This window comes from Lathyrus oleraceus, chromosome 6, assembly GCF_024323335.1.
Source record: "Lathyrus oleraceus cultivar Zhongwan6 chromosome 6, CAAS_Psat_ZW6_1.0, whole genome shotgun sequence".
Taxonomy (NCBI): domain Eukaryota; kingdom Viridiplantae; phylum Streptophyta; class Magnoliopsida; order Fabales; family Fabaceae; genus Lathyrus; species Lathyrus oleraceus.
The window spans coordinates 4633535-4694482 of NC_066584.1; the positions used below are offsets into that span (position 1 = coordinate 4633535).

The following is a 60948-nucleotide window of genomic DNA, read 5'->3' on the forward strand; positions in this document are numbered from 1 at the left end:
AATTAATTACTTTGTATGCAAGATAACTTGATTAAAACCAAAACCCTAGTGTTACATTAAGTTAAGATTAATTCAACCATTGAACGGCAGTGATATCTTACAATCTCTGTGGATACGATAACAAAAACCCGACACGAAATAATACTATTTCCAACAAACACATATGGAGGTTGTCCATTGAACATTTTAGTTTTTGATGGAAGTAATTGGGAAAAAATAAGTTCTTTAATGAAATCTTTGTTTGGAGATCGAGAAGGGCTTGAGATGATGCATAATGGTTATGAGGAATTGGGAGCAAGACTCATAGATATGCAAAGAGCCACATTCAATGAGTCAAAGAAGAAGGATAACAAAGCCTGTTCTATATTTAAAAACATGAAAAGATCTCAAAAGTGGTAATATAAAAAGAGACATGGGATATTCTAGAGAAGTTCCATGATGACGAGAAAAAGTGAAACTTCAATCTTTAAGGAGGAAGTATTGTTAGAATTAATCCATATTTTGCAAAAAATTGTTGACAAAATTTTTTATCGGGTATTTTAGTATTTTCTAAAATCCCACTTGTATTTAAGCAAGTGAGTGGTGTGAGCATTAGTATCTTTATTCCTTTTGTAGTGTGTGTGTGTGTGTCTGTGTGCATTTTTCTGTGTAACCATTTTATAACCATTTCAAGAATAGTGAAAGTTTGTTATTATTCTCTCTTGTCTCTCTGTTCACTGTTCATCTTTAGCACCTCGTGCACCAACAAGTATGAGCCGATGTAGGTGAAAGAAGATCAAAAGATGAGTGATTACTTCTATAAATTGATTGTAGTGATGAATCAAATGAAAACATATGGTGAGACTATCTTTGACCATCAAGTGGTTGATAAAGTGATGATATCTCTAACAAGATTTGACTTCATATTGGTGGTAATTCAAGAATAAAAAGATTTGAATAATAATTGAGAAGATGCAGAACTCTTTAAAGGATCATGAACTCATGATGATTTATAGAGGAGTAGAGATGCCAGTTCAAAAAGTTTTGCAAGCTCAAGTGATGAAGAAAGATTGTCATGAAAGGAAGTTCAAGAAGAAAGACAAAGGAAGCTTCAAGAGTGAAAGATAGTCCAAAAATGAAAAATTAAAGGTTGATGACAAAGTTGAATCCTCTAAGAGAGGGGGAGAAGGAGGTTTTGACAAAAAGTAATTCAAGAAGAATGTATACATTTTGATAAAAAGAAAGTGTAATACTATAATTATGAGAAATGTATACATTTTGCTTATGAATGTCAGCACAAGAAGTAATTCAAGAAGAATCAAAGTAGTGATGAAAAGGCACATGTAGTTCAAGACGATGACTATGATTTAAAAGCAATTTGGTTGTTGGCCACAACATGTGAAGGAACCCTATATGTGAGTTATGGTATCGTGATTCAAGGTGTTCAAATCACATGTTTATGTTGGGGTTGGTTGAAAATATACATGTTGAAGAAGTCTCACATCACTTAGTTTTGTAAATGAAGAGAGAGTCTAAGGCTATATATAGGATACAAGTTATTTGAAGTTCCACATCGCTTAGTTTTGTGAAGGAAGAGGGAGTTCAAAGCTATATATATGATTCAAGTTCTTCATTCTAAGATGCACCAATCAAAAGCATTTTAAGCTTATATTTTTCTTTAAATTATTATTTTTGTTTTGATAATATTCTTTTTTAAATTATTATTTTTGTTTTGATAATATTTTTTTGAACTTTTTATTTTATTTTCTATAACTTTTTAACAGAATAAAATTTTAATCACAAAATTCTAATCTCAAATAAATATCATAATGTCAAAAAAAAAAGTGCAAGTTCCATAATCATAATGTTATATAGTATAATAAATCGAAAACATATCAAATCCTAATCTTATATAATAAGCATCATGATGGAAAAAAAGGGTGCAAAATCCTTAGTCATAATGTTATATAATACATAGGAAAATTCATAATCTAATTAATTCGTATCAAAGTCTAATTAATCTTTCTTGATGATTCATTATCTTCAATTCGATCGCTAGACTCAGAAGAACGCCTATCATCAACGGGTGATTCTAAGTATGATCCCTGAAAAAATATTAAAATTAATATATTCTTTAAAATGATACTCATTTTCTTTAACTTTTTAAGCATGATTTATACTATGTAAAAATTCACATAAGATTATATGCATAAAAAATAATATACATGTCTTCCACTAGAATTTTGCATTATTATTAAGAGTGCAATTTCCTCTTTCCTAGTATTGTCCATTTGCTTTAAAAATGTGTTTTCCTCCATCAATTCATCAATTTTTTAATTTTTTTTTAAATGCAACAATTTTTCTTGCATTTCTTTTATTCTTTTATTTACTTCAAAAGAAGTCGTCAATCTCATAGATATATTAATTTTATATGGCGTTACTCCAAGTCCCATACAATAAACATGTCCCAAAAACTTTCTCAAATGCCTCATTTTCAAATTGAGTGAGTTATCAATCAATTTTATAAACTGAGTTCTAAATAATACCATTAAAAAACAGCATTAAGAGCTAAAAGGATAGCTCAAAAACAATCCCAAATCAATTGTCTACTCTTTACCATTTCTACATTAAGAGCATGCAATCTCTAAATTTGTGGAATGTTTTCTAATAGCATGCAATATCAACGTTTTCTAATAGTATATTAATTCAACTATCAATGCTAAGGATATTTATACTCATATACCATTACTGAATTGAGAAAATATTTCAAAAGAAATATTTTTGGTACACTTTAACTAAACTCAAATCTACTTCAAAGATCCTTTGTTATTGGCTAAGACAATTAACTAATTGAATCTCCAAAATAAAATGTTTTACATGCTACCTAGATATCATTAGACCTCAAACAATAATGACTTATCATGTATTGACAATTTTAATTATTCTTCAACTTGGATTCATTTCTTGAATCCAGCTTTGCAGTAGTAACTATGTATTTGGCTTCAAAGCTGAGTTTATATAGAATATATCTACATGAATCTCAACCACATGTTTCAATTTTTGTTGACAAATCAAGTCATGAATGACTTATTTATCACTTATTTTTATATGCATGTCTCATTTCATGCCCTAATTACAATTTCTAGGGTTAGTTTGCTATATTTAATGATTTTTCAAACAAAAATATTTAGTGTAGGAATGGATTGTCTCATTTATTTATCTAAGACATGACACCACAAATTGTAGTCTACATATGTATGACTCATAGTTGTAACTTCTTATAGATACTGCTGTTGGAAGTGACAACAGGGGAACACTTCTGCTGCTGCTGGAATATATGTTGTTGTTTGAACAAGGGTGATTTTTGTGCAATATTTTATTTTAACAATTGCTTGTAACTTGTATTTAATGTTTTTATATCAAATTTGGTTTATTTTATACAAAATATTTGATATTTTTTTTAAAATATTAAAAAGACTAACAAATATTTTAAAAGAGTTAAATTGCATTTACATAATTGTTATATGCATTTTCATTGACAAAAGATCCGTAATATTTTTTATAATAAATGAGCACAAATACTAATTATTTGTACTATTAGGCATTCAACAAATAATAGATAGATCAAGTCATACCAATTCATGTCTCTTTCTTAAGGTGAGAATTACAAATATTGGACAAAATTTGAATGTTGTAACATAAGTGTATATTACCAAATGCATTGAGTTTAGAAACTTATTTGATACAGTATAAAATATATTTAAATACACGTATAAATTTGAGATGAAAAAAAGAATTTAAAGAAAAAAAGAAAATTTACACATTTGAAAAATAAAGAATTCATCTCTCGATTAAAGGTAATTATTGGTTAAAATAAAATAGACATTATCTTGATAGTGACACGTAGAATAGAAAGTTAGTGGTGTACACCATTATTGAGTGATATTCAATTTGATACAATATAAAATATTTTTAGATACACATGTTAATTTATAATGTGTTACTTAATTGTGAAATGAATAATGATAATATAAACTAAATTGTATTAAATAATCATATAAAAAAAGAGACAGTGAGATGTTAAAAAAAAAATTCACATTTAAAAATAAAAAAATTGTATCTCAAATAAAGACAATTGTTGATTAAAATAAAATAGATATTGTTCTGATAATGACCCATGAAATTGAAAATTAGTTGTGTACACTATTATTGAGTGTTATCCAATGTGATACAGTATAAAATGTATTTATATACACATGTCAATTTCAAATGAGTTACTTAATTATAAAACAAACAATAATCATATAAATTATGAATACTTTTTATATATAATAATTAAAAAATAATTATATTTTTATTTTAGATAAATTTTGTATTTTAAAAATTCAATATTTTTCTGTGCTCTATTTCATTAAATTAAAAAGAGATTCAAATTTTGTTATTTGTATTTAAAAAATAAAATAGGAAAAAAATGGAGAGGGAAAAAATTAAAATAAAAGTGAGAAAGTGTGAGAAAAAAAATATGTAAAAAATTAGAAATTTGAATTAAAAGAAATAAATGAAGAGTGAGAAAGTTAACCGTAAAAAGTAGAAAATGAACGAGGCGACAAAAGAATATAGTTTCAATTTTTTTAGAATTTATTAATTAGAAATATATCATTAATGCTATATTAGAAAATTTGATAATAAAAAAATCATTTTAATGAATATATAGTTGATATAAAATATTAATATTTAAACTAAAAACTAATCCTAGAATGTTATGAGGCTTAAGTTGAGTTAATGCTTAAAATATTTTAGCCTAAACTAAAAATGAAAATAATTTATTGGTCTAATTAATTATATAATAGATTAGCATAACTTTCTAATCGATTAAAAATTACATTTTTAATCGATTAGCAGATCCAAAAAGGAAATATTGGATATATAGTCGTTGGGGATAATTAAGATGTTGTCTCAATCACTTGGTTAATCGATTAGACATTTTCTAATCAATTAGAATAACGTTCTAATCCATTAGATAATAGAAAAAGTTTCGCCAAACGATTGACTTAAGTATCCAATCGATTGGTTAGTTAAAAAGGATTTGGAAAGAGATTCTACAACTTCTTAATCACTTGACTTGGTCTAGAAAACAATTAGCATGATAAAAACATTTGAAAACTATTTTTAAGGTATGTGTGTGTAAGTAGTCTTAGTACTTTAAAGTTATTTCCTTACTTTTACAATACTCGGTCAATCAGGCAGACAAACAAACATAACATGGCGAGATTTTACACCTCCAAGACTTCAAGACTTTTGCTAAATAGTTTCTGATTCTACAAGCACTTGATCTAGAGTCCTTTTGTTGAAGAGTTATAAGATATTTTCTTTGGTTATAATATCATCATTGAGGTCAAAAATTATTGTCATGCGTTATCGTCATCAAAACTTCAGATGCAGAACTTTATGACCTCAAAGCACATAGATCCACATTCTCCCGTCATGGGCAAGCTCCAACTATCCATAATTGTTATAAATCTACCAAGGTCTTTGAGTCTATACGCCCTTGTATGGGGAACACGAACATTTGTACTTTTTTATCAGTACATGTGTGCATGCATTAATGTCTCATCCTTCAATATTTAAATACACTTTTCTTGAGTTAAGATTACTTCAATACACCTGTACTTTTTAACTAGTACATGTGTGCAAACATTAATGTCTCATCCGATCTATTTTCGGGAGAAAAAACAATTCTTGGATTCATTATACTTCCAAAAATTATTACAAAAGATTACAATAATTTACAAGAAAATAGTCACCCAAGTTCCCAAGAATAAACCCTATTTTCTATCCAAGTATTTCCCAATCCCCTTATATACCCCCAAGGGTTTCCCACAATCGTTGTATGTCTAAGTTCTTTTTTACTAGGAATAACACATCTTCCCTCTACCTTCAATTATAAAGCTCTGAAGGTTGTGAAGACAAGAATTCAAGAGACACATATTTATAATTGTTGAAACTCAACATATCTATAACAAGCCCCAAACACAACCCATTAAAGAATGAACCCACTAACCAAAATGAAGAAGCACAAAACACACGAACAGATAAAGCCAAACATGATAATTGAAAACCTGAGGCACCGCCGCCGATTTTCAATTTTCAGAGGCTGCCTTTTGTTATTGGCCACCTCCGTTGAACTTGTGAGTTCAACTTCCGTTAGATGTATTTTGCATGATATCAAAACTAGAATACTTTAGCGTTAATGTATATTTGATGATATCCTCTTATTCTCTATGTGCATCTTAGTATTAGGAAGCATAAAAGCATTTGGAAATAAGTTGGAAAAGGTCTCATGCATAAAAAATGCATGAAAAATATTTTGTGAAAAATTGCATCATAGGTCGGCACATACGACTACAGATCGACATATAGAAAAAAACATTTATATCATAGGTCAACACATCCATTCCATAGGTCAACACCCATGTTGCATTATTCAATCCTATAGATTTTGTTCCATGTGTCGCCTCTTTAGGTCGACACATAGGCAACACATGACCTTCACAGGTTGACGCATGACCTTATACAGGTCAACTTATGCGTCGAACAGGTCAACACATGACTTTCACAGGTCGACTAACGAAATTTTCCAAAATTTCACAATTTTTTCAAATCTTTTGCATTCCTTTTTCCTCAAAACATGCATGCATATAAATACTTCATACATACATCATTTACTAGTAAGGTTTCTAGTGAGTAAAACCCATACGAAATCGGGATTTCAAAGCATTCTCATCATCTTCAACCTCTCTTCAATGCATACACTCAATCAAAATACACATAATCATTTTTTGATTGGGTGCCATCTAGATTATGGTTGATAACGTCCAATTTAGGCTGATTGAACCGTAATATTGGGTTGAGAACTTTGAGGATTTGAAATCATAAACCAAGGTGGGGCTTTCCTTCAAGATCTTTAGGGTTTGAAGGTTTTTGACAAGATTACGCAATCCGAATTCGACCAAGTGAAGTCTTTGAAGAACAAGAGGTTCTTGGAAAAGGAATAATGTGGGACAGTGGATCGCATTGGCAAATCTTGGGTTTCAACAAGTGTGCACTTGAAATATATATCTTTTATTTTCGGTTTGCAAATTGTCGATTGCATTGACTGTTTGATCAATTTTGTTTGGATCATAATTTTGAACATATTTTTAAATTGGTGTTGTTGTGTAGATTAAAAACCATATGGTTGTGATTGGATTTTTAGAAAAACAATACCACATAGAAATACAAATATTATTGATCGCAAACCAAGTGTTCGACAAATTGCTTTACTTAATTTGGGTGTGTATTTTTCATTGGAGATAGACTTTATGTATTACTTTGAATTCAACTAGTTGTGATTAGTTGTTGTTGATCGATTTGTGAATCATTATCATATCATTGTCGTTAATACGCATATCTAAGCTTTTTGATAGCGGGTTCAGTTAGACGACTTTTGATATGGGATATTTGTAACTTGCTTTTGCGTCATAAATTTTTCAAACTATTTTTTTGCCAAGATTTTAACTCGGGATTTATTCCCCCCCCCCCCCCTCTAGATCTAGGTCTATCATCTAACAAGTGGTATCACGAGCTCCGGTTAATTTCATTCTTAAGATTTTCTTATTAGATAATGGCTACCGAACCTAAATGGGCGTACAATAGAGAACCAATTTTCACCGGCAAAAATTATGGCTATTAGAAAGCTTGTATGCGTATCCATATCAACTCAGTTGATAAGGGTTTATGGGATGTCATCATCAATGGTCCTCATGAAATTATAATGACCAATGGTGAAGGCGTCGTCTTACAAAAACTAGAAAATCAATGGAATGATAATGATAAGAAGTTGTGATCTTACGATTGAAAAGCATAAAACGTTCTCATATCCGCACTCGATGTTGATGAATTTTATCGTGTTTTCCATTGTGAAACCGCCAAGGGTATGTGGGACGCATTACAAGTTATCCATGACGGAACTAATAAGGTCAAACAAGCTAGGATCAACATATTGAATCAAGAGTTTGAACTCTTTCGTGTGAAGCATGATGAAACCATTGTCGAAATGCAAAAGAGGTTCACACATCTTATTAACCAGTTGAATTCTCTAAGTAAGCCTATTTCCAATAAAAATTGCTACTAATAAGGTTTTGATATGTCTTAATAGGGAATGAAAACCCAAGGTGACCGCAATCAAAGAGGCGAATGATCTTAAAGTACTTGATTTCACTACTTTGTTTAGCAAATTGGAAGAAGATAATCAAGAATTCACTTGCTTGGAAAAGAACAAAAAAGAGCATGAAAAGATGGTAAAGAAGGAGAAAGGTAAAGACAAGGTGGAAGAGAAGAAGTTTATTGCTCTAAATACTTCTAGCTCAAAGTCCTCATATATTAAGCAAAGTGATTATGAAACAAGGGATGACAAGAACTCTGATGATGAGGACATGGGATTGTTTGTCAAAAGGTACCAAAGGTATATAAGGAAGAATGAAGTCAAGCACTCCGGGAAGAACTTAACCAAGTTTAGAAGGGTAAAAAAGCCTCAAGGGAAGATGAAAACAAGAAAGGTAAGCTTAGAAGTTCTTGCTATAATTGTGGATAACTTGGTCACTATAGACCGAAATGTCCTAAGATTAAGAAAGACAAAGACAGAGGTCATCACAAGAAATCTATCAAGTCTAGAAGAGCTTTATGTTGCTTGGGAAAGCGTAAGTGATTCCTCAAGTGATGAAAGCTCTACTTCAAGTGTAGAATCGACCTGTATTTTCCTCAAGGAAAATAGATACTTGTAACTTGCTTCCACGCCATAAAATTTTCAAACTATTTTTTTGTCAAGTTTTTAACTCGGGATCTATTCACCCCCTCTAGATCTAGGCTTATCGTCTAACAGAACTGGCTACCTATGGTTTCAACGTCTTCTGTCGACTTCCTAACTACTTTTATGAATTTTCGATTCTTGCATTCTCAAAATATATTTTATTTTTGTTCATCACTTAAGATTTTAAGGCACACTTTAACATTATCTATTTATACATTTATTCAAAACGTACGAGTATATTAGTGAAGTAGTTATATTATACATGTTTACATGTATATCAATGAGGTGATTAGTTTCCCACACATACTATACTCTCCTGAGGGTATACAGTTCAGATAGTAAATTTGTAACTAAGTCTGTTAATATCTCTAATTAACTAACTAACAATAAATATTATACTCTCACGTGGGTATATAGTTCAAATAGTAAATTTGTAACTAAATCTGATAATATCTCAAACTAACTGACTAACAAGTAATTAATGAGTTAGTTAGATGAATTACTTAACCAATATGTTATATAAATTTTGTAAATTCTATTTTGAGAAAATGAATAAAATATACCATCATTAAAAAAAACTCTCTTTTCACTCTAATTTTACACATTCTTATTTATTCTATAAGTTAAAAGTTTCACATTGTTTGAAAAATAAGGTTAAGCAATGATAAATTAATAAAAACGTTCAACTTTCTTGCAATCAAAATCATTTTCTTTATCGCAAACAAAACAAACATTAAAATTCCTTTTAAAACAATCCTTCACAACATAACATCAGTCAAGAATGAAAAGCAAATTATCTAAATACATTAACGCGATAACAAAGACAACAATCAATCAACCCTTTTATAAAACAAAATAGAATTCAACATTACTAAAGTTTTGCTTAAACATTCAAACAATAATATAAACTAATATTAAAATATATAACATTTTGCTTCTTTTGTCCAAACGAAGAATCAAAATGACTAGCAGTCCTTCTGGATCCTTTGAACTTCCCTTGACTATTGTGCCTGTGCTTCCAGAGTCTGTTGACTCTCTTTGAAATCAGAGACAACTCATCATCATCTTCTGAGTCTTAATCAGATCCTTCTGATTCTTCCTTAGCTTGATAAGCTTTTGTCTTCTCAGGCTTAGACTTTAAAGCAACAAATTACCTCGCTTATGAGGTTCATCTTCCTCGAGCTCAATCTCTTGACTTCTTAAAGAACTAACAAGTTCTTTAAGACTAATGTTGTTAAGATCCTTTGCTAGATTTAAATTTTTTACCATAGGTCTCCATTTTTTAGGAAGACTTTTGATAATCTTCTTGATGTGGTTAGTTGTAGAGTATCTTTTGTCCCGAACTTTCAGTCCTGCAACAAACATCTGAAACCTTGAGAACATAGTCTCAACTATTTCATCATCTTCCATTCTGAATGCCTCGTACTTATGGATTAAGGCAAAAGTCTTTGTCTCCTTTACTTGAGCATTCCCCTCATGAGTCATCCTTAGAGAGTCAAATATGGATTTGGTAGAATCTTTGTTTGTTATCTTCTCATACTCAATATAAGAGATAGCATTTAGAAAAATAGTTATGGCCTTATGATGATTTTTGAAATCTTTCTGTTGATCAGTCATATCACTTCTTGCTATATTATTTCCTCTAGCATTAATTGGGTGAACGTAGCTATTGACTATAAGATCCCAGATATCAACATTGTAATCAAGAAAGAAACTTTCTATTCTATCTTTCCAATAATAAAATTTATCACCATCAAAGCTTGGTGGTTTTTCACTATAGTAATCTCTTTCATTATTGTTAACAATGTTAGCAGCGTTAATAGCAACCATTATTTCTTACACAAAACTGGACCGGTACTGAATACGGTAAAATGTTGATAAAACTTTTATCACAATTAGAATCGGAGCTCTGATGCCAATTGAAGGTGTGAAAAACATAAGAAAGAGGGGTTTCAATTGGGTTTTACAAAAAAAAATCTTTTTAGCAACTCAAGAACACCACTTAAAAGTTAATAACAAAGAGATAAAAACACAAGTATTTTTATCCTGGTTCGCTTGAAATTCAAAGCTACTCCAATCCATCCGCCAAGGTGATTTCACCTTATACACAAGGACTTAATCTATTATAATCAACTAATTACAATAATTACAAATAATAACCTTCTTTGTCTTCCCAAGGATCCAACTATACCCTAGTCTCCTTAAGGAATCAAACAAACAATTTGAATAATATTTTCTGTGTTACAAGTTGCTTCTATACAAGCAAATCTTACACAAATCATAAACAAATACTTAAAGAAAACTGTGTACAAAAGTTGATAGCTCTTCACAAGGAAACAAACTTGTCAAGTTGTTGTAGCACCAACATTTTTCTCTCCAAGTCTCACTTATATAGCATAAGAAGAATATCGTTGGAGGGTAAAATGAGGAAAGCTCATAGTGCGGTTGTCCACTGTTGGATGGTGAAAGGAGTGATACTGCGTACTGTCCTTCGCCCATAAATTCAGTGACAGATGTGATGTATAGTACTGTCCTTGCCCAAGAAATCAGGTAGTGGAAAGGATATTTCATTTGTACTATGTACTATTTGATCACATGCCCATTTGATCTTATCTTCGAGTTCATTGACTTTAGATGAAAGTTAGTGAAGTATGAAATGAAGAAACATAAAGCTAGATTCAGAATCTTCGGTCAGAACCTTGACAGCGTCAGTAGTCTGACTTGAGATCTTTAGTATCTTCAGAATTTTCAGAGTCTTCAGAACCTACACTCAAAACCTTGATAACCTCAATGTCTGGCTTGAGATCTTCAGAATCTTCAGCTAAGTAAAACAACTTCAGAAGCTTGTCATTCTTCAGAAGCTTGGTGATCTGAGTCACGTCCAGAAGCACGAACTGAGAGAACATTGCAGCAACAACATAACCTCTCCGCAAAATCTTTTCAGGAGTGAATCAACTCAGAAGTAGAAAGAACATTGCAACAACAACATTGAACATCTTTCAAAACTTCTCATGGCTGGCGCAGAAGCGGATTTGGAACTCATCATTCATAAACTGATGACGTTGCAAGTCATGTACTCAGAATTGAAACTGGTTGTTAAAACTACATAATAACAAAAAAAATTATTCTCACACAAATACAACATTGTTATCATCAAAACTCAAGATATAGATGTAGAACCAAATCTTGTTCTAACATATACATCATCATGTGAACATCTGTCAATTTTAATATTCACCCAGAAACGAACTTCTCCATTTTGGTTGAACGTGGTATCAAGCCTTTGAGTTCTTATGATCTTTTCACCCTCTGCAGTTTCTCCATCTAATCAACGATTCAAGATCCTGTTAAGATGTTCGAACGTATCTACATTCCAAGTTCAGATCTTCATCGGAGGTTGCATTGCTAAAAAAAATTAAATAGACATTTCTCTTGTGAATATAAAGAAGAAAAATTGAAGGAGATAATAATAAGATGTGTGAAAAATTATAGGAGGGTGATGTTGTATTTATAGACATGCAAAAGGAGTAGTAGCTGCATGCATTGGCGTGTCCACTGAGTGAATTATGCATGCGACATTGCATGTTGCGTTTTAGATATGCATGTGCCACACCTAGTGACGGAATAGACTACATGCGCCACTCCAAATGACGCATTTGTTTAACTGAATCATTGTATGCGTCAATGCAAATTGCATTTTTTTAATGGATTATATTAGTAAATATTTTAAAATAATGATTATTTTGATATTATTTTTGAAAAATATAATTATTTTTAAAAAATAAAATCTAGATATTCAGGTGAATATGTCTTCTCTATCTCACGTCACATGTGTGGTTAATTTCACCCGGAATAAATTATTTCTTCATACACCAACGATAAATTAATAAAAACGTTCAACTCAATTGCAATCAAAATCATTTTTTTTATCGCAAACAAAACAAACATTAAAATTCCTTTCACAACATAACACCGGTCAAGAATGAAAATCCAAATATCTATACACATTAACGTGATAACAACGACAACTATCAATCAACCCTTTTTATAAAACAAAACAGAATTCAACATTACTAACGTTTTGCTTAAACATTAAAACAATAATATAAAGCAATATTAAAATAGATAACGTGTACATGATTAAAACATAAACATAAACACAACAGTTGGTGTCGTGTGATTAGATATAAAAAAACAAAAAACTAACGTAGTATTTAGAATACATGAAACATACACTAACACGTGTGAAGCGTGATTTTGTCACTTTCACCAACTTTGATATTCAAATTCTACCAATATTGTTATGTTCTTCCATTGATCCTAACAGAAAAGAAAAATGGTTAATGTTTTGTTAAAGAGTATTAAGATTACAGGTCTACCAACTGGTGGTTAGGGTTTGAACACTTCAAAGCAAAACTTAACAAACAACTAGTCAACCAACCACTCTTTTCTTCTTTCTTCTTTCTTATGTTATGTTCATTTCCTTAATTGCTACTACAATGTCACACCAAGCTTTCTTATATTGTTGCACCCTTTCTAGCTTCTAAATTATTCATTCTATCTATATTTTATTTTATGCTGTTTGTCTTGTCAAACCATCATTGGCACTGCTTTCATTTTTTATTAATTATAATCTTTTTTATTTTTAATGAATAAACTAATAAATTATCAAACACAAATAGAAGAGTTTAAGTCTAAATTTAATCATTGATTAAATTTTAATTATTTATATATGAAATTCTAATATAGCCAACTACAATGTCCATTTTTCATGCAAATCAAATAATTGGAATATAAAGTTTTATATTTTAATAATTATCAATATTTTTTTAATGTAAATTTGAGATCGAATAGATTAATTGATCAAGTCAGATAACAATACAATGCAATTTAAAATAAAAATATTTCTCAAATTTTTTGATTTGTTGCTTTCTATTAATACTTTTAAGATATTATTTAATGAGATTATTATATTTTATATGTACAAAAATTTAAACTATATGTTTTTAATTTGTAGGAGCTAAAATTTTAATACATATTAGTTTTAAAATGTTTTGTCAGTAAATTAATTATTTTTCAAAATATAACATCACTATCAAACTTATTTTATAAGGTATAATTTTGAGAACTTTTTAAATTTGTAGAAGACACTTACCTTATTTTAATTAAATTTTACCTTACAAAAATGAGGGTGTGTACGTCTCATTTTAACATTTCTTAATATTTTTACTTCTTATTTTTTATATTCATTTTTTAAAATATTTTTAATTAATTAACTTATATAAATATCAAAAACAAATAAGGATTATTTTTATTTAAAATAAATCACTAAATTATTAAAACATTATCGACTTTGAAGAATAATCATAAAAAAAAAAAAATATATATATATATATATATATATATATATATATATATATATATATTATATATATATATATATATATATATATATATAATATATATATATATATATATATATATATATATATATATATATATATATATAAAGTAACACAAGTAAATGATAATCTATTTAAAACACTAATTTAACAAGACAAATCTCAAAAAAAAAATTACTGAAAATAACCAATTTAAAAATTATTAGTACATATATTGAAATAATAATACAATGAAATAATAATATATTAAAACATTAATTTAATAAAAAAATTATTTTAAATTTCAATACTTTGAACAAAACTAAAATCTTTAATTCTAATTACATCATACTTTAGTTTTAGATTACAACATATAAGAATAATGTAAGGTTAGTGTACTCGTTTATTTTGTTAACAAGTTAGAGTACTAGTTAGGGAGTTAAAAGTACAAATTATTGTACTAAACATATTGTTAATTTAAAGCTAGGAATAGAAGGAGATTTTGCTTAGATGGCTAAGCAACTAAGAGGATGTTGTTTAGTTGATTAAGCAACATTAAGCTTGTAGAGAAAAATACAGTCGAAATATTTAAGATTTGACTTAAAATATCTATAAACTCATAATGGAACAAAAGAGTAGAAATTATAAGAATTTATCGATTACAAATTTATCTCATAAAATAAGATATGACAACACTTTATAGATTTATTTAATTTTTATCTTTAATTTAATAATTTTAGTGAGATTTAAATATGTTTCTAACACACCACATCACATCACAGTTAATTAGAGATGGATACAAGAGATTGATTTTTCTCGTTTAACTTGTTTAAGATAAATCCGCATAGAAATGGTTTAATTATGATCATTCTATTTTATGTTTTTTATGTTTTGATTTCATCCTTGTAAAAACTATTATTTTGGCATTTTTTAAGTTGTGTATCGAATTTTGTTCCTTTTTTAAGATTAAAATTTAACATAAATTTTTTTAAAATGAGTAAAACCTATAATTTTTAAAATGGAGGACAAACCCCAAAAAATGTAAAATATGAAAAATTTGAGCTTTTTTTTATAGCTCATCTATAACTATTAATGAATTGTTATGTCGATCCATTTTAGATCATGAGTAATTTTGTGGCTTTAATAAAATAAATAAATAAATTATTCTTTAAAAAAAATTAAAATTTTATATCATAAAAATTCATTTTTATTTTAAATAAAAATATGAATTGTAAGGATGGGTAAAAAAATCCTAAATAATACTTATAAATAATTTTAATATATACTTTAAACTAATTATGTATTATTTATAACACTTTTGTACTTAATAAGTACATCTTTTTACCAAAAGAGTTATCATTAAAAAAATTGTAATTGAAAAATCTGTAGTTAATTTAAAAAATATATTTATATGAGTCATAAAGAAACCTCTAAATATGTGACTTTAACTCGCATAAATCATAATTTACATTGTCTAATTCAAACGGGACAAAATTTAAAGACATTATTTTTCCCACTCATAGGATGAAAGATTACTCTTTTAGAAATTCAAAAATACCCTACAAATTTTGGAAGCACATATCTAACCGTACCTTAATTACACACTATTTTTTGTCAGAAAATAGTTTAGAGATGCATCTCCGTATTTTTTGTAGGTTAAGTTCAAAAATGCATTTTCAGACTAATCCTTTAAAACATTTTGAGTCGATGGAAAGGGATTTTTGAACAACTCAGTGGATATTTCAAAAGTGCATCTCCAAAAAAACTCTCACAACAGAGCACATCCCAAATTTGTCTTAAAATTGATATTTTTTTAGGACAACTTATATTTTAGTTCATTTATACTAAGAATATCATAACACCATACAATTAATGTAATTCAAGGATGTCATATATAAATTCAAAAAATAATACAAACCCAAGCATTAATCAATTAATCAAAAACATTATAATGATACATAATTTGTTCAGAAAATACAAATAAAAGTGAACTACTGTGTATATCCAATCCATTTGTTTCTCCTCTTCCTCATGTATTGTAAGACATTTTGTGCCTCAGCTAAGATGACTTGTACGGTGGCCATACTAGAACTGCCTTCCTTAAAATCTCCTCTCTATAGGGCATCTCTCGCAAGCGCCGTAATACAATGACAGACCGACAACACGCTATGTGTGTGGTCATCTCTAGCATTCTCCTCTTCCGATATCTCCTTATGAGGTAGCCTAGGTGGTCCTCCCTCAACATCTTGTGTCATGTGAGGACGTGACACATTATAGAACCATTGTATGTATCTGAATGCAGAAACCCACGGATCAGGAGCTAGCACACTGCGTGCATCCTCTAGTACCTAAGTATTATAGAAATAATCGAGTATGACATCAAGATTTATGCGGTGGACTATCAGAGGAGCGGACACAAGGGGGTGTCTTGAAGTAAATTGAAGAAGCCCGAAATGACGCATGATACGCTTAAGAAAATGTGGATACATCAGGCGCGATCCACAAGTCAACCATCAAGAGTAGAAGTTTATGTCGTCCAAGGGGTGCATCTGACAGTGATATTCGTACGGTAAGTAGCATATGTCATATGTTGAAGTGCAACCAATAAATACTCTGAACGACTCTATCACATGATTCCCTCTGAGCGGGACATAAGAACAAGTATGTGGTCAATCCTTAGTGTAGTTATCATCAATTGCCCAGTCGAATATGCAAGGAAATTGAGAGAGGGTCCATGCCTTAAAATGATTCATACAAAAATTGGTAATAGTTTAACACAAATGTCATGTAATATTAGTAACATTAAAAGTGCAAATACATTGTCATAAGGAGCGTGGAACTTCCTATCAATTGTCTTGTCTTTCAAAGACAAGTTTCACCTATCTTTGAGTACAGATAAACCAAACATGTGACCCCTACCTAGTTGTACTCGTGGATCCACTCTAAATCGATGAAGTATGACAGGTAAACTACATCGACATAGGTTGCACTTTCTTCAAAAAATATAGTTACGCCACCCAAGTACATGAGGCATGACGTCAATGCACATTGTTTGTGGTATAAAACTTATTCATCATACCTTCGGCTCCAATGCCACGGTCAGGTGGTATTTGTACAACTTTTCTAGATATGAAAATCTAGCATGAATGCCTCTCGTGGCATCAATCTTTATTTGGGCTTTACTTGGCCAGCTCCCAAATAGGTCCCCATCATGTTAAGTGCATCAAGTCTAGATATTCTAAAGTGGTTTAGTAAATTTTCCCTGATCGAAAGATGTAGTAAGCATAAGACGTCATCAAAAGTGATGTACATCTCACTAATAGGAATATGAAAAGATGACGTCTTCGAGTGACATCTCTCCACAAAAGCCTTCAACATGCCACAACTAATGGTCATGTGCCTAATCACGCATAAATCTTGCAACCCAGATAACTACAATACATATTGAAACCACACATCTTCATGTTATGGTAGATTGAAAATCTTTCAGTCGTGGTTTATGCTTTTTATAGTGTTATAGAATTGTAAAAAAAATACAACAACATCAGTCGATTCAATTAGTATAAAACAGATGTAAGGAAAAAATAATTAAATATTTATGCTACTTCTCCTTTCCACATATTTCTAGCAGCATGACTTGCATATATAAGAAATGGGGAGGTATCATAGGGCAGAGACAGAGCCAGAAATTTTGAATAATAGGGTCATTAGAAAAAAAATTCAATTCAAACTCTAAAAAGCAAAAATCCATATATTGCCCCCAATTTAATGTTTTCACATTCACGTGAAGATTAAAAGTAGATTGTTATGCTGCTTTTTTTTTGAATTTTTTTCTATTACTTATTCCTAAATATATGTATATTTTTAAATACACAATTAAAATCACATTTATAGACATTTCATACTAATACTATAAAACTGATAGAACCATAACAATTTCAAACAAGCACTATAAAATTCTAACAATACAATTTCTACTATTAACATAATTTCAAACTCAATAAAGTAACACTATATTTTGACTCTTTTTACAATAATAAAATAAATAATAAAATTTATAAAGATTAAATTGAAAAATGAACTTTTAAAAGATCACCCATAAATAAAAAACTAGTAACAAATAGACAATTCACAATTAGAAGGACTTATTATTTTATTCAAAATATTTATTTTATTTAATATACTTCCTAATTTTTAGTATATTTGATATACAAATATTGTTAATAATACTAAAAAAAAAAGTTATAATTAAAGTGGGGGCATAAGCCCATCCTTTCTCCCAAGTAGCTCCGTCTCTGTCGTAGGGACCTCCTGGAAAACTATCAGGAACAACAGCAGTAGCAAGAGGTTCGTCCGGTTAGGCATTAGGGATTTCAAGGGACACATGAGCTCGAAAAGTCTACACTTCTGGACCAAATGAAGTCACACCAACTCGTGGTCGCGAGGGTATGACCCTCTCCCTACAAACCGATGTGTCGAATCATTCAATTATGCCTCAATATGTCATGGTTTTTAACCATTGTACCTATAATAAAACCAAAAAAATCATATCACGGTCAAACAAGTCAAATCCAGATGACATACATGTCAGTTATATGAATTAAAACCTGTTCAGAGACACATCTCCGTATAAATCAAAATTATTAGGAAGTACGCTTCTAAATTTACCCTAACATCGATACGGAGATGCATCTTCATACTAAATTTTAAATAAAATGGAAGTGACTCGCTTAAAAATTGTTTGAGATGTGTACTCTGAATGTTTATGAAAATACATATTTGAATTTGAGACATTTATAATTTTTCATTAGGATAGCACCCCCATGAGATGTACAAAGTAGCTTCAAATTTAAATTAACTCAAAATAAATTATTTAAAACTCGTGTAAGGCGCAGTTAAATGCAATGTAGACATTAGTCCATATAGTCAACACTACGTGTTATAACTTTAATCCCATATTAAATTTTTTATATCAATAACAACTTATCTTTTTAAAATTATTTTTAATAGTTTTTTAAGTTTAATGGACATGCGTCGGCAGTATAAATTTTTTTTTACCTGATCATTCAATAAGAAGTCACCCATCAAGAAATCATCCAAATTATTTTAAATTATTAATATGATGCGGCGAGATGCACATCATTCATTAAATGATGATGTAAAATTATTTTACACCATTAGTACGTCTCCTATTACTTGATATGAATATATAAATGATAGAGAATCATAAATAAATACAAAATTTGTTTATAAGCCAATATTTTTAGTCTTATAAATTTACTTTAAACATTGTTTATATTTTTCATAATTTTGATTTTTGCTATTAATTTGTAAAACTATTCAATTGTCAAATGTCCTATAATCACAATAATATTTGTTTTTTTTAGAAAGAGTGAGATTAAAAAAATTCATATGCATTAAACATTCAGTAAACATAAAATTTTAAAGAAAATAGAAAATACACTTTGAAAATATTACAAAGAATATATTAATTTATAAATATTAATATATATAATATAACTAAATGTTACTGTCAAAAATTAAATCTAAAATCAATCATTTATATTTATTTAACTGAATTATCACATATTAATTCAAATTAATTATTTACTAAATATCAATATATGATTGAATATTATAATTTTATTGAATGTAATTTATAAAATACTTTTGTTATAAAAAAAAGTATAACTTTTTATTGAGAAAAATAAAAGTTGGTTATGATGATCCATTTAAGAATAATAATAAATAAAAAAGTAGTTGGCATGGGGAAGTAAGCAATTTCTTTCATATTATTAATGATATAATTTCCTCATTGGTTGGTACCAAAGTTTATATATTTTTCAAATTTATATCTCTTGGGATTGCCACTTGTCTCACCTTCCCCACACTCTGGATTCTTGTCTCTCTCTCTCTGCAATTTTTATTTCTTCTTCCTCCTTCCTATCCTTTTTCCATTTCCTCTCAGGTACTACTACTATTTTTCTATCTCTTTCTTCTCCTTTTTCTCTTCTATTTTCTTCTTCTTATTATGATTTTCTATTAATATTAATACTGAAAAAATGAGAAAAATTAATTGTTACTATATAAAGAAGGATAAGATGATGATGTGAAGTACTGTTTTTTTTTTCTTTTGTAGTTTTTGATGATGTTTTTACAGTCATGACTCTGATTTTATTTAAAGGGTTATGAGATTTTGATGATTAAAACAAAAAAGCTGAATTTTGAATGCTAAAAAAGTCACTGTACTTGAAGAAAGAAAAAAAAGTTAACTTTTTCTTATATAAAAAAAGGGTTTTGATTTTGGTGATTGTGTTTTGTTTTTGATTTAATGTTGTTTTAATTTTTAGTTTCATCTTGGTGTTTTGGCTTTATCTTTGAGAATAGGGTTTCAGTTGAATTCTGTGAAATTTTTTGTTTGGTTTTTAGGTTTCTTGCATAGTTTTCTGCTACCTCGTACCTATGTTTGTGTGTCTCTGATGTTGTGTTTTTGCTTCAAGAAAATATCATTATTGAGCAATTATTTTTATAAATTTTCATAATTATAACCTTTTTTCTCACTTTGGATTATTTTAATTTGGTTTAGGTTTAAAGCAACAAGGTGTTTATTTTATTAATCTTGTTGCTGAAGATTTCAATCTGATTACAATGTATCCGAACCAAGCGTTTTCGTCGGGATCTTACGCCGAGATGATTTCTGGGAACACTTTGTTACCTCATAACTATAGTGAATCTGTAGGAGGACAAAATGAGTTGAAGTTTATCGCGTCTATGGACGACTCGATGAATATGCAGTCTATTGATCAAGGGCATTCAAATGCTGCTACGACCGATCCAACGACGCAATTTGGACTCGTTGAGAGCGATCAAAATGTACAATGTCAAGGCTTGTCTCTTAGCCTTGGAACAATGATGCCTTCCTTTCAATATCAGTATCCCGGAAACGGTTTCACCTCGCTAATGAATGCTCAGATTTCAAATTTAAAAGGGTCTGTGTCTCTTAAAGATGATGAGGATTTGAGAAATGCGGAGTGTAATGCATATCAGAATTCTGTCAAAAGGGAGGGTTTCTATAATCCGCACTCTTCGATAGGTCTGAACGAAGGTCAATCTGATCCATGCTTGCACGGATCAGCGATTCTTCCGAACAATGGCCTTAACGCACATTACCTTAAGGCGGCACAGGAATTGCTTGATGAAATAGTTAATGTTCGAAAGACTTTGAAACAAACTGGATTGGAAAAACAACAAAGTTTTCGTGATACTGGTTTAGATGGTTCCAGAGATTCTGATGGAAAATCTACAACCCAATCTATGCAAATTTCTTCTGGTCCTAATGGTTCTAATGCAAACAACTCTTCGGCTGAGCTGTCGCCTGCGGAGCGACAGCATTTCTTAGATAAGAAAACAAAACTTTTGTCCATGTTGGATGAGGTAAACTGTTATATTCTCGTTTTTTGATCACATTCCTTAATCTTTCTACAATGTTTTTTTCCAGTAGTAGCAATGAATCGGTTACAAAATGTTATGATGATGGTGTTAGATAGCAATGTTATGATGATGGTGTTAGATAGCTAAATTTCTTATTCTTTGTGTTTGTAGGTAGACAAAAGATACCGACAGTACTGTCATCAGATGCAGATTGTTGTATCGTCTTTCGACATGGTTGCTGGTTGTGGAGCAGCGGAACCATACACGGCTCTTGCTTTGCGCACAATTTCTCGTCACTTTCGCTGTTTGCGTGATGCTATTAGCGGTCAAATTCAAGTGACTCAAAGAAGTCTCGGAGAACAAGAGGGAATACCTCGTCTCCGCTATGTCGATCAGCAGCTTAGACAACAGAAAGCTCTTCAGCAACTTGGTGTAATGAGACAAGCTTGGAGACCTCAGAGAGGACTTCCCGAAAGCTCTGTTTCAATACTCCGTGCGTGGCTCTTCGAGCATTTCCTTCATCCGTAAGTTCCGCTATACTAATTTTTTTTCCATTAATAGTGTTATCATAATTACTTGAGTAATTTTATTCTAATAATTTGTTTTCAAATTTCATTTGGTATTAGTTATCCTAAGGATTCGGAGAAAATTATGTTGGCAAGACAAACAGGCTTGACTCGAAACCAGGTACGATAATTAATGTTTTCTTAACTCCAGAATATGTTTCTATGTATGTTTGGTTTTACTTTTGCATGCGGTAAATTTGATTTTAAAGGTGTAGAATTGATTTTAACATGTGTGAATGTGTTTGAATTGAATTGATTCGGACAAAAGCTAGAAGTTGAAACTTTTCCCTCCTGAATTGATTTTTAGCTTCAAATTAATTGTTAAACTCGCTTTGACGTGAATGTATTCAAACATAAATTATTGTACATTCAACTCATTTTTAAACAAAATCAATTTTTGTCAGCGTAGAATCACTTTTTTACACATTAGAATTGAAATGTAGCTTCAAATTAATGGTTATAGTCCTGTCCTTTGGTTGCTACTTGTTAATCACTAGTTAGTTCATATCAGGTAGCGAATTGGTTTATTAATGCGAGGGTGCGTCTATGGAAACCAATGGTCGAAGAAATGTACAAAGAAGAGTTTGGCGATTCCGAGACAAGCAGCAATCTTTTATCAGAAAACACACCGAAAGCTCCAAGAGACGAAGATCTTCGAGTGTGGGATGATAAAAGAGATGAGTCTCATGACAAGTTAATAACCATTGATAACGTTCAACAACAACAAGGTCAAATCGCAGGGTTGAAGCTGGATCATGCATCCTCCTCGACCACCACGGGGACAGAATTGGAAAGAGGGAATCAAAGTAATGATCATTGGACAAATGTGATGGATTCTAGAATCGGGAAAATGCAGGGTGATCAACAAAGGTTTAACATGAATAATAGTCCGTATTCAAATGCACCTATCTCGATAAACCAAAATGGCGAAAACTGCATAATGGATTCTACTCCTACTACTTATGATGATTTATCCGAGTTGAGTAACTTCGCTGTTGGTGGACATGTCTCGCTTGCTTTGGAGTTGAGGAACTCGGAAAGTGATGGATTTGGTTTGTCGAATGATGACGTCAATAAAAGGCGTAATCAAACATTGGCTTCTTCGCCGGATAATGATTTGTTAGATTATCATTTCACAGACAATGGAAAGCAACAACATAAGTTTGGCAATCCTCATTTATTACACGAGTTTGTTGTCTGAATTGAAAGAAGTTCGTGTTTGGATAGCATCACATTTGAAGTTCTCCGATTGTCTGCAGTTAACAATCATACTCATTCACTCAGTCAGGTCATCGATGATCGTTGTATCGAGATCAGACAGTTCAAATTTCAAAGCAAAATTTGATTTTCTTAAAACTATATCTTGATCTCAATTCGACGACCACTGATGTACTGACTGCGTGAATGTCTGAGAATGCTGACTATAGGTAATCCAAATTCGTTATATTCACGGTGTTACAACACGTCTATCTCAAAGCTACAAACCTACAACTACTAGCTTCACGCCGTGCGTCTTAATACATCGGCGTCTTGATACATTTCCAAACACATTGGAATATTTTTAATGTTTTGTTGAGGGAATTATGGAAAATGTGTTCCTTAAAAAAAAGTAGAAACTAGGAAGAGAAAAAACATATGGTGTTACTTTGTGCTATTACTCATTATTGTTGTTGTTGATAGTGAATGATAAAGGTGTATGTAAAGCATGAACCGTACAAAATATACGAGTAGGTATGTGTAGATATGTTGTAATATTGTGGGGGGTGATTGATTGTATGTATTTGCAGGCAATTTTGTAAGGACAAAGAAAGAGCATGTCTAATGCATCATGATCATAAATAAGGAAAGAATCTTTGTGAATCATGCATTGAATCTTATGGTTTGTGTCTTTGATGAAAGACATGGTTCATAAATGGTGGGATAGAAACAGTTTTGAATTAGTGTTGTTAATTTAAGGTTTAATGAATAATGAGATATTAATCGATGAAGAATAAAGATAGGTAACTTTATGAGTGCATGTTGCAGATGGTAAGAGAATTGAGAGAAAAATGTATTCTTTTGAGGAAGTTTTTCAGTTTCCAAAAAGAATTATTATTGGTTGTTTAAAAATGGTATGAAAAGCTGGGACCATTTTGGTTTAAGGTCATTTTCTATGTAGCTAGGTAATTTACTTGGCTTCGAAGAAAGAGCATAAGTTGTGTGATAGGTCTGTTTGATATGTAACTGAGAAAGAGAGAGTGAAGGATTCTGTATATTATTGCAGTAGAGCAGGCCATAAAAGGACAGTCTACGCAGGCATATGCAGGCCTCCATGTCAGCTTGCACAGTTTTTTCAAATAAAGTGAAAATAGACCGGACCGGCAATGTAGAAGCCTACCACTAGGGGGTGCCAAACAAATACATCTCATCGTATTAATACAACTACACCAGAGTCCGGAAAAAAAACCAAGAAAATAAGGCGAGATAGTCGTAATAGAGAGGTTAAAATTTTAACTCGTTCCACGGAAAAAAAAAATAGAATAAGGTAGATGGACTCGGTAGTCCAGCTTCTTTAAAGTTTAGAAATGGAAAAAGACATGTCTTTGTCCGTTGAAAAATAAGATGAATCAGACAATAGAGGATACAAATTTAAAACTTTAACTCGATGAGCCAATTAACGGACAAAACATAAATATATGTGAGTTGGAGTCTGATTTGTCATTCTCTTATACGATTTAGTTAACATAACATTAGAGAAAATTTATACATCTTTAAAAACTTATTTATTAAAAATGCTAAGAACTTATATATTTTTAAAAATGCAAAAATAAATTTAAGTATATATTAAAAATGTTTGTGTAAATTAAAAATGTAAATTAAAAATTTAAAAAATTTATAAAAATTGTTGAGGTTTGAAAAACTTTGGTTTAAAACAAAATCATTTGCAAAATCAGAGTTTGAAAACATTTTATAAAAACATTTGAAAAAGTAAGTCCCAAAAATTCAAAGTAAAGAAACTTATTGTAAATTAAAGAGATACAGAAAGAGAAATAAAACCGGAGAATTATACAGGTTCGGACAAGAAGACATAATTTTGCCCCGACGAATTAATCTTGAGAGTAATCAGAAGCCTTAAGAGTTTTTAGAAGGTTATGCCCACGATATCCCTTATACAAGGAAATGAAGTTTTCAAGATAACTTCTAACCAAACAACAAACAAGGCATGAATCAGTTAGTCTCAAAATCAAACAAATATTTTGCACAAGCTAATCTCAAAATAAGATGGAATTTTGAGTTGGCTATCCTCCAGACTTAACCAGAGTTTTACACAGGTTAGCCATGAACCAAACCGACATTTTTACTGAGCTCATCTCGGACTTACTGAGTTTTTATACCAGGAAAAACTCATAAATCAATAGAGGTTTTACGCAAGCTAATCTCGAATAGATAGAGCTTTTAACAAGGTTGAGTTCAAGAACCATTGTGGAGATTTTTACTGGTTGATCTTCACAAACCAAAATAGAGTTTTTCTTCAATGGATAAACTCACGAATCGGGCAAAGACTTCCTAAGACAATCCCTAAAAATATAAGAGATTTTTAACTGGTTTATCTCACAACCAAAATGTCAACTTCCTATGGAGAAATTATTTAGTAAAAAAAAATTCACTCTTGGCAAATTTACAATTTTTCGCTCACCTAGAACAATATTCCTCACTAGACTCAGGAACACTCTCAAAGCACTATGGTTAAAATATGTGAGAAAATATGAAAGATTTAGAGAGGTGATGAGAGAAATGAAAAGTGAGGAGACGTTTTCTAGATGCAAAAAACTGAGAGATAAGCTCCTTATTTATATGCCAAGATGTGTTATAAATTTGGAAATAACCATGGGCCAAATGAATGCTCTAATTGATTAGAGTAATCGATTGGGTACTTCAAATAATCGATTGTTGTGGCCCAAAATGAAATGTTTTAATATAGAGTTGTTACCAATCATTAAGAGACTGTAACAATCGATTATAGACTCATTTATGCATCATTTAATCAATTAGACATATACAAATAGCTCTTTAATCAATTGAACATTCTCCTAATCAACTGGCTAGGCATTTAAAACATTTTTTGATGATTTAACTGGCTAGACATCTCTTGGAAGTCGTTTGACTACAATGTTGATTTTAAACAGATGTCTAGCTTGACTCGGGAGGATAGCTTGATCAACCATCTTATGTATCTTTTACCATTTGAGTTATCCTTAGTAGTTGCTTAACTTCAAGTGTTGTCATCATCAAAACTAAGCAGCTACTAGTTGACTTTCATCCTTGTTATCCATAAGCTTCGCTAAAATACAATAATTAACTGAATTTGATTCGTTCTTTCATAGAAGAAAAAGGATCAATTCGGCGTAGGACTATTTCTTCCTCGAGTATTTGGATATTGACTATAAAGATCGATGTGTGAATACTCGTCTTCCGTTAAAGAACCATTACTCAATTCGCCTCACATCTTTCACAATAAACTTGGATAAAAAATGATTAATTGGGTGTAGGTCTTTTGATTTCTCGAGTATTTGGACACAGGTTGTAGAGTTCATTGTGTGGATACTCGTCATCCACCTAAAAACAATCTAACCAATCAAACTCTTTTTCCACTTTAGCGTGATGTTAAAACCTTTTCATAAACGAAAGGTGTTTCGTCCGTTCGGAGAAGATGCGAACAAAGATTCGTTCCTACCATGCACAAGAAGTTAGAACGATTTCCGCTCGAACGCGATGAGAACATAACTCTGTGAGATTCCAAATTATGTTTCCCATTCTGACACAACACCGATGTTCACTTCTCTATGTTTTGGGTAACAAGCAATGTTTTTTGCTCGAATTCTAACTAAGCATCTTTCACTAAAATAGACTAAGCCACAAACATTTCCTACTCATAACTACATAGCCTTAAGTACATCATCACATATGGGAATACGTAGGAGCGAGATTCAACGTCTCGTCAGACACCCTGATAAAAAAACTATTTTAGTCCTTTTATCTTTTAAAACTTTAATAAATAGAATAAATAAATGAAAACTAACATTCACATTCGCAAAGCTAACTAAACGGTTTCCATTTAGTACAACGGATGTGACGGGTGCTAATACCTTCCCTCGCATAATCGATTCTCGAGCCTGAATTTGGTTGCGACAACCATTTTATTCTCTCTTTAAGGATTTTATGGATATTTTCCATTTTCTTTTGAAATAAATAAACTTCAGTGGAGACTCTGTTATCATTTTGAGCATGCAAGCGCCTGTGGTATTTTTTTGTGTCGCGACAGCTGACGACTCTGATGGGGACCTAGTTACCTAAAGAGAGTCAAACCTTGTTCGGTTGTTCTTGTGTTAAATGTTTGCTTTATTTATGTGATTTCTTTGTCATTCATATTTATGTGGTGTTATCTTTACTTTTTCATCTACTATTTGGTTTCCCATATGGTGATTGGAATTTCCCGGTTGATGGCATGTCGTGAGGAATGCTTTATACCCGAGTCTGAGAAAACACTTGTAGATGTTTGATTCGCTGCATTTTGTGTTAAAACACTAACTGTACTCTGATGTCTTGACTGATGTCATGACATGCTTTGTAGATGTTTGATTGGCTGCATTTTGTGTTAAAACACTAACTGTACTCTGACGTCTTGACTGATGTCATGACATGCTTGAGTAGCATGCTGCAGGATTAGCTAATACATGATTTATTGAATGTCAAACTGGATGTTATGACATTCATCCATGACAGCAGATACTAAACTATAGAATAGTTGGTTTTTCTGTTGTAGCTCAGTATTGAGTTCAGTCTGTTTTTCAGGAGAATAACAGACCTGGCATATGGCCCATTGTCTAAATGTCAAACTGGATGTTATGACATTTATCTCTGACAGCTGATACTGAAGTATAGACTGGTTGGTCTTTTACAGTTCAACATTTAGTACAGTCTGTTTTCAGGAGAATAACAGACCTAGCATATGGTTTATGTTCTGGACGTCAAACTGAATGTTATGACATTCATTCCTGACAGCATATGCTAAATTGTAGGATGGTTAGTTTTTTTGTTTCAGTATTTTTCTCAGGCTATTTTTCAGGAATCTAACAGCTGAGCTAAAATCCAGGAAACTAACAACTAAGCTACAATTAATGAACCTAACAAATAGCCTATTTGTTAGCACCCTAATATGTGGAAATTAGGTTAACTTGCTTAACCTTATTTTTAGGAAATACAAGTACAAGGCCCAAGTGCTGCAATATAAAAGGATGACAATCCTGATTTCAGAACTTAGGGGTTTTTAGCGTGAAGCATTCATTGTTCCATTATACTTCACTGCTGTAGTTTTATGTGTGTCTTGTATTAGGTGTAACTTGTGAGCCAAGCAATTATCACCTAGATGATTGCATTAGACTAGGGTGTTCATTGAGTTGTAAGTGTTGTGTCACTCTAGCTTTTAAGCGTGAGTGATGTGTTTCTTGATTAAAGCTGTTAAGTACAGTCAAGAGTTGTTTGAAGTATAACTTCACCATTTAACTTTAAACTAATTAAAGATTGTAATCACTGTGGTGATTGAGGGGGAGTGATTAGGAACTCTGATCTTAGTTTAAGATTGAAATTGCACTGGGTAGGTATTAAGTGATATGATTAAACAGTTGATTTAAGGTCTGAATTAATACTACTAATAGTGGATTTCCTCCCTGGCTTGGTAGCCCCCAGACGTAGGTGTGTTTGTCACCGAACTGGGTAAACAATTCCTTGTGTTATTTACTGCACTTACATTTACCTGCTGTAAACATTCCTGTCTGCGCAGAATCGGATGTCATAACATCCTGTGTGACATCGATAGTCTGTTAACTAGAATTTCAGTTGGCATCAGAGCAGGCACCCTGCCTGTTAATTTCTGGGTGAGATCTAGGGACGTTACTTTCTAGTACCATGGACAAGGATGTAGGATACTCAAATAGACCACCCATGCTGGATGGTTCTAACTATGATGACTGGAAACCTCGTGTGATAGCCTTCTTGAGGTCTCTAAATAGCACGGTCTGGAGAGTTGTCAACAAAGGATGGGAACATCCAACGAAGACAGGTAAAGATGGAATCATTTTGCAAATTCCTGAAGAAGAGTGGGACAAGGAGCAAGAGACACTAGCCCTTGGAAACTCTAAGGCCTTGAATGCACTGTTCAATGGAATAAATAAGAACATTTTCAGACTGGTGCATCACTATGAACTAGCTAAAGAAGTTTGGGATACTCTCAAAACAACTCATGAAGGTACCTCCAAGGTGAGGATGTCTAAACTTCAGATGCTAACCACCAAGTTTGAAAATCTGAGGATGAAAAAGGATGAAACTATTCATGACTTCCACATGAATATTCTTGAAATTGCCAACACTTCTGGTGGCTTAGGAGAGAAAATGGCTGAAGAAAAACTTGTAAGAAAGATTCTCAGATCATTGCCAAAGAGATTTGCCATGAAGGTCACAGCTATAGAAGAGGCTCAAGATATCTGCAATATGAAGGTTGATGAGCTTATTGGTTCTCTCCAAACCTTTGAAATGGGCTTATGTGAGGATGTTGAAAAGAAGAACAAAAGCATAACTTTTGTATCAAATACTGAAGAGGATTCAGAAGAAGGAAATATTGGAGGTGATGAAAGCATTTCAGAAGCTATAGCCATGCTTGGAAGACAGTTCAACAAGTTCATAAAGAAGGTTGATCAAAAGGGCAGACCTAATGTCAAGAACTTTTCATCTGACATCAGTAGAAGATCAAAATATGAAGAAAAGGTCACCCAAGGCAAGGGAATCCAGTGCCATGGATGTGAAGGTTTTTGTCACATTAGAGATGAATGCCCTACCTTCCTCAAGATGCAAAAGAAGGGGCTATCTGTCACCTGGTCTGAAGGAGATTCTGAGAGTGAATCTGAAGGAGAATCGGCTAAACATGTCACTGCATTAACTAGTGTCTGTGCCTCTGATGATGACTCAAGTGGAGATGAACTTACCTTTGATGAACTTGCTGCTTCATATAAAGAGCTATGTGACAAAAGTGCAGAAGTGTGTATCCAAGGAGAAAAGCAGAAGAAACTCATCAAGGAGCTGGAAGCTGAGAAACAGAAGCATCTGACAGTCATAGATGGTCTAAATGGTGAGATATCATTGCTGACATCTAAGTTAGAACAAATGACAAAATCCATCAGAATGCTGAATAAAGGAACTGACACCTTGGAAGAGATTCTAAAGGTGGGACAGAAGTCAGGAACCATGTCTGGTTTAGGCTTTGGTAAGAAATCCTCAACTGAACTCAAAATCTCAAAGGCTGAAGTTCAGAAACTCAAGCAGAAGTCACAACCAATGTCATAACATCAGGGAACCAGGAGGAGTAACCATCAAAAGAAGAAATTTCAGAGATGGAGATGTCACTACTGTGGTAGATTTGGTCACATTAAACCCTTCTGCTACAGGTTGCATGGTTATCCTAACCAGACCCCTCAAGTCAGACCTAAGCAGAAGGCATCTAAGCATAATGCCCCCATTAAGAAACAACAATGGGTTGCTAACCAGACACCTCAAGTCAGACCTAAGCAGAGGGCATCTAAGCATAATGCCCCCATTAAGAAACAACAATGGGTTGCTAGACTAGCTCACACATCTCTAAGGGCATCTACCAGACAAGAGTTGTATTTTGATAGTGGCTGCTCAAGACATATGACTGGGATGAGTAACTTATTGGTGGATATACAACCTCATACTACCAGGTATGTGACATTTGGTGACGGAGCTAAAGGAGAAATCAAAGGTGTTGGTAAGCTGGACTGTCCTGGAGCTCCAAAACTGAGTAATGTGTTGTTAGTAAAAGGACTAACTGCTAATCTTATTAGCATAAGCCAACTATGTGATAAAGGTTTCAATGTACAGTTCACTAAGAAAGTATGTGTGGTGATGAATGGATGCAATCAGGAAGTTATGAGAGGAGCCAGATCCAAAGATAACTGTTATCTGTGGGAATCTAAAGTCTCAAACTACTCCTCAAAGTGCCCTTTAGCCAAGGAAGAGCAGGAAGTGAAGCTGTGGCATGGAAGACTTGGACAACTTCATTTAAGAGGAATGAAGAAGATCATATCCAAGGAAGCAGGTAGAGGAATCCCAAATCTGCTTATGGATGAAAGAAAAGGTTGTGGAAAATGTCAGGTGGGCAAGCTAACCAAGATGCCCTATCCCAAGATGGGACATCCAAAATCTTCCAAACTTCTGGAACTGGTACGCGTGCACTTAATGGTACCTATGCAGATTGAAAGACAAGAGTTGGCCTCACCTATTAGTCCTCATCAAAATGGTGGAGTTACAAGGGAGAAACAAAATTATGTATCATTATCCACTGCAGAAGCTAAGTACCTAGCATCTGGTAGCAGGTGTTCCCCACTGGTATGGATGAACCAGATGCAGACTGAGTACAATGTCACTCAGAATGTCATGACATTGGATGTTACTCAGGTTGACAAATTAAGGGGTAAAGTGGGAATGTGTCCTTCTGAGAAATTATAGCAACTAATGATGTTAGTTATTTACTGTTTAATAAGTCAACTTATTAAACATTTGATAGTTCACTCTGATTGGTCAACAAATAATAGATATCGCTCGTGCAACAAGCGTTACCTATTCCATCGTTTCAACTTTCAGTCTTGCAAGCTTTCTCTCAAAGAAACTTTTCATTTCTCCTCTGAGATATTCATCATGTCGCACCAATCCGACTCATCTTCCTACACGACCATGTCTGATTCCTCTAACTCTGAATCATGCAACCCTAACAGGGAAGATCCTGTGTCTGACTCTGCGAATACCTCACATGCAAGAAGACCTAAAGAAATTGTCTCAGGCTTCTCCTCAGCAATCGCGCTTGATGAACAAACCAGAGAAGGCTCCAGGTATGTTCACAATGCCATTGCAACTATGGTGACTGGAATTTTGTCTGGTAATCATAAGGTTCTTGGGGTCTCAGTTCCCTTAAACACGATTGTACCGGAAAATGTTGCTTGTCAAGAAAATACAGTTTCCTTAGGAAAGAATGTGTCTGATGATGCTGAGCAAACTGATGCTCATGAGGGGTCAAATATTGACAAACCCTTAGAGAATGTGGGTAGTGAAGAAGTCTGTGTCACTCATGATGTCAGTGACAATCCTAACTGTGAAGCTGAAACAGTTAACCTGGAGGAATTTTCTGATAATGAGTTGTTGACCTCAGTTGTCCCTAGCATAGCCAAAAGGGTTAGGACTAGGAGAGAAAAGAAAACAGTGGTGCAGAGGTCCTCAAAAAGGAAGATTGATGTGTCAACTTCTCCCAATCCAAAGGTGGCAGAGAGTTCCCTCAAGAGGAAAGGGCATGGTCCAACAAAATCTTGAAGCAAAGGGGTGCCCAAGAAAATGAAGACCAAGTCTATTGTGGTGGAGTCTGACTCAGATGTCCCATGTGATGTCACAACATCTCTGTCAAAGAAGAAGCCAACCACTAGCAAGCTGGCAGCTAGTGTCCCTGAGGTACCAATTGAGAACATATCATTCCATTTTGCTTCTAGTGTGAACAGGTGGAAGTATGTTTATCACAAGAGGCTGACTTTGGAAAGGGAACTGGCTCAGAATGTTCTGGAATGTAAGGAGATTGTAGACCTTATTCAAGAGGCAAGGTTAATGAAAACTGTGACTCAGCTCTCAAAGTGCTATGAGATTTTAGTAAAGGAGTTTATTGTCAATGTGTCTGAGGAATGTGTTGATGGAAAGTCTAGGGAATTCAGAAAAGTATACGTGCGAGGCAAGTGTGTGAACTTTTCTCCCTTAGTAATCAACATGTATTTGGGAAGACCTGATGTAGCTCAACCTGAGCTTGAGGCGACTGACAACAAAATCTGTCAAGTCATCACTGCTAATCAAGTCAGGAAGTGGCCCCTAAAAGGTAAGTTGGTGGCCAGCAAACTCAGTGTCAAGTATGCTATGCTGCACAAAATTGGAGCTGCTAACTGGGTGCCCACCAATCACAAATCTACAGTGGCTGTAATGCTTGGAAAGTTCATATATGTCGTTGGAACCAAAGCCAAGTTTGACTATGGAACCTACATTTTTTATCAAACCATGAAGCATGCAGGAAGCTTCAGTGTGAAGGGGCCTATAGACTTTCCTTCCCTCATATGTGGTATTGTGTTGAATCAATTTCCAAACATATTAACAGAAAATGATTTTGTGAAAAGAAGAGAGATTCCTTTGGCCTTCAATCATAAACTGTTCCTAGGGAAGCATGTTCCTGACATTGCCATGGCAACAGGAGAGACATCAAGTGTTTGCAATCAACCAGGTAAAGTTGTTGTCATTGCAATACTCAAAGAAACATGCAAGGAGTTAGAGGCAAGGAAGCTCACTTTGGAAAATTTGATTATCAAATTGGAGATGACTGAAGATGATGCACTTGGTGAAGCTGCTGATGCTGCAGAAGGAGCTGCAAGACAAAGTACAGAGGGTGAAGAGGATGCCAGTCCTGATGATGGCACTGATGATGATGCTGACTCTGAGTCAGATGAATAAATCATTTCCTGTGTTTCTGAAAAATTCTGTGTAATTTTATTTTGTTTTGTTCTGTAATTTTAAGTGTTGCTTTGGCAACATTTTTGACAAAAAAGGGGAGTAACACCTGTGCCCCAGGACAACAGATTTGCTATGTGCTTGAACAGATATTGAAGATCCTCTAATCCAGAGGTTGTGTTGCAACTTGATGTTCAACTTCTATGTGTGATGAGTGTGAGTGTGTTGCTGTGTGCTGTTGTTTGAAGTTTTTATTTAACTTCCTTGTGTGCTGCTGTTTGAAGTTTTTATTTAACTTCCTTGTGTGTTGCTACTTGTGTGCTGATGTTTGAAGTTTTTATTTAACTTCTATGTGTGCTGAGTGGGCTGCTGTTCTGAGTGTATTATCTATGGTAATTCTCTGCTAGGATGTGTGTTTTCCGCTGCTGTGAACTCTGTTGTGATGCCAAGTTTTTTTAGCCAAAAATTTGCCAAAGGGGGAGTTTGTAGATGTTTGATTGGCTGCATTTTATGTTAAAACACTAACTGTACTTTGATGTCTTGACTGATGTCATGACATGCTTTGTAGATGTTTGATTGGCTGCATTTTATGTTAAAACACTAACTGTACTCTGATGTCTTGACTGATGTCATGACATGCTTGAGTAGCATGCTGCAGGATTAGCTAATACAGGATTTACTGAATGTTAAACTGGATGTTATGACATTCATCCATGACAGCAGATACTGAACTATAGAATAGTTGGTTTTTCTGTTGTAGCTCAGTATTGAGTTCAGTCTGTTTTTCAGGAGAATAACAGACCTGACATATGGCCCATTGTCTTAATGTCAAACTGGATGTTATGACATTTATCTCTGGCAGCTGATACTGAAGTATAGACTGGTTGGTCTTTTATAGTTCAGCATTTAGTACAGTCTGTTTTCAGGAGAATAACAGACCTAGCATATGGTCTATGTTCTGGACGTCAAACTGAATTTTATGACATTCATTCCTGACAGCATATGTTAAATTGTAGGATGGTTAGTTTTTCTGTTTCAGTATTTTTCTCAGGCTATTTTTCAGGAATCTAACAGCTGAGCTAAAATCCAGGAAACTAACAACTAAGCTACAATTAATGGACCTAACAAATAACCTATTTGTTAGAATCCTAATATGTGGAAATTAGGTTAACTTGCTTAACCTTATTTTTAGGAAATACAAGTACAAGGCCCAAGTGCTGCAATATAAAAGGATGGCAATCCTGATTTCATAACTTAGGGGTTTTTAGCGTGAAGCATTCATTGTTCCATTATACTTCACTGATGTAGTTTTATGTGTGTCTTGTATTAGGTGTAACTTGTGAGCCAAGCAATTATCACCTAGATGATTGCATTGGACTAGGGTGTTCATTGAGTTGTAAGTGTTGTGTCACTCTAAGCTTTTAAGCGTGAGTGTTGTGTTTCTTGATTAAAGCTGTTAAGTACAATCAAGAGTTGTTTGAAGTATAACTTCGCCATTTAACTTTAAACTAATTAAAGGTTGTAATCACTGTGGTGATTGAGGGGGAGTGAGTAGGAACTCTTATCTTAGTTTAAGATTGAAATTTCATTGGGTAGGTATTAAGTGATAGGATTAAACAGTTGGTTTAAGGTCTGAATTAATAATACTAATAGTGGATTTCCTCCCTGGCTTGGTAGCCCCCAGACGCAGGTGTGTTTGTCACCGAACTGGGTAAACAATTCCTTGTGTTATTTACTGCACTTACATTTACCTGCTGTAAACATTCTTGTCTGCGCAGAATCGGATGTCATAACATCCTGTGTGACATCGATAGTCTGTTAACTAGAATTTCAACACTTAAGCATAAGATGGTGGTTATGTAGTGTTTGACCTTCAAGGCGTAGGACTAATTTGGTGGGCATGAAAACCCCTCCTAGAATAGATCCTATTGAGAGTATTGTTTAACGAGTAGTCATTATGGAAATGATATTTTTAATTAGGGTTCGTGACTCTAGGGACATTTTTGTATAGAACCCCAAAACTAGTCATTTGAAGTCGATGGTTGCGTAGTATTGACCTATGAGACGTATGACTCGTTGGGTTGGTACGAAGATCTCACCTATAATAGATACTTTTTAGGGTATTGATATCTAAGGAGTAGTTGTTATGGTGATAATATTCTCAAGTAGGATCCGTTACTCTGGGAATCGTATCTAGGACCTTAGAGCCGATGGTTGTGTAGCATTGACCTATGAGACGTAGGACTCGTTGGTTCAACGCGAAGACCTCACCTAGAATAGTTTCTCTTAGGGATATTATTGTCTAACGAGTAGTCGTTGTAGCGATAATATTTCCAAGAAGGATCCATGACTCTGAGAACCAGGAAAATTCTATGAGCCTACCCATGTGGGGATCACTTTTCAAGGATACCTGAAACCTTCCTCTGTGAACAGCTATATATGGATTATTCCAATACCCGTGAAACATATTCCTTTATGCATTGCATTCTTCATCATGAAAATACTTTAGTGTAACGGTGTATTCGTTACCATTGGAGATATTGACTAAATCCAAGGTAAATCATACAAAGTCGAGTCGCCACCGCACTTCTATTTATCCAAAGGAATGGTTAGAAAGCGAACAAAAACCTATAAAGTTTTACAAACAAAACTAGTAAAAGAGGGTCAGAGATCTGGGTAAGGGGGTTGGTTATGTCATGGGAAGGTGTTAGGCACCCACAACATCCTAGGTACTCCTAGGGAGCCCTTTTCACGCTTGTTGCAAAAGGTTATTGTTTATGAAAATATTTTGTGCAAACATGATTGAAGAGATGAGAAAAGAATATATAAGTTTATTTACATTTTGTGTTTGGATGGATGAACCCATTGCCTATGTACCCTCTCATGAAAGATAAGGATCAAAACCCCGTAGTTCGGGTAAAAAATTTCAAAACAGTGAGTGGATTGATTGGTCCAAAAGCCTTAAGGTCTTTTGTTATCAAAGGGAGAAAACTCGACCTGAAAAACCACAAGTCCACCATGTGAGAATAGCTTCGACATGCTAGTGAGGGGTTAACTCTATAATAAGCATGGAAGTCTTACAATTCGATCACTAAGGACAAAGGTGAGTATTATATCTACCAAAAAGATAACTCAAACCTAATAGCTAAAGGTTATGAAAAATTTGATTAAGAAGTGGGCATGGAGCCACAAAGGAGACACATTTGAGTGAGTTGCATTAACCAATTAGAAGTATGTACAAAATGGTCAAAGTTGATTTAAAGATTCAATTCAAAATGAGTATTATGAAAAGAAAGTTTGAAAATCAAAGGCATAAGGCCTAGGTTTCTAATGTTGAAAACAAGTTAAATGTTTGCACAAAAGTTTTTGGTTTTTTGGGTTAAAGATGGAAAAGGATCAAGGTTAAGCATGCAAGAGGTGAGGGTTAAGGAAATAAAACCACAAATAGGAGTTCCTTTCTCGAGATCATAGAGATGATCCAAGTAAGTTCCTTTGGAACAAGCACAAGGCAAAAGCATAAGCAAGTCTCGTAAGAGAACCACAGAAAGAGGAAACAGAATGCCAATCAATGGACTTACATCCAACTCCTAACAACAAAACTGGAAACAGAATGCCAATAGATGGGATTACATCCAACTCCTCAAAACAAACAGGAAATAGAATTCCAATAGATGGACTTATATCTAACTCCTTAAAACAAACAGGAAACAGAATGCCAATAGATGGACTTATATCTAACTCCTCAAAACAAACAAATGAGCAAAAGCAAACACATGCAAAGCAATCAAGCAAACAATGCATCACACTCTATATACAAACAAGAGGCTCAATCAAATAGGTGGGCTTTAGTCAAGAGGGGTCATATCAACCTCGACAAACAAGCCAAACTGTATTCAGGTGATCTGTGAGCTCTTAACCACTAACATTGAGAGTTAGGGTGAAGCTGATGAAATATGGAAATGAGGATGAGACCTCATGCTCTTAACCCTGGCCTGGGTGAGCTCAATGATAATGAAAGCGTGGGGATCCAGAAAGAGGGACCCTATTCCACTTGGCAGACTCTAAACAAGATCTTGGGTACTTGTTCAAGAGCATCAGCACGTAGTGCGAGCATAATGAACGACTCACTGAATAACAGGGGATTGATTGCTAATCCCTTATATCTGTCAATTGCCTCTTCACTTAGGAGGACTTATCAAATAACATGCCTCATTTAGAGGTCTTTGGCACAAATGTAAACAATCACAAACAGAGCCTCTTAAGGAGGACTTCAGCCAAAATGCCTGCCAAAAAGGTGGCAGGACTTCCAGACTACATGGAGTAAGAGGGATAAACTACCTCAGTGGTGTATCAACCACACTCCAAAGCAAAGGCTAAGCAAAAGCTAGCTAGCAACTAATGTACCTGTACAAAAGCTCAACAGTTAGTATTTCAGACAACCAATCAGAAAACAGACAGTGAAACCATCCAATGTTTACAACTTAATGGACAATGCTCAAGCAATCAAGTGAACTCATGAGCATCAATTAGAACCTACAAAACAGCAAGAGTTAGTACTCAAAGGCATTGGTGTCTCACAAAGTGAGATCAAACCAAACATCAAAGCTAAATGTCCAAACCTGAAACACAAAGCACAATTAGTTTATGTACAAAACACTAGTACAAAGACTAGGTTCAAAACCAAATCAAATGATGAAAACAGAACTCAATATTTTGCACAAAGCAAGTTCAAACAATTAAGAAAATGTCCTCAAAAGGACCAAGATCAATTCATAAGGTAGATGCATCAAATGATTCATGTCATGCAAAGGAAAACAATGTGCACAAAGTTGGACATCCAAATTAGAAAATCCAAATCAAAACAGAAAAGCATCCAATGATCATGAATTTTTTTATGTGAACTCAACATGTTATGAATAGACATCATGCAAAAAATTAAATCCAGAAGAGTTCAAATGGTAGGTAAACAAAAATGCACAAGTTGAATACCACAAATGTGACACAAATTGTCACAACATATCTTCATGTGTCCAAAACAGTGATAGCGTATGATAAAAATTCCAAACAAAAGCTCAAAAATCATATCACATGTTAGGATCAAGCATGCAAAATTTCAAAGCAGTTGGATTAAGGATGAGCATTTCACCAGGCAATGAATGTAACATGTCAAATTTGGCATAATGTTCAATCACAAAATTACAATTAAAAATCCAGAAACACACAATTCATGAAATAAATCCTATAAAAAAGTAGAGATCAAAACAAGAATGTGAAAAAAATTGGGATCAATTTGGATTATCCTACTATTTTTAGTGATTTTTGAAATTTGAATGAAATAAAAAAGAAATAATATGAAATAATATGGAAAATGGAATTGAAATGAAATTAGCAACATGCATCCACCAGATTCGAACCCACGCATGGCAAGGCAAATGATAATACAAAAATTAAATCAGAAACAAGCAATGCGCCAGGATCGAACTGATGCGCCTAAGGTCAAGAAATGATAAAACAAGCAAAATAAAAAATGCATAAGCAGAGACTCGAACTCGCGCGCGCTAGGGAAAACAAAATTCAAGTAAAATTCCAAAACGCAATGGCCAGGAATCGAACAGATGCGCGCAAGGTTCAAAGCGTTTGAATGAAACGATGCGTTTGGTACGTAAACCCTAGGTAATTTGCAGACGGCGGCGCACGGTGGTTTCAACCATCTTCTTCGACCGTGTACACGGCGGAGCTCAATTTTTTTTTTCCAGAATCGCACGAAATGCATATGGTTGGAAAGGTCTTTCAATGTAGATCATGAATATCACATCCATTAGTCCTAATTCATCATGAATCGAACGGATCGAAGGGAAACATATTTGACATCAAAACTTTCAGTTCATATATCACGCTCAATACTCATCCATTTTCAAAACAAATTATATCAGTGTTCTCAATGTAATAAGCTCTACATGATCATGGCAATGAATTGGCAAAAAGAGAGAGTCGAATTTCACCTTGTTTGAGATGGCAGTGACTTTACACGCGTGATCAAGTGTCCACAAGCTCCAGATCTTCTTCCTCAACCTGGATTAGAAGCTTTGTACAAGAAAGGATGGTTGAAAGCACTCAAATCCAGCTCAATTTTCAAGTTCCATCTTCATGTTCATGCTTATGAATCTGCTCAAATCTTGCTCAATTCCAACAAATAATGGTTGATCCTTGCTCAGAATTCCATGAGGATGAAGAATCTACAAAAAATCTTGAAGAGTTGTGTGAAGAAAAATGAAATTTGAAAGGAGAGAAAAATTGGAGGGAAATGAAAATTTGAGATCTGAAATTTGTTGTTATATGGCAAATGCAGTTATGATTTCGCTTATATATGATCCCTTAATCACACTCAAATCACAATTAAGCCTTGGTTAATCTTGATTAAGGAAATATGAGGTGTAATGCAAATTTGGCAAGTGTGCTTAGCATGTGGTCATGTGTACGTGAACAGTGCCATGCAAGGTGCAAATCCACTTAAAATCATCCAAGGATCAATATGGCATTGGTATTTTGCTTGTGTGATCCACCAAATTTGAATTACCAATTTTCCCTCCAAAATGTACATGTGTGAACAAATGGTCATGTGATCTTCTTTCATGCAAGGCAATGGTTGATTTGGAATCTCTTGGTCATGACAAGCATTTTGCAAAAAGAGTGGACCAATTTGGAGTTTTGAATCTAAAGTTATGGCATTTTGAACTTCCATGCATACTTTGTAATCATTTGGCCATAACTTCTCAACCAATTATCAGATGATCATGATATAGGATTTTTTGAAAATAGGAGAGAAATATATTCAACTTTCATGTTCACCAAAAATTCATTTGAAGCTTCTTTGATGTTGGAAAGGCAAGTTGAATGTGGACCAAAAACTTGCCATTTTTGGAAACTTGAAATTACAGGTCACTTTCCATTTTTGGAAACTTTTGCAATGACTTCAAAATCTTCAAGGTAGATGTTTGACATGATGATTAGGCCTTGTTTGAACATGAATGGGATGTCTCAAATCATTTCTCACACCTCAAAGCCCTCAGTTGACTGCACAATTAATTATATGGTCCTTAGATGACCTTGACATGCTTTGATGAATTTGGGCTTGTACCACTTGGGGAATTTGCTTCAAAATGAAACCTAGCTCATATAAGCTCAATATGATAATCATGTGGTCCTCACACCAAGAAAATACCATCAGCTCTTGTACAATGGGTGCTCTTAAATTGCTTGACCTGTGCTTGCTTCAGCTACAAAACAAATGTTAGATGACATATTTTTGTGCTTTTGGTTAGTGATTAAAACAAGAAAAGCAATGATATATAGTGCAAGCATGCCTGGTGATCTCAAACCACTCACAGGAGATCCCAACCAAAGGGCAAGGAAGCCAAGATGCTCAAATGATCCTTGAGACTATGCAATGCTATGCTATGATGCCATGAGGGATCTTAGGGACAAAATTGGGGTCTTACATTTAGCATGTGAATTTTTATTTCAGGGGATCTAAGAGATTGTCACTACAAGTATTTAGAAAAATGAGTTCAGACAGAAAAAATACATACTCATTCAAATACAAGTCTCCTAAATTTGAAGGTTTGAAAGAACTCAGCTCTCGGTTAACTCCTATCAACAGGGACGATTTTAGGAAAGATTGTGGGAATCTCCTTGCCCTGTTAAATGAAGAATTTAATCCATGGGCTTTGCTAACTCTTTCTCAATTTTATTACCTAATTCATGTCTTCATATTTTAACATTGACTTCATTTAGGGTTTTAGTTTGGAATTATGAGTTTAGATTTTAAAAAGTAAAGTTCATCACCTGATTTCATTCATCACTTCATAATTCATGTTTTCATTCCCTTTTTCAATTACAAATTCAAATGGTATAGGTTTAAAATTTTCAAATTATATACAACAAGTTCATGAACAATACAACCAAAATTTTCTACAAGCCTAATGCTACAAGTTCTAGACTTGGTGTTCAAATGATTCAAACCCCAAGATCAAAGCCTTGTTCCCTTTGACTTGTTGCATAAGTTTCCAAGCCATATCCATTTTGAGACCTAAGCCGAAATTCGAAAAAGAGAGATCAGTTAAGAGCCAATCCAACATAGTCCCATTCAAGTTCAAACAACACAACAAAATACAACCAAAAAAAGGGACACTATACCATTTCATTTTGCAACATTGAAATATGGATGCATTTAGAATATTTTTGTTGGGTCATAAACAATTATCAGTTGAAGATGAAATAAACAAAGCCAATGAGTGCAAAAGAATTAACAACAGTAAAAAAGTAAAACAAAAGGTTCATGAGTAAACATTACCAAGTCACCACAATTAAATAAATAAGATAAGAAAAATTCATTCACAATTCAAAAATTCTACACACATGTCACTCACGAGTCCTTCCACTCCAATCCCATAAAAGTAGGGCCAATTCCACTACATTTTCTTCACATACCTAACTCAACTTCACATGAATCCACCCAACATAATTCCAGCTCGCTCTCACACAATTCACACTAAAAATTCACCAAGATATTTTTATTTCACACACTTGAAAATCTTCACATGCTCACACTCTCAAAATGTAATTCATTCCCCATTTAAGCTAACTCTAACAATATTGAGAAGTAATCACAAATTTGCAAAGAAAAAGCTACCTCTGAGATTGAAAACCGCTACACTCAAATCCCCTAAACCTTCACCTAAATCTCCCTTTATAAGCCATTAGAGCTTCATACTGAACCTCTACTTAGGATTGAGCTCAGGCCCCTCTCATCACAACACCACACGCAAAAGCAATGGAGTAGAAGAAGAGAAGCAAAAGATCAAAATTAAAAGCACAAAGAGAAGAAAAAAAAGTTACCTTTTCATCGCTAAATGGAGTTTTGGATTTTGAGAAAGGATAAGGAGATTTGGGTAAGCTACGAAAAACGTTCAACATTATTCTTCATCGTCGTCGTGAGCACCACCGTGATTAATCCAATTGGGTGGTGCTTTGGTGTATGGTTGGTGTTTAGGACGAAGGTTTTTTGAGAGAGGGGGAGAGGTTTTTGAGATGAAGAAAGATAAACTGAAAGAGGAAATAAAGGGATCAAGTTGGTTTTCAAACTGGTGGACATGTAACACCCGAGGCCGAAGAGGGCGAAAAATGGTTACATGTAACACCCGAGTGCGGGGGAGTGGTTGTCGGTGCATGAGGTATGACAATAATACACTCCTAGCAGAGTCTAGGGAAAACCGAATTCACATCGAAATGAGAGGGATCTTGAGGTTGTGCAGGTATGAGACTACATGGTTGAAGGAAGACTTATAAGGATTAATTGGTACTACCTATACCAACAAGGTGCATCTTCTTTTCGGTAGCCTAACATATAAGAACTCCATAGTTAAGCGTGCTTGATTTGGAGTAGTGTTTGGATGGGTGACCTTCTGGGAAGTTTTCCAGAAAGTGTGTGAGTGAGGACAAAGCATGCTGAGAAGACTCGTGTTGGTTTATGGGGTCAGTCGGTAATCCTGAAAGCGGTATGGGGCGTTACAAATGGTATCAGAGTCAGACCTCTCCTAGTACGATGTGGTTCGAGGACAAACCAAGCAGAAGCTGGTAGGCATGTAACATCCGAGACTAAAGAGGGCAGATAATGGTTACATGTTACACCCAAGGGCGAGGGAGTGGTTGTCAGTGAATAAGGCATGACAATGAGACACTTCTAACAGCTTCTAAGGAAAAATCTAATTCACATCAGAATGAGAGAGATCCTAAGGCTATACAGGTAAGGGACTGCATGGTTGAAGGTAGGCTTATAAGGATTATTTGGTACTACCTATGCCAATAAGATGCATCTTCTTTTCGGTAGCCTAATAGATAAGAACTTCATAGTTAAATGTGATTGACTTAGAGTAGTATTTAGATGGGTGACCTTCTGGGAAGTTTTCTAGAAAGCGTGTGAGTGAGTACAAAGCATGCTGAAAAGACCCGTGTTGGTTTGTGGGGGTCAATCGGTAATCCTGAAAGTTGTCCGGGGTGTTACAATACGTATGAGCAATATTCAACGTCTCGTCAGACACCCTAATAAAAAACCCTATTTTATTCCTCTTTCTCTTTTCAAACTTTAATAAATAGAAGAAACAAATGAAAGCTAGCATTCGCATCGCAGAGCTAACTAAACGGTTCCCGTTGAGTACAACAAATGTGAGAGGTGATAATACTTTCCCCTTGCATAATCGACTCCCGTACCTGAATTTGGTTGGGATAACCATTTTCTTTTCTCTTTAAGGGTTTTATCGATATTTTCCCTTTCCTTTGGGAATAAATAAAATTTGATGGAGACTCTGTTATTATCTCGAGTGTACGAGCGCCCGTGGTATTTTTTTGCGCCACGACAGGTGGTGCCAGCTTTCTTGAGGACGAAGGGCATTGCATTATAATAATAGTTGTCATGATTTAAAATTAAGGTCATCTTATGAGCGTCCAAGAGATCCTCTCAAATCTAGTTGTACCCAGAGTAGGCATCCATGAAGCTTAACATGCGGTATCCTGAGGACCCGTCAATCAGATGGTCAATATTCATCAAGGAATATGAGTCCTTAAGACATGCAACATTAAGGTCGGCGAGGTCCACACATGTCCCACTTGTTTTTTTCTTTTCTCGCTATAACTACATTAACCAGCATGTTGGATACATTGGTTATGTGATGAACCTGAGGTTAGATAACTTGTCGACTTTTTCGTCAATGGTAGCTCTCTTCTCCTTGCCAAATTTTTGCTTCCTCTGTGCCACTCGCTTGGCCAATGGGTTAATGGTGAGGTTATGACACATCACTCAGGTGTCTATTGTTGGCATGTTAGATGAAGTCCAGGTGAACAAATCAATGTTTCTAATGAGTTGGTCGACTAGTTTGCGCTCTTATTCTTTGGTTAGCGAGGTGCTTAAGTTTGTCACATGATGGGATGATGAGCCAATCTTCACTTCATTCAAGTCCTCTGTGGGTGTGATTATCTCTTTGACCACACCCATCCTGGGATCCCAACAATCTATCTTTGTATATGGCTCCCCTAGTGCATTGATGATGGGTCAACCCAATATGATATTAATGGGCGACATGGCGTCTACTATGAGATAGCTAACTTCAACTGCCTTGGCATCTTCTCCTTCGCTAAAGGTGACATTCCTATTAACTAACCTTGGGAGGGAGGATATATTTATAGAGGCCTTTAGGCCTATGGTTTTCTCGGGATTGATAATTGCCCATTAAGTCAATGGGGGACCGTTGAATCCGTATTTTCTAAGGAGATGCGGATTAGTCATTTGACTCTGACTTCCCTCTAATTAAAGAACGTGTTTTACCACATTTTCCATGACTGGGCGAGTAGGTGGCGCTTAGGGAAAGATGGTTCCTAATTGAGGGCGACATATGTTGGACTTGAGACTTCACACATAAGAGGGGGGGGGGGGGATTTGGCATTGGAAAAACTTGGTTTTAAAAAACTTTAGAAAATGAAATCAGAGTTTAAAACCATTTTAACAAAACCTAAGCAGTGGAAAATAAAATGCGAAAAATAAGTTGCGGAAATAAAAAGGAGTTAAGGGAAAAGAGGAACACCAAGAATCATAGAGGTTTGGTCAAAAATAAAAGGACTTACTCATCTCCCTAAGAATTGATCTTGAGATTTTCAATAATACTTTGAGAGCTTTTACCAGGAAAGACTCATGAACCCCTTTATACAAGGAAATTATGATTCATCTTCAATCATAACATACAAGACGATGGATGTGTGTGTTTGCATATTTTCTTCACAATGAGCTTGAGAGTAAAATGGCAAATCTTCCTTCCTAAATTATGGTTTGAAGCAATTAGTCTTCTTTCCACAAACACGGATCCTTGAAGCGGTTAGTCTTCAAGTTTCATAACCTTTAAGCTTAATACCTTAGTTTAAACCGGGCTAACAAAAACCTGTGAGATTTTAACATCAGACTGATCTCGAACCTATGAAGCTTTTAAGTACTAGCATGAGCTTTAACCTATCTTGGTTTTAACATCGGGATGACCAAAAACCTAAGAGATTTTATAAGGGTTCATCTATAACCTAAACTAGGATTGAAATACTAAATCCTAAACATAAGCTTTTTACAGGTTTAACTTTAACTCAACAAAATCCCTAATTGGACAGTATTCAACGAAGGTATACACAAAAGGTTCCCTTGGTGAATTTTACAATTATATCCATTCTAGAATTACAAAAAAGACATCACTCACAAAATGACGTTTCTCACAAAAGCACTTTGTCAAAAAACCTAGTGACAAAAAGTTAAAGAAATGTTTAGAGATAGAGAGTGTGTGTGAGAGATGAAAGTGTCAAAACACGATTCTGGATGATTTGAAACAAAAAATGGAACATCTATTTATAGGTCTGAGGTTGGCTAAAAAAGGAATTTTCGTTAAACGCATTTTGTAACAATATAATCGATTAACACATATACCTAATCGATTAGAAGATGTAACAAATCGTTTGTAAGTTTTAAAAAATGAAGTTTAAGATTTCTATTCGTTGCACATAATCAAGGCACCTTCAAAATAACTTGGGCCTTAATTTTGCACATTTCTAATCGATTGGACAAATGTTCTAATTGATTAGAAAATTCAAAAATTCTCCTATAGCTATTTTGACTGCTACTAGTTCACCCAACACAACTTCCAGATATTTTTCATAATATTTTTTTTAGTAAAGTATTTTGAAAATAGTTTAGTGTGTGTGTGTGCGCGCGCTCTTTAGCCCTATGCTTTTACGATAAAATTATTTTGCCTTACATCGTTCACTCATTACTAAAATAAGAGATCACCATTACTAAGTTAGGAGATCGCCATAATGTTTCAAGACTTTGTCAGATATTACTCTTTATGTTAACACATTCTCGAGTGGATTAAGATGAGATTTTAGTTGCATTCTTTGTTTGCCATCATTGGATTACTCAAGTTTATCAAACCCTAAAGATAGGTTTGCATCTTTATCTGTTTAATCATTCACGCTTTACTTATCATAATACGTTAGTTGTCATCATCAAAAGTTAATGTCCTTGTTTAAAAGTCTATCACTTGCAAAATAAGGTTCCACAACATATAGGCGTCCCTCCTGAGGGTCACCACTCTCTAATCCTTAATAGACCCTTCACAAATATATCACTACAACATGAAAATGTTGTTAAGACAAAAACAAATTTGATGACGACGTCAGTTAGGGTTTATAAGGAAGCAGTCTCAAAAATTGGGAGCTCTGTGATACCATATTGACAATACCATATTAACAAATAAGTGTTTCGTGTTTCATATATTAAAAAATATAATTAGAATGCTAAAATAATAGAAAAATTAAATTTAATAGGTTTTTCTCAATTAACCTTAGATTGATATTACAATTTACTATTCATGTTTAATATTGAGAAAATAGAATATGCACTAACGATCTAAAATAATTTTATAGTGTCAATCAATCATCATCATGTATTCCACCACATCAAGTTGTAAATTTTAAATTAATGATATGACATGATTGAATAATAAATTTTTCTTGGACGATAGTGTAAGTATGCATACCAATTAATCTCATTAATATTTACAACTTAGAACATCTAGGAAGTAAGCTTCAAAAGAATCAAGTATTTTTTTAACTCTATGTATCTCATGTATCTCATTGTGTTAATGGCCTAAAAAATATAATTATTGTGTTGATTTCTTTGCTTAGGCGCTAATCACATAATCTCTTGTAATGATATAAAAGCAAATAAAAACATTACATAAACAATTTGGTAGAAGATCCGAATCTAATACAACACCTAACTAAGTGGTGCACCATAAACATCTCCTCCTTCCTTTAGATTCCTCGATAAACATAGTTTTTACCATACATTAGTTGTCTTGTTCACTAGACTCTGTTTTTTCTATCTTCACTTGTTACAATTTCACAACTTTCTTCTCTAATGGACCCCAATTTCTTCACCTTTCTCTTCTTCTTTTTCTTCCTTTTCTTTCTTCTTCACCGCCCAATTTCTGCATCAAATCTACATAAATTCAAACAACTAAACTCAGATTTTCTTTCTCAATCTAAATCCTCATATGATTCTCTTACCCCACAATCACCAACCAAATACTTTGAGGTAACAAAACCCATTGAACTCCCAAAAACAAAACCTTGTTCATACCATGTTCTTCATCATGATTTTGGTTACACATATGGACAGCCCCCAGTTTTTGCTAATTACACCTCTCCCCCTCATTGTTCATCCACAAAGTTTTCCAAAATTGTTCTTGAATGGAAAGCAACATGTGAAGGAAGACAATTTGATCGCATTTTTGGTGTTTGGCTGGGTGGTGTTGAGTTGCTCAGAAGCTGTACAGCAGAACCAAGAGCCACTGGAATTGTTTGGAGTGTTGAAAAAGACATCACAAGGTATCATTCTTTGTTATTCAATCATCAACAACAAAATCAAACCCTAGCTGTTTTTTTAGGAAATATTGTCGACAAAACTTATACTGGTGTTTATCATGTTGATATCACTATTAACTTTTACCCTTTTCATGTCAACACTCCTAAGACAAAAAAGTTTAATCCTTTAGCATTTACAAGTGATTCTCATGCTGATTTGATCTTGCCCATTTCAAGAAATCTCCCACTCAATGATGGGTTGTGGTTCAATATTCAAAATTCAACTGATGTTGGTTTGAAGGAATTCAGTGTTCCACAAAATGCTTATAGGGCTGTGTTAGAGGTTTATGTTTCATTTCATGAGAATGATGAGTTTTGGTATAGTAATCCTCCAAATGAATATCTTTCTGCAAATAACATAACTAATTCACCTGGTAATGGACCCTTTAGAGAGGTTTTAGTTACTCTTGATGATAAAGTTGTTGGTTCTGTTTGGCCTTTTACTGTTATCTACACTGGAGGGGTTAATCCTCTCTTGTGGAGACCAATTACCGGCATTGGTTCGTTTGACCTTCCATCCTATGATATCGAAATTACACCTTTTTTGGGGGAAATATTGGATGGAAAGAATCATTTGTTTGGGTTCAAGGTAACAAATGCATTGAATGTTTGGTATATAGATGCAAATTTACATCTTTGGTTGGACTCAAATAGCGTTAGAACGGAAGGAGTACTAGTGAATCACATTGACAAACCTTTGGTTGAATCTATAGTATCCAATTTTAGCGGTTTAAACGGAACGTTCTTGACTAGTGCAAAGAAATCCATTTTGTCTAGTGGATGGGTTAGATCCTCCTTTGGTAATATCACCACTAGTTTTGTTCAAGATTTTAGTTACTGCAGTTCAATGGTAATGAGGAAGAATGGAGAGAAACAAACTGTGAATCAAATTATATCGTTCAACGATAGTATTCGTGTTAAACTTCCATCATCGCATCTAGATTTGGTTGATGACACAAACAGAAATTTTTCTCTTTACTTGGACTCAGATGAACTAGACCAAGATAATGACACTTATTTAGCTGTTTCGAATGTTACATTAGGATTTGATGTGAGTAAGTCTAAGAGCGAGGATTCTGAATTTTCGAAGAGCTTTCTAAGTAATGTGCAAGATAGCCAAGGTAAAATGGTGGTTAAGAAGAATTTGGTTATTAGTGGAGTGGGAGAAACACAGCAAGATTATAGATATGAAAGCAATGAAGGTTGCTACTTCAGAAAAATTGGAAGCTCAAATTACACAATTCTATATGATAAAGTAAAAAATTCATGCAACAAAAGAAGTCACTATCCTTTTGGCCTTAAAATTTTCAATAAGTTTCCAATTATTCTATAGTGAGTCCCTTTATAGATCTAGTCATGGATGTTATTTCTGTAGCGGCTGTGTCAAAACACGCAACTCTTTCGAATTTCGTTCTCACTATTGTTGTCTTGTGTGGTTTCTCTGAATGTATGTTATGGTTTGAAGTTTGTTGGGTGTTAATTTGTTTGAGTTTGAACTTAATGAACATTGTGGAATATGAAATTCTGTTTTTAGGTGTTCATGTATGGTGGTCATAGTAATAGTATAGTTCTCTGTCTGCATAATTATGCAGGTGTATGGTGGATACTACTGATAGTGAAAGTGTGTGAGAATGTTTTGAAACTTAACACCTACGTGAGACAAAATAAAAAGTATTATTTTAATTAATAAAAATTGATTTTTTTTTGTGATTGTTTGCCAAAATGAAAAGTCACTTTTAAAAATATACAGTTATGCAAAGTTGATTTTAAGAGACACTATTTAAAATATTTTCTTATTTGAAACATTTTTTAGATTGTATTTAGATTTTTATTTTTTAAAGAATATGTAACAATCAAATGGAAACTACCAACAGTATTTTTATTATTATTAAATACTAGCAAGATACCCGTGCGTTTTTTTTTTAATACCGTATAAAATATATTTAGATACACGTGTAAATTTAAAATGAAAAAAAGAATTTAAAGAGAAAAAGAAAATTTTCACATTTGAAAATAAATGATTCATAAGAAAATTTTCACATTTGAAATAAAATAGTTAGTGACGTGCACCTTTATCGAATGATATTCAATTTGAGATGGAGAAAAAAAATTCATATTTGAAAATAAAAAATTCGCTCTAAAATAAAGTTAGATATTGTTCTAATAGGGATTCATAAAATGAAAAGTTTGTTGTGTGCATTGTTATTGAATTCTATCCAATTTGATATAGTATTAAATGTATTTAGATAAATATGTCAAATGAGTTACATAATTATAAAATGAATAATAATCATATAAATTAAATAATAATTATAAAATAATTATGTTTTTATTTTAGATAAATTTTGTGTTTCAATATTTTTCTGTATTCTTCTTCATTAAATTAAAAAGAAGTTTAAATTATGTTATTTATTATACTTAAAAAAAGAAAATGGAGAGAGAGAAAATTAAAATGAAAGTGAGAAAGTGTGAGAAAAAAAATGTAGAAGAAATCTGAAATTTGAATTAAGAGAAGAAAAAGAAAAGTGAGAAAGTTAAAAATTAAAAGTGGGAAATGAATGAGGTAGCAAAAGGAAGTTAGTTTCAATTTTTTAAACATTTGTTACTTACAAATATGTCCTTTTACTAGTACAATTTTTGAAAAAGAAAATGATACATTAGGGAGTTTGATGGTAATTTATTTTAATGAATAGATAGTTGAAATTATAACAAATGAGTTTGTTATATGTCTTCGTGACTTTTGGTTCTCTAAGTTAAAATGTCAAGAATACACACAGCTCTGACATGGATTTCCTATCTTCTACATGTATGCCCAATCTACATCTAAAAACCCTGTTATCTGTAGATCAATAGAATGTTTGATGTGTAGGGAAAATTTTGATTCTACCTCAAAGATATGTTAATATTTTCTTTATAGCTTGCTACTGATTAGTTGTAAGGGAAATCATACATTGACTGAATTTGTTTGAATTAGAATATCCTTGTGATGCATACAAACAAAGTTTTCTTGAGGTAACCATTAAGAAATCAATTATTTATATCCAATTGTCTTACCTCCTAACTGAAATGTACAATGCAAAACAATGTATAAAATGATCCTGATTGTGCTAGATTTGATAACATGGCTAAATGTTTCCTTATAATCTGGACCGACTATATGTTGAAAACCTCTAGCAACTAATCTTGTTTTCCTCCTCTCTATCATGTGCCATGTGTTTTGAAGAAGGGTGACATCATAGTAGTCACCAATGAGAAAAATGAGCTTATCCCCACTAGAATTGTTATAGGGAGGAGGAGATGTATGAATTATAGAAAATTGAATAAGGTCATAAGGAAAGATAATTTTCCGTTGTTCTTCATTAACCAAATTTTGGATGAGTTGGTTGGAAAAAGGTATTATTGTTTCATCAGCGATTTTTCTAATATACTCAAATTGCTATTTCACATGATGATCAAAATAAGACAACATTCACTTTCCTTTATGACACATTTTCTTTCATAAGGATGCCATTTGGGCTATACAATTCACCTGCAACTTTTTAAAGGTGCATAATGGTCTTATTTTTTAGATTTTATTGAAACATCAATGGAAATCTTCATGGATGGATTCTCTATTTTTGGATAATATGAAATTAGTGCTAATAAGGTGAAAGAAAAGAAATTTGATTTTTAATTGGGAAAAATGTCACTTCATGTTAAATGAATGGATTGTGTTAGGGTAACGTGTTTCCAAGAAGACGGTTGGAAGTAGATCAAACCAATGTGTAATTAGATGAGAAACTACTATCCTCAACAAATGTCAAGGATGTCATGAATTTTCTTGGTCATGTTGGATTTATAGGAGGTTCATTAAAGATTTTCAAAACTCACATAACTTATATGCCAACTGTTGTAGCATGACGTGATATATCACTTTAGGGAAGCATGTCTAAAAGTGTTTGAAACTCTCAAGAGGCCTTAATTTCTACTTCTATTATTATTGCACATAATTGGTCAAAATTATTTGAGTTGATGTGTGATACAAGTGATTTTGTAATAAGGGTTGCATTGGGTCAATGACATAACAATGTATTACACTATATTTACAATGCAAGCGAGACTTTCATTGAAGTTCAAGTAAACTATACCACTACTAAAAAGGAATCGTTAGTCTTCGTTTTCGCATTTGATAAATTCATATCCTATTTGATTGGAATCAAAGTGATCTTATATACGCATCACTCTCCAATCAAGTACATAATAGATAAGAAGGATGTCAAGCCTAGATTGATAAGGTGGATGTTGTTGTTGCAAGAGTTTGATTTAGAAATTAGAGACAAGAAGAGTTTTTAAAATTAGGTGGCATATCATCTGCCACATCTCCCAAATTGTACAATATCATGATAGGTTGGACATCAAAAATGAATTTCCTGATGAACAATTGCTAGTGATATCATGTGTCATGATACCTTAGTATCCTAATATTTTCAATCATTTGATCAATTGGTCAAATGATATTGTCAAAACAGAGGAAAATATTTTTTCCATTATTCTAAGAGGTATTTCTGAAAAACAGGGGTAGCACTGAGCACGGACTCGCAGGGCGGGAGTCTAAAACACCATAATTTTAGGGGCACACATTATATATATATATATATATATATATATATATATATATATATATATATATATATATATATATATATATATATATATATATATATATATATATATATATATATATATATATATATATATATATATATATATTAAAAAAGAATTTTCTATTATGAAAATACTTGTTAGAATTGTTTTTTTTTAAAATTGGCTAACAAAATTATAGGGGCACTACATAGTCAAAATTAATAAATGAATGTAATTTCCCTGAAATAAAATATAGAGTATAATAAAATAAATTAATTCCCCTAAAATAAAATCAATTAATATATTCATAATTTTAGCAACTAAAAAGCCTAATTGGTGCACTACAATTAAAATAATGAATAGGGAATACAAATCATTGAAAAATCAGATTTCTAACTCTTTATTAAGACTCAAAAGTCACATAACTTTAACCTAGTTTATGAATATGTGTTCTTTCTAATTCTCAAATCTCAATCTAATCATAATCTCTCCATCTCTCTGGAAAAGCATAAGTGCCGACAGTCAATTCAACAAGAAAATTGAAAAAACATAAGTGCCTACTGTAAGTGTCAAACAATCAATGAATCAAAAAGTTTATATATATATATATATATATATATATATATATATATATATATATATATATATATATATATATATATATATATATATATATATATATATATATATTATTAGTCAAAAATCAACCAAATTCTTTTCAAAAATGCTAATTTTCATGTTGATTTTTACTTTTCAGGATCAAGTTTGATTTGGTGTTCAAAGGCTTTTGGAACAAATTGATCAAAATTTAAGTTGAAGGTTAAATATCAACATCATGTATTATTGTTTCATCTCTTTAATTGCTTGAAATGTTGTCTAAAAAAAATTATTAGGTCATCTAAAACGAAAAAGAAAGAAACTAATTGAAATTGATGATAAATTTCAAAAAGGTGCTATTCATATTTTTTTTTAAAAACACCTTACAATTTCTATTTCAAATGATGCAAATCTAGGTCATTTGAACCGTGAAACTGAGAGTTTAGAGAATGAACAACTAAATAAGATTTTTGAAGAGCAAAATATTTTGGTTGAAAACAATGAAAATGAAGATGATGATGAAGCTGAATTTTTTTGATGATGAAGGTTATAATAATGAAAATGAACATATCTCTGTTTTTGTTGATGAACAACTTAACGAGTCTATTCTATTGGACATTTATGATCCAAGAACATGGAATAACTTTAGCAATGACTTAAGAGATGAATTACTAAGAAATGATCATAAAAGAGATGTGTCAATTATGAATGGTCCTGAAGATACTTTTGATAAACATTTTTCATCATCATATTATATTTGTTATTGTTCTAATGGAGAAGAGCAAGATAGAAATTTGCTTGTTTATTCAAAAGAATTGGATATAGTTTTTTGTTTTTGCTGTAAGTTATTTGGTACAAGTTGTAGAATGAATCACTTGGCCAATGGAGGTTTTAATGATTAGAAACATATTTATGAAAGGCTTAAAGAACATGAATCAAGCGGTGCACACATGTCTTTCATGAGTAATGGATTGACTTACAAATTAGATTTTAGAAAAATATAACAATTGATAAACATCTTCAAGAGCTTATAAGAAATGAAAAAAGAAATTGGAAAAATGTCTTACTTAGGATGGTTTTTGTTACTAAATATCTAGCTGAGCAAAATTTAGCATTTCGTGGAAAAAATGAGAGGATTAATGTGGAAAACAATGAAAACTTTCTTTCTTTTGTTGAGATGATTGCTGAATGGGATCTTGTCATGCAAAAAACATTTTGGACGTATTAAGAATAATGAAATTCATTATCATTATCTTAGTCATAAGATTCAAAATGAATTGATTAACATGTTAAGTAATGATGTCAAAAATGCAATAGTCAAAAAAATCAAAGAAGCAAAATATTTTTCTGTGATTCTTGATTGTACTCCTGATGTAAGTCATTAAGAACAAATGACTCTCATTATACGTTGTGTGGATGTTTCTACAAGTCCAATAAAAATTGAATAGTTTTTGTAGAATTTTTTAAAGTCAATGATACAACAGGTCAATGATTGTTTGAGGAATTACAAAATGTATTGGAAACTCTTGGTCTAGATATTAATAATGTGAGAGGACAAAGATATGATAATGAATCAAACATGAAAGGCAAACATCAAGGTGTACAAAGAAAATTATTAGATGTTGACCCTAGAGCATTATACAAAATGTTTTCAAACTCCTTAGTAAGTTGGCATAACAAGAAATAGGTTTTTGTTGCTTTGTCAACTGTCAAGGCGAAATACATAGCAGCCGGTAGTTGTTGTGCTCAAATTTAGTGACTCCAACAACTACTTGATTTTTATATTAAACTACAACATAGTCCTACTATATGCGACAACACTAGTGTTATTAATCTAACAAAAAAATTGGTGTTACATTCTTGCACTAAACATATTGAGATACGTCACCAGTTCCCACGTGACCATGTTGAAAAAGGAGACGTCGTATTTGAGCATGTTGATAGTAAAAATAAAATTGCGAATATCTCTACAAAACCTCTTACGATTGAACCATTTTTTAACATTCGAAGGGAATTGAGGATACTTGATATCTCAAATCTTGCCTAAATATGATTTGTTGCATGCACTTTATATAGTTTTGCTCTAAATTTTCTTGGAAGTTCAATCACATATGAGTGCATCCTTCATCAATTCATAAGCAAGGTAATATTGTTCCATTTCCCCCCTTTGAAAGCACGCTTTTACTTTTGCATGTTATCTATGTACCAAATGTTTAATATGTTTGATGTATGAACTAATTAATGAACGTCCACTTCCTAATTTTCAATTGATGTATTTCAATTCATATGCTTATAGTGACTTCATGTTATTCTTCTTCCATACTTGAAAGATGTTCGTAATGCATAAACATGTTATCTATTCCGACATGAAATATGTTTGAACATGTTATAATGTTAGCAAAATTCTTGTAGTGTGTCATTGTTATGATAACATCTCTATTTTTGGCTTGAGTGGTGGTAAATCTATATATCGCCTTGCTAGAGCACATGCATGTGCATCATTTCGGGAGCACCAAAAGTATATGTGCATCATTTCGGGAGAACCAAAAGTATATGTCATGTTTGAGTGGTGATAACATCATTTCGATAGCAACTCAAGAGTTTTTGATTGCATTGTATCCTTCATCTTTCATGTTTATTGTATATGTTATTTGGCATAAGTTGTGGCAACCATGCTATATTGTTGCTTTAAATGATTTTGTTTATGTTTAAGGAATTTTTCAATATTTACATAATTCTATGTGAATGTTGTTTTTATTGATGATCTTATCTTTACAAACATCTTTGTGTGTTATATTGGTATATGTGTGATATAAGATACTTCTCATGAATTACTTTGTCTCTTTTTGATGTTGTCAAAGGGGGAGAAGCATCTGCAATATAAGTTGGGATGCATACATTCAGGGGGAGCCTTCATGAAGACACAAAACACATTATCTCAAGTTTTTCTATCATCAAAAAAGGGGAATATGTGAGTACAACTTTCCGTTAGATGTATTTTGCATGATGTCAAAACTAGAATACTTTAGCGTTTATGTATATTGAACGGTATCCTATGATTCTAAATGTGCATCTTAGCATTAGGAAGCATAAAAACATTTGAAAATAAGCTGGAAAAAGTTTTATGCATCAAAAATGAGTTTTTATGAGCAAAACAATCAATGCGTCGACACATACATGCTTTAGGTCGACACATAGAAGAAACATTTTTATATGTGTCGACACATCCCATTTTTTAAGTCGACTCATGTACCTCATTTTTAAAGCATGTAGCTTATGTTTGATATGTCGCTTGTATGTGTCGACTCATGACCTATACAGGTCGACACATGCATCGAACAGTTCGACACATGACTTACATAGGTGACACATGCGTCGTAATTTTTAAAAAATTCATAACTTTTTCAAATCTTTTGCATTCTTTTTGCCTTTAAACATGCATGAATATAATACTTCATACATGCATCATTTCTAGTAAGGTTCTAGAGTAAACCTACACGAGACCGAGATTTCAAAGTGATCTCACCATCTTTAACCTCGTTCTATGCATACACACAAACAAACTACACATAATCATTCTTTGTTTGTGTGCCGTCTAGAATTAGGATTGATAACTTCCAATTTAGGTTGATTGAATTGTAAATTGGGTTGAGATCTTTAAGGGTTTCAAATAAGAAAACCAAGGTGGAGTTATCCTTCAAGATCAATTTGGGATTTAACGGTTTTGGACAAGATTACGCAATTTGAATCTGATTGAGTAAAGACTTTGAAGTACGAGAGGTTCTTGCAAAGGAGTAGTGTGAGACGGTTGATCATATTGATAAATCTTGGGTTACAACAATTCACAATTTGGATTTGATTCAGTAAAGTCTTTGAAGAACGAGAGTTTCTTGCAAATGAGTAGCGTGAGGCGGTGGATCAAATTGTTGGGTTATTTGATCAAGGGAAGAGAAAATGTCAGAATCAACATCAAACTTAGGGTTTGTAGTGTTAGATTGCTACATTTCTCTTGTATACATACTTTTGCAAAGTAAGGTTAATTTCATTATCTCAATTCGAGTTCGAATTAAAGGCAGACGTACTCATAGCGAGATCGATTGGGGAACTGCCTAAATAAATCTTCTCTCTCTCTCTCTATCTATCTATCTATCTATCTATCTATCTATATATATATATATATATATATATATATATATATATATATATATATATATATATATATATATATATATATATATATATATATATATATATATATATATATATATATATATATATATATATATATATATATATTCATCGATTTTGCGATCATTTTTGAAAGAGATTTTATTGAGTTGATCACAATTCTTTAGATTGTGATTGGATTTGAAGATCAACAAAACCACACAAATTTTCAAATAAAATCGATTGCACAGAAAGTGTTCGATAATTTGTCTCATTAGAATTTTTTGTGTGATTTATCATTGGGAATAGTCTCTAATTATAGTATTAAATTCAATTGATTTTGATTGATAAAAGTCTTTGATCAATTTGTGTTCATTATCATATGTTGATAGCATTTACGCATATTTGAGCTTTTCGATAGAGGTTTTATTAAACGATTCGATCCGGGTTACTTCCGCTCGCCATAAATTTTTCAGAATAGTTTTTTGTTAAATTTTTTAACTTGTGATCTATTCACCCCCTCTAGTTCAAAGTCTATCATCTAACAATTTGCCCACTTTGTCTTGATTCACCAGAAGATCTTGACCATTTTTTCTACTTTGTCCAGTTGCCTCAGAGTTTGGGTGTTCATGCAAAATTGGATTAGTATTGGTATTATCCCTCCTCAACAAGATGCTATGTCTCACTTATTTGAATTCTTATTTGGTTGTCAGTTAGATGGTCTATATGGTTGGCAAGAAATGAAGTTCTCTTTAAAGAGGATCATAAAGATGTAGCTGACATGATTGTTTTAGCTAAAGAAGTTAGCTTGGGACTCGTTAGATGCAAAAAATTTAGGTTCTTTAGATTTTACTTTCCTTAATTGTGTTCTTTAGTGATCCCGTCTTCTCACATTGTATATGAGTTGAGGATCCCTAGTACTCGATTTCAGTACAACTTTACTTATCCAAGAAAAAGAAAAAAACAAGACTGGCCAAATACAATAATAATCAGAAAATAATAAAGCCTAATAAATAGAGGGGAAAATATTTGGAAGAATTGTGTGTCTCCATTCTCAATGCAAACTGAACAGAATTTTATTTGACACAGAAATAACATCCATGACTAGAGCTAGAAAGGAGAGTGATTCCTTTTGTTGCATGAATTTTTTACTATATCGTATAGAATTGTGTAATTTGAGCTTCCAACGTTTCTGAAGTAACAACCTTCATTGCTTTCATATCTGTAATCTTGTTGTGTTTCTCCCACTCCACTAACAACCAAATTGTTTTCAACCACCATTTTACCCCGGCCATTCAGCACATTTTTCAGAAAGCTCTGTGAAAATCCAGAATCCTCACTCTTAGCCTTATTCACATCAAATCCTAATGTAACATTTGAAACAGCTATAAAACCGCCATTGTCTTGTTCTAGTTCATCAGAATCCAAGTAAAGGGAAAAATTTCTGGTACTGTCATCGACCAAATCTAGATGCGACGATGGAAGTTTAACACGCACAGCGTCGTTGAACAATATAGTTTGATTCAGTTTGTTTCTCTCCATTCTTCCTAAATATCATTGAACTGTAGTAACTAAAATCTTGAACAGAACTAGTTGTGATATTACCAAAGGAGGATCTGATCCATCCACTAGACAAAATGGATTTCTTTGCACTAGTCAAGAACGTTCCGTTTAAACCGTTGAAATTGGATGCTATAGATTCAATCAAAGGTTTGTCAATGTGATTCACTAGTACTCCTTCCGTTCTAACGCTCTTTGCGTCCAACCAAAGATGTAAATTTGCATCTATATACCAAACATTCAATGCATTTGTTACCTTGAACCCAATCAAATGATTCTTTCCATCCAATATTTCGCCCAAAAAAGGCGTAATTTCGATATCATAGGATGGAAGATCAAACGAACCAATGCCGGTAATTGGTCTCCACAAGAGAGGATTAACCCCTCCAGTGTAGATCACAGTAAAAGGCCAAACAGAACCAACAACTTTATCATCAAGAGTAACTAAAACCTCTCTAAAGGGTCCATTACCAGGTGAATTCGTTATGTTATTTGCAGAAAGATATTCATTTGGAGGATTACTATACCAAAACTCATCATTCTCATGAAACGAAACATAAACCTCTAACACAGCCCTATAAGCATTTTGCGGAACACTGAATTCCTTCAAACCAACATCAGTTGAATTTTGAATATTGAACCACAACCCATCATTTAGTTGGAGATTTGTTGAAATGGGCAAGATCAAATCAGCGTGAGAATCACTTGTAAATGCTAAAGGATTCAACTTTTTTGTCTCATGAGTGTTGACATGAAAAGGGTAAAAGTGAATAGTGATATCAACATGATAAACACCAGTGTAAGTTTTGTCGACAACATTTCTTAAGAAAACAGCCAGGGTTTGATTTTGTTGATGATGATTGAATAACAAAGAATGATACCTTGTGATGTCCTTTTCAACACTCCAAACAATTCCAGTGGCTCTTGGTTCTGCTGTACAGCTTCTGAGCAACTCAACACCACTAAGCCAAACACCGAAAATGCGATCATATTGTCTTCCTTCACACGTTGCTTTCCATTCGAGAACAACTTTGGAAAACTTTTTGGACGAACAATGAGAGGGAGTGGTGTAGTTAGCAAAAACCGGGGGGTTTCCATATGTGTGACCGAAATCGTGTTGAAGAATATGGTATGAACAAGGTTTTGTTTTTGGGAGTTCAATTGGTTTTGTTACCTCAAAGTATTTGGTTGGTGATTGTGGAGTATGAGAATCATCTGAGATTGTAGATTGAGAAAGAAAATCTGAATTTAGTTGCTTGATTTTGTATAGATTTGATGCAGAAGTTGGATGGTGGAGAAAGGAGAGAAAGAAGAAGAGGAAGAGAAAGGTTAAGAAAATATGGTTCATCGTAGAAGAAAGCTATGGAATCTTAGGAAGTGAGGATAGAAAATACTCCCTCCAAAATAAATATAAACAATTTACATGAAAAGTTTATGTACTTAGTTCAAAATTATAACTACATACATCAAATTTTTAAATGCTTATTTTGTTTATATTCAAAGAGAGTATAGAGAAATATTAATGGAAAAATCTTAAGAAAGGAATGTTAATAACATTTCTTTACTAACAATTATTAAGAATAATAAGTACATAAATAGTAAATTTTTAATTTTAAGAATATTTTAATATTAAATTTATATAATTTGTCTACTTTTTACAAATATTTTAAAATATTTTACCCAATATAATTTATGATTTCTC

General features: G+C 33.0%; 3 protein-coding genes and 1 pseudogene across 3 annotated transcripts; 3 read left to right on the forward strand and 1 right to left on the reverse strand.

The window, feature by feature from the left end:
* Positions 1–20019: 20019 nt before the first annotated feature.
* LOC127091906 (BEL1-like homeodomain protein 3) lies at positions 20020–24068 on the forward strand. The gene is made up of 5 exons (XM_051030645.1): positions 20020–20176; positions 20795–21642; positions 21811–22163; positions 22266–22326; positions 22717–24068. Exons 2-5 carry the CDS (start codon positions 20857–20859, stop codon positions 23404–23406), a joined length of 1890 nt encoding a protein of 629 aa, XP_050886602.1. The 5' UTR covers positions 20020–20176; positions 20795–20856; the 3' UTR covers positions 23407–24068.
* Positions 24069–31988: 7920 nt separating this feature from the next.
* Positions 31989–33788, forward strand: LOC127093609 (uncharacterized). Its single transcript, XM_051032552.1, has 3 exons — positions 31989–32446; positions 32801–33028; positions 33149–33788. Exons 1-3 carry the CDS (start codon positions 31989–31991, stop codon positions 33786–33788), a joined length of 1326 nt encoding a protein of 441 aa, XP_050888509.1.
* Positions 33789–47623: 13835 nt separating this feature from the next.
* Positions 47624–49840, forward strand: LOC127092397 (peptide-N4-(N-acetyl-beta-glucosaminyl)asparagine amidase A). The gene has a single exon (XM_051031258.1). The coding sequence runs from the start codon at positions 47794–47796 to the stop codon at positions 49630–49632; it is 1839 nt and encodes a 612-aa protein (XP_050887215.1). The 5' UTR covers positions 47624–47793; the 3' UTR covers positions 49633–49840.
* An 8956-nt stretch (positions 49841–58796) lies between these two features.
* Positions 58797–60594, reverse strand: LOC127093610 (peptide-N4-(N-acetyl-beta-glucosaminyl)asparagine amidase A-like; annotated as a pseudogene).
* Between the last annotated feature and the right edge of the window lie 354 nt (positions 60595–60948).

What these genes read in the sequence shown, in the direction of transcription:
- LOC127091906 (XM_051030645.1), top strand. Translation starts at nt 20,857, where the DNA reads ATGTATCCGAACCAAGCGTTTTCGTCGGGATCTTACGCCGAGATGATT. An exon ending in TTCGAGCATTTCCTTCATCC is followed by an intron (nt 22,164 to 22,265) that starts GTAAGTTCCGCT and finishes ATTTGGTATTAG; the next exon opens with TTATCCTAAGGATTCGGAGA. An exon ending in CAGGCTTGACTCGAAACCAG is followed by an intron (nt 22,327 to 22,716) that starts GTACGATAATTA and finishes AGTTCATATCAG; the next exon opens with GTAGCGAATTGGTTTATTAA.
- LOC127093609 (XM_051032552.1), top strand. Translation starts at nt 31,989, where the DNA reads ATGTCTGATTCCTCTAACTCTGAATCATGCAACCCTAACAGGGAAGAT. An exon ending in GAGGAATTTTCTGATAATGA is followed by an intron (nt 32,447 to 32,800) that starts GTTGTTGACCTC and finishes TAGTGTGAACAG; the next exon opens with GTGGAAGTATGTTTATCACA. An exon ending in AAAGTATACGTGCGAGGCAA is followed by an intron (nt 33,029 to 33,148) that starts GTGTGTGAACTT and finishes TAATCAAGTCAG; the next exon opens with GAAGTGGCCCCTAAAAGGTA.
- LOC127092397 (XM_051031258.1), top strand. Translation starts at nt 47,794, where the DNA reads ATGGACCCCAATTTCTTCACCTTTCTCTTCTTCTTTTTCTTCCTTTTC.